Source organism: Heliconius melpomene, chromosome 2 (genome assembly GCF_056956725.1).
Source record: "Heliconius melpomene rosina isolate 202511_hmr_F chromosome 2, ASM5695672v1, whole genome shotgun sequence".
NCBI lineage: Eukaryota > Metazoa > Arthropoda > Insecta > Lepidoptera > Nymphalidae > Heliconius > Heliconius melpomene.
In genome coordinates, this window is record NC_140390.1 from 7218170 (window position 1) to 7277330 (window position 59161).

At 33.0% G+C, this 59161-nt stretch overlaps 8 protein-coding genes across 10 annotated transcripts; all 8 read right to left on the reverse strand.

Moving 5' to 3' along the window:
- Positions 1 to 11690: 11690 nt before the first annotated feature.
- LOC146540652 (carboxylic ester hydrolase-like) lies at positions 11691 to 12887 on the reverse strand. The gene has a single exon (XM_085205601.1). It carries the CDS (start codon positions 12870 to 12872, stop codon positions 11691 to 11693), a length of 1182 nt encoding a protein of 393 aa, XP_085061727.1. The 5' UTR covers positions 12873 to 12887.
- An 11553-nt stretch (positions 12888 to 24440) lies between these two features.
- Positions 24441 to 25073, reverse strand: LOC146540653 (uncharacterized). The gene has a single exon (XM_085205611.1). It carries the CDS (start codon positions 25071 to 25073, stop codon positions 24441 to 24443), a length of 633 nt encoding a protein of 210 aa, XP_085061737.1.
- Positions 25074 to 25289: 216 nt separating this feature from the next.
- LOC146540654 (venom carboxylesterase-6-like) lies at positions 25290 to 28276 on the reverse strand. Its single transcript, XM_085201778.1, has 3 exons — positions 28100 to 28276; positions 26419 to 27698; positions 25290 to 25728 (listed from the first exon to the last, which is right to left on the reverse strand). Exons 1-3 carry the CDS (start codon positions 28274 to 28276, stop codon positions 25548 to 25550), a joined length of 1638 nt encoding a protein of 545 aa, XP_085057904.1. The 3' UTR covers positions 25290 to 25547.
- A 3530-nt stretch (positions 28277 to 31806) lies between these two features.
- LOC146540655 (aquaporin-like) lies at positions 31807 to 32804 on the reverse strand. Its single transcript, XM_085201787.1, has one exon. It carries the CDS (start codon positions 32611 to 32613, stop codon positions 31807 to 31809), a length of 807 nt encoding a protein of 268 aa, XP_085057913.1. The 5' UTR covers positions 32614 to 32804.
- A 1585-nt stretch (positions 32805 to 34389) lies between these two features.
- LOC146540656 (carboxylic ester hydrolase-like) lies at positions 34390 to 36557 on the reverse strand. Its single transcript, XM_085205624.1, has 3 exons — positions 36381 to 36557; positions 34909 to 36188; positions 34390 to 34606 (listed from the first exon to the last, which is right to left on the reverse strand). Exons 1-3 carry the CDS (start codon positions 36555 to 36557, stop codon positions 34390 to 34392), a joined length of 1674 nt encoding a protein of 557 aa, XP_085061750.1.
- Positions 36558 to 40769: 4212 nt separating this feature from the next.
- On the reverse strand, positions 40770 to 45610 carry LOC146540657 (esterase FE4-like). 3 transcript variants are annotated; one of them, XM_085200426.1, is made up of 4 exons: positions 45488 to 45610; positions 43491 to 43675; positions 41685 to 42964; positions 40770 to 41123 (listed from the first exon to the last, which is right to left on the reverse strand). In XM_085200426.1, exons 2-4 carry the CDS (start codon positions 43665 to 43667, stop codon positions 40907 to 40909), a joined length of 1674 nt encoding a protein of 557 aa, XP_085056552.1. In that variant the 5' UTR covers positions 43668 to 43675; positions 45488 to 45610; the 3' UTR covers positions 40770 to 40906. The 3 variants fall into 3 exon arrangements, with proteins under 3 accessions (XP_085056552.1, XP_085056544.1, XP_085056536.1); XM_085200418.1 differs by lacking the exon at positions 45488 to 45610 and adding an exon at positions 43921 to 44051; XM_085200410.1 differs by lacking the exon at positions 45488 to 45610 and adding an exon at positions 43786 to 44034.
- A 1420-nt stretch (positions 45611 to 47030) lies between these two features.
- Positions 47031 to 49122, reverse strand: LOC146540658 (esterase FE4-like). The gene is made up of 3 exons (XM_085201971.1): positions 48946 to 49122; positions 47451 to 48730; positions 47031 to 47257 (listed from the first exon to the last, which is right to left on the reverse strand). Exons 1-3 carry the CDS (start codon positions 49120 to 49122, stop codon positions 47071 to 47073), a joined length of 1644 nt encoding a protein of 547 aa, XP_085058097.1. The 3' UTR covers positions 47031 to 47070.
- Positions 49123 to 50815: 1693 nt separating this feature from the next.
- LOC146540659 (esterase FE4-like) lies at positions 50816 to 57671 on the reverse strand. Its single transcript, XM_085201873.1, has 3 exons — positions 57431 to 57671; positions 52061 to 53316; positions 50816 to 51833 (listed from the first exon to the last, which is right to left on the reverse strand). The coding sequence occupies exons 1-3, from the start codon at positions 57620 to 57622 to the stop codon at positions 51650 to 51652; spliced, it is 1632 nt and encodes a 543-aa protein (XP_085057999.1). The 5' UTR covers positions 57623 to 57671; the 3' UTR covers positions 50816 to 51649.
- Positions 57672 to 59161: the final 1490 nt, after the last annotated feature.

The window sequence follows — 59161 nt, forward strand, 5'->3', positions numbered from 1 at the left end:
AATATATTGTTTAAATATTATCTGTACCAATATTGATAAAAAACTGAACTAATTCCATTTTAACCCGGCGTCGTGGGGCTGGGTCATAATTACCCATTATAATTATTATAATATTATTATTATCTATACTTAATATAATAAAAAGGAAGATTTTTTTTGATTCTTAGGCCTTCGTACATTCTGAAGAAGATATGAATCCTTATAAGATCACAGTGTTGTCCGTCTGTCTGGCTGTCTGTTTGTTTATCAAGACCCTTTATCTGAAGAACGCCTGGAGATCTTCTTCTTTCTCCTTCTTGGCATTAATCCCGGCGTATGTTAACAAGGTCTGCCTGCCACTTTGCACGATCTTTAGCGTCCTCAGTGGTCAGAACATCGGCTCTCATGCGTCCGGAAGGTCTAGCTCCAATACAGATACAGACATAGCAAGGTACTTCAATCCGACTCCTAGAGCTTACCCGCTACGTCATGGACCCCAAGACTGCCTCGAATGAATGCGTTACGTATGCGGTCAGATTGCGTTACGCCGCATATCCATATCACCATCTTCATTCCGTGATGTCTTCCCGTCCTCCGTTTCCTGAGTGTGCCGAGATAGTGCTGGCCTACATTCGGTGCCGTATAAAAGAACAGATCGGATGATGCTCTTGTATATATGTGATATACTTTGCCATAACAAGTTAGAGAAAAATATTAAAAAAAATAAAGTATAATATGTGGAGAAATCAATATATATTTTAATTACAACTCAAGTGATGAACTGGTGGTAAATTGGTTGACGTTAAAAAATGAAGCATGTTACTTCTTATTTTGAATAAAATTATTTGACTTTGACTTTATATTAACCACCCCATAAGTATAGTATAATAACTACCCCAGATCAAAGTAATATTTATTATAGAAATAAAACAACAAATGTAAAAATTAATTGCTAAGAATGTCATCTTATACATACATATCTATTTTTATCGAGTAGCTATGATGTCATAAGAATTATATATATTCGTCCTTGATTTATTATACTTTAATATAATTTTCTTTGAAGAACACTTGAACAAACAATTTATATTAATATACAAATGGAATGGAAGATGAATTGTCTTCCTACAGACTTTCAATTGTGTAGATCGTCTATTCTTTTTTTGGATGCTATATTTACATAAAGTTTAACCCTATAGAGCTCGATTTTTGTTCTCACTCACATGATGACCGCACGAGTACGTCGTACTAGGATACTTACGTTAGGATACTTCCTACGTACGTAGAAACTATTCTAACACACAAATTAGTTTTTCATTTTAAATTCGACGCAAAAATACGCAAACGTCAATGATAATGACAAGATTGACAGAAAAAAGTTACTATTTAAGTTATTTTTTATTAGATTTTCTATTAAATATGCCAATCAAAGAACAGATCTTTTTTATTCGGCCAGTGCACAAGTTTTAAAATGAAGCACTAACGAACAACAGGTAACTAAAATATTTTTTTAATTGTATTAATTGTTTCATTCTTCCTACAGACTTTCAATTGTGTAGATCGTCTATTCTTTTTTTGGATGCTATATTTACATAAAGTTTAAACCTATAGAGCTCGATTTTTGTTCTCACTCACATGATGACCGCACGAGTACGTCGTACTAGGATACTTACGTTAGGATACTTCCTACGTACTTAGAAAGTTTCCTAACACACAAATTAGTTTTTCATTTTAAATTCGACGCAAAAATACGCAAATGTCAATGATAATGACAAGATTGACAGAAAAAAGTTACTATTTAAGTTATTTTTTATTAGATTTTCTATTAAATATGCCAATCAAAGAACAGATCCTTTTTATTCGGCCAGTGCACAAGTTTTAAAATGAAGCACTAACGAACAACAGGTAACTAAAATATTTTTTTAATTGTATTAATTGTTTCATTTGTTTATATTTTTTTATTTGTTGATGAGAAATATTACTGGACTTAGCATAAAAGATAGAAAAAAAGTGAAAGAACACGTCTAATAGTAGTTGAGGCCGTGGTCGTGGCGGAGGGGCACAGAGTGTCACTGTAAAACCAACTAGACGTCGGTTCGATTCCCACTCGAGAAGATGAAATATTTATTTAAGTTTATATTTCCATTTCTTCGGTCTGGTGTCGAGGCAAAGTGCGGCGTTGAGTTCTGCCACTCAACACGCAATGCCTCCAGAATTTGGCAAAAACTGGGGAACGGAGTGTCTTCTGTCCCTCTGTCTACCCTGCTTTGTGCGGGATACAGAAGGGATCGGATACTTTCTCAACATTAGGTACAAAAATAAAAATAATGAAACAAAAGAGGAAGTAAAAGATACGCATTATTATATCAAAGAAGACTATCTAAAACAAATGGTCTCGAGACCGGAGAAAGGAAGAAAACTACAACAACAACTACAAATGACAAGAGATAAAGGAATGTTTCCTTTATGTAGGTATGTACCCGTTATCAAGTATGAGACTTTTTATTATTTTTAAAGTGTATTTCCACACTCAGGGAAAAAATATACTTATTTAGAAAAGCATACAAATTTGAACGTAGCGGGACTCGAACCCGCGACCATGGCCATCATATTGAACAATCCAGTGGCACCCGAAATCAATGGAATAGCACACAGGTGTCGTTGGTGCACGATTGTAAATATTTTCGCATTTGATATTTTTGGTCTATCTCACAAATTTTAACGATTAGCCTCGAGTATGTTAGTGTTTTTTTTTACATATATTATCTACTATTTCGGAACATTATTTGTAAATTATTTATGTTTCCTAATCTTATTTATATTTAATTTTTTTTCAACACGTGTTTTTGGGGATAGATGTTCCCTTTTTTGGGGCATGTTGTGACCTCAGAAAATCTTTCGCCAATTAATTTGTACCAATAATGGGATGTAAATATTGTAATTTTTCATACTAAAAGTTTTATTTTATGTAAAATTATCATATACCTTTTAGTTCGTTGTTTTTCGGTTCGGTTTTTTTTTGTTCAAGATTAACTCTAATTACGATTTTAAGTGACAAGTAACCTTAAAAGGATACTTCTTAAACGAGTGTTGGTTGTGGTGGTAGTGGTTGTTAACGAGTGGGATCTGTTGTGATATGTAAAACTTGACTCAATTAGGTATTATTTTTGTGGAAGCTAACATTTTGGTATATTGACATGAAAATACATAAAAATTATTCGGCCGAATTGGGATCCTCTCCCTTTTTTGAAGTCGGTTGAAAATAAAAACATCTTTTTTGAGGTTGGTTGAAAAGAAATGCAACGATGTGGAATCTTACTTCTGACAATAATTTTAACAAATTTTTCCATTGAAACAACATCCCTTTTAACAAACTATTCCAGTATAATTAAAATTTACCAAAATAAAAACAAATTTTCTCAATTTTGACCGGATTTTATAATCGGAACCTAACCAAACTATCATCAAACTATCCTTGAGGTGTATCCTTTCAAACAAGAAAAGAATCATTGGAATCGGTTAGCGTGATGTTGAGTTATTCGTCATTTTGTCGCACAAGTACCAATACAAATTTAATACTTATGTGATTTTCTCATAGATACCATTGTCAAAAATAGACCAAAAATAAAATTGGGTCCCACATGGGAAGCACTACCTTTCAAATAAAAAAATCATCAAAATCGGCTCACCTAATCAAAAGTTATGAAGTAACATACATTAAAAAAAAACAGTCGAATTGATAATCTCCTTTTCTTACAGAAGTCGGTTAAAAGAGATTTGCTTTTGCGCCTGGTTATTATTATAATTGTGTTGATTATTCCTTAAATAAACAGGCTTTGTTCGATTATTTATTGTTTTTTATTTTGCAAATAATAGCTTTAAAAAATAGGGTAACAATTTACCCCGGCATGTTAACAACTTGCCCCAAGTCGGGGTAAGTTATTACTTTCCGACTTCGGTCATAAAAAAAATCATAATAAAAAAGTCTTACAAAGAATACCCCAAATTACTGTTTTAATTGCAAGTCTAGATATGTAAGTTGAATCCCATCAAAAACATAAATGTAAAAAGAAAGCCAAGTTCTGTAATAAAACGTATGCTTTCAGCGATAAAAGAAGTGAGATGTAAATGTATGCCAAGTTCAATGGTTGTTTTCATATGAATTTACAATAGAATCTGAATAGAATAGAATAGAATTTGAATACATTCATTAATATCGATGTAAATTAATTTGAAAACTAGCCAAGTCAGATATTACACATAAATGAAGTCTCCAAGTTGTAAGAAGAATGGGCATTTTCAGTTGTTATAAAATATTTTATATTGTTAAAAATAAATTTCAGGACTGACCATTGAACTTGGCATACATTTACATCTCACTTCTTTTATCGCTGAAAGCATACTTTTTATTACAGAACTTGGCTTTCTTTTTACATTTATGTTTTTGATGGGATATCATTACTTTTTGTACAGAAATTATAAGTAGGAAGGTTCATAATGTTATCAAAATCAAAATATTCTTTATTCAATTTGGCCATTACAAGTACTTTTCCTATACGAAGCTACTATAACAAGAAACTCAAGAGTTGCTCTTTTTAAAACATAGTTTAGAGTAAGCGCTTCATAGGACATTTCTCTTCGCCGAATAAACCAAGTAGGACACCATTGTGATAATACACTTCTATCTTAATATTGTACAAATCTACTGCAGCCTTTATTTCGGAAGTAGCTCCGTACGTAGTTAAGCAAAGCATGTCTTCTTTAGAAGAGTAAGGATTCCCGTTTCGAGCGCTAGTGTAGATACTTAAATCATTCCAGTTACGACATACGTACTCTACTATAGTCTCGCGCAATTTATTAGTTTGTTGTATATCAATACGCTCAAACAAAGAATATGCAAAAGCATGGAAGAGACAGCTCCCATCGTTAGGCATTGGAACAATTCGGTGTAAGGTTCTTGTTTCAACCACAAGCAATTCTATTGAACGACTCATTGTTCAACATGTCTTGGAAAAAATATAAACAATAAGTTTATTAAGTGCTGACGGTACCAATCTGAATTGATATGATCCCAAGGTCGACTTCGTTCTCTGCCGTTTTCACAAGTGTTCCTAAAACCAGTAAAATCATGAAACCCTGGCCAAAAAAACCATTAAAATATGAGCGCCTTTGTACAATAAAATGTATCTAATATAATTAGGTATTTACTTTTTTTATTATAGTCAATAATATTATGTTTTATTACTCTTAAGATGATATTTAATTATATATGAATTTAGATTATATTTATCTATGAATCTCGACTATAGTTTTTATTTTGTTGATTAAATGACAGTTGTCAGATTATAAAGTAATTAATGTATGCTGCGTTTAGAAATCTGATAAATTTATTATTTTTTTTTTCTAATTTTATTATTTTGTTGGAATAACTCAACACGCAATGCCTCCAGAATACGATGGAAAGAGGGGAACTGAGTGTCTTAACACTAGGTTCCCTCTGTCTACCCTGCTATGTGTGAGATACACCGTAAAGCGGATTTATTTATTGGAACGAAGTTCCTTACGGCAGGCTTGGAAGGGATAGGGATTTCGCTGCGTGAACGAACTGAAAAAAATGTGATAGTAAAACCGTAAGAAAAATGCGTGGAATAAAACCGTTAAATGAGACGTGCGCAGGCGCGACAGTCGCATACACAGACGAGTAATGTATAATACCTTTCTCTTTCTCCCTCTTTCTTTTTTAGTTGATAATTTGAATTACGATGTTTTTTTATTTTAAGTAATTTATTATTTCCTAAAATACTGAATTTTCTAAATACTTTCTTGTACTTAAATAAAAACAAATCTGCAAAATTTAAGAGAAAAATCAAGAAAACCTACATAAAATTGAGCACGACTTTTTTTGCAATTTGTGTCGATTCTACATTAGCCGAAGGAACTTCGTTCCTACCTGGTGTCCCACGACACCACATTTTGGTTTTTTTTTATTATTTTGTTTAAGTAATTTTTAATTTTCTCTTTTTTTCTCTTATTTTTTTATGAACAATTACTTAAATTTTTACTGTTAATAATTACTTTATAATTACTTCTGTTAAGATAGCTGGTAGGCTGACAATGTTTCAAAATAAAAATCAAATCAGCTTCACTCTGTATCCCGCACACAGAAGAGTAGACAGAGAGAACCTAGTGTTAAAACACTCAGTAACTAGTAACCAGTAACCAGTCAGGTTTTACAGTCACACTTTATGCCCCTGTGCCACGACTGACCTTACAGATAGTATATTATTATTAAATTTTATATATATTCCTATCAATATAATTACTTTTTAAAAGCTTTTATTTATATTTATTTTTTAGTGTATTTTTTTCTGTTTTAGGATTCTGTACCTCGAAAGCAATAAAACAGAACCCTTATAGGACTTAGTACTTAAATATTGTAATAATAATTTGTTATAATAATTTGTTATTTGTTATCATTGTGCCGATAGTGGTTTCGGTTAACGGTTTAATAGCGAAAAGCCTCGACCAACACCTTAAGAGGCTATCGCTTAGCTGTTGGATCAAGAACCGGATACAGAAGGCAGTATTACTTGAGACGGCACGTATTGTGCGGCGGTTCCTCTCTCTGGAGCCCTAGCCACCGATGGCTTGGACCCTTGTCCCGCCCTCGGAAGAGTGGTTTTTTTATATTTTTAAATGTATCTTTTTTATAATAATTTATATTTAAAAATGTAAAAGTGATTCACTAATTTAATAAAAGTTCTTCAGGTATTTAATATCAAATACGTTAATCGACTATGCAAATGCTCTTAGTATAATAAGTACTAAAATGTTTAAATTATCTATATATAAAAGGACTTGTCCTCACTGACTGAGATAAGACGCACGCACAGCCGTAACCGCTGATGGTAGAAACGTTAAATTTGGACAAAAGTTTACTTTCGTAATCTGGACATCCACTAAGGGATTTCGAAAAATTTTAACCTTAAAGAGATGAAATAGCGGTTCAAAGTTTTTATGGAAAAAAATTTAAATCGGCACCGATTTTTATAAAATTTGAAATTTAGATTTTTAAAGGTATTTAATTGAACACGTGTTTCATCGTTTTCTAGAATTCTCCCCTCTTATTATTCCCCCCCTAGAGAGAACCTTTAGGGGTGCAAATATTCATAAATATTCATAAAATTTGAAATTCAGACTCTTAAACGTATATAATTAAACATATGTTGTATGGTTTTCTAGAATTCACCCCCTAAGGGTGCAAATAAGGGGTTGAAAGTTTATATAGAAAAATTTTTAAAACGCCACCGATTATTATAAAATTTGAAATTTAGACTTAAAAATATTTCATTGAACACATGTTTTATGGGTTATTAGAATTCACCCTTAAATAGGCAAGCGAAGCTGCGCGCGTCCGCTAGTAATAAATAATAATGAAGGATGTTAATCCATTTATTATATTTTTATATTTTTACGTGAAGCCCTTGAAGTCCACATGATGACAGGCTTTCTCAGGACATAAATTAGAGTCATTTTCAGCTACAAATGGAGACATATCTTATCTTAAAATATACTTGAAAGCATCGTGTTGTTTTCGATGGCTTACGTAAGTAATAGTGAAGTTAGTCTACAAAACAAATAAAATATTTACTAACGTGTGACATAAATAAAAGCAAATATATATAAATAATGCATTGCTCTTATTTTGTTGGCAGGCGCTATGCCTAAAAATCAGTTATCATTAACTTTGATTGCTATGCTTTCATTACAGGTGCTATAAGTAAATGTTCCTAATTGAATCTATTTATTGAAAAATTATAAGAAAATATTTAAAAAAATACTAGTTTCGGATTTTTCTCTTGACATACACCCAATTACTTAACCGGATGCTAAATTTCACCATTCTAGATCATCTGGAACTTGGTTAACATTAAGGTCTATAGGCTAGTCACCCCCCTAAAAATTTACGATTTTTGGACGTCATTATCTAAATAACTGTTTGAGCTGTGTTTATGAAATTTTATGCACGTATTCAGGTAGGGGGTCTAAATATTTGAGCCAAATATGACAGCTTTAGGTGGAATAGTTTTTGAGTTACGAATAGGTAAAAAGTGGCTTCAAATGGTTCGTGTAAAATAACACACGGTGCTGCTCGCCAGTTCTGAAACCCAGAAACTTGGCACAGAAAGTCGGGGTAAGTTATTACTTTCCGACTTCGGTCATAAAAAAAATCATAATAAAAAAGTCTTACAAAGAATACCCCAAATTACTATTTTAATTGCAAGTCTAGATATGTAAGTTGAATTTGATTATGATAGTATAAACACAGAAATCAAGTATTCGTAGCAATATTTGAGGTTAAAAAAAAATCGGAGACAGAAATTAATAATAACATAGTTCACGCGGGCGAAACCGCGAGCGGGCCGCTAGTTTATTATATATATTTTTAACAGTTTTAAGGTGTCATTCCACATTTAGAATATAGAAAACGTATAAAATTTGAACGTAGCAGTACTCGAACCCATGCCTCTTGGAAACCATAGAAATTAGGCATTAATTTTACTGATGAACTGGTGGTAGATTGTTTGACGTTCAAACAATGAAGCATGTAACTTCTTATCTATATATGTAATGATTTTTATTATAAAAAGGTTTTAGGTTTGAGGTGGCGCAGCGGCTCAAGAACGTGACTGTAACGCGACAGTTGTAGGTTCGATCTCCAATCGAATCGAATCGAGAGTGGAGTGTATTTAACACTCTGCCTATCCTGTGTATGTGCGGGATACAGCGTGAAGCTGATTCTATTCTTTAGTTTTCGTAAAGGTAACACATATTCAAGTATTAAATAGAACTACTTTAATTTGATTATCAATAAAATGTTGATAGTCCCATCCTAATTAACTAATTTAGATGAGCTATATTTTTTTCTAGAAAACATATTGTTTAGCGTCTTATCTTCTGAAACGCAATAAATTGATTTTCTTTTATGAATTTTGTGGACCGTTATTTTCATTATTAAATTTACATTAGAAAAAGTTAGTTTCTTATTTTTTTCTTGTTAATTCAAAAAATAGACGGCAACGAATTTAAATTTATTTGAAAATATACAATACTAGCGACCCGCCCGCGGTTTCTCCGAAAAAACAGGGAAACTAAGCATTTTCGGTTGAACCCTAAAAAATAATACCCTTAAAAGGGGGGGCAAAACTTGGTATTAGAGGCGCTAGTTCAAGTGAGGTGTCAGATGAAAGGGCTGAGGCTAAGTCTAACCTGAATTTCAGAAAAAGCTCTAAACCTGCCATTTTTGTACGAAATCCTAGGTGGGCGAGCTCGACTCGCGCTTGTCCGTTTTTTATTATAAAATGAATTATTAGACTTAGACTAGACTACACTTATTTATTAGAGATAGATCAAAGATAATACGGACTATTTTTTAGAACTAATTATATTAAATATTTTTTATCTATTTTCATTCTATCTAACTATTTCTACAGCGCACGCACTAAAGGTAATTCTATGGCACCCATAATTATTGTTTTCGTTTTCATAATCCACGGGAATGTAGCTTTCACACAATATAAAAGTACTAGTAGTAGTTCCAGAGATGTTAAACCTTAAAAAAACAAACAAACAAACAAATTCTTCCGCTTTTTCATATTCATTACCTATAGACCAGCAAATTAAAACACTAAAACGCGTGGATAACTTTGAACTAGCCCCCACGACGCCAGGTTAAAATGGAATTATTTAAGTTTTTCTATCGATATAATTTTTTAACAATATGAGTATATATTTTATAAAATCTAGAACAATATAGCTCTATAACAATGTATTTATAAAATATATTCCACAAATGTTTTCACAAGTGACTTTGCCGAATTTCATTATGACACGTATCTTTATATTAGCTAGGTGAGGCAATAGTTTATTATTGTATTTCTGTACTTCTTTCAGTGTAAGTGTCTTAAAAAATATATTTCTCTATTAGATATTTCTTATATGTCTAATTCCATTAATAGATATATGTTATTTCGAATCTATACTAATATAATAAAGCGGAAGAGTTTGTTTGTTTGTTTGTTTGTTTGTTTGAACGCTAAGATCTCTGGATCTACTGGTCCGATTTACTATGTTTTTGTTTTGTATGAACGCTGCACTCTTCAGAAGTGGTATAGGCTATATATCATTACATTATACATATAAACTAATATATTTTAAAGTACTTTCTAATTTGACATGCAATTTATTCTGCCATGTTAATAACAACCGTCGCGTCGCTACGCAACCGTTACCGCGTCATTTTGATATTCATCCTTATGAAAATAAATATAATAGTCACTTTTAGTATTTTATCGAGATTGAAATTATAGTTTACTGTATAACATTCTAATTAATAATTAAGGGGATGTCACTGCTTTGAAATGACCTAGCCTACGGGCGGAATAGTATGAATATGACCGACGCGAAAATATTCTTATACTTCAAGCAGGCGTAGCCGCGTCCGGGTCCACTAGTATAGATATAAATTAGTAGAATGACATTATGAACCATGCTGTCAGTAAGTTACTTCTTTGTCTATATATAGTTTGGCTAATTGGAAGTTGTTCTTACAGCAATCAAGATGATTAGACTGGGGTTATTATTATGTATTTTTGCAAAGCTAGCGACGTCATTAGAAGATCGTGTAGTAAGCACTGATCAAGGACCAGTACGCGGCTACCGACACGAGGGAGCAGATTATTTTGTATTTTATAGTATACCATATGCTACAGCACCTACTGGAGAAAATAAATTTGCTGTAAGTAATAATAATAATTTTTAACTCTCTCACAAAAATAATGTAATCTAATCGACGTTTATAGATACAAATAAAAATCAACTGTGAAATTCAAAACGAGATCTATCCATGATTATCGATACAAACAAAAGTTAACTATAAAATCAAAACCCATTTACCTAGCAATAGTTACTCGTAGAGTACCGTCGTGAACCTCCTGTGTTTAAGTTATACCGTCGGTTTTGTGTAATAAGGTTACGCCCTCGATACTAAGCTTTACAAGTTTCTAAAAGTAGTAAGTGAACATTTTGACGGGTAATTATTTTGTAAACCTGTTTTTTGGGGTATTGAAAATCGATCAAACGAATAAAAAATAAATGATAAAGAAAACACAGTGAACTTTTTAAAATAAAATTTATTTCAATTCAAATTATATACTCGTACAATATGTAAGCACATAATATTCTGAAACTATCTTAGTTTGAAACGACTATTATTTAAGGAATACATTCCTTAAGTTTTAATAGTTACCATATAAAAGTTTTAGTTTTGAGGAGCAATGGGATGTTTATAATGATTCTTGTAAATTTTGTGCCAAAACTTTAAACTATCTTTTTGGAAATTTTTCTTTACAGATAATGTACTATTTAATACCATATAATTAAGATTATCTTGGCTTATTGTAGGCCACCTTGGATATGGAGAACAAGGTAATTCTGGGTTTCTGAAAAAAAAGTAGATATTTAATCTTAACCTAATATGATAATTTAAAAATGAAATGTAGTCTTTGTATTTTCAATTTTGCCTTTTGCTACAGACTGTTATCAGTTGAAAGTCTGTCAGAAAAATATATTAATATTCGAATATTTTCCTATTATTTCTTTATAACATGTGTAATATAAATTATTATTTATTAAAAAAGAGAATAAATTTCTTACCCAGTAGTAACAAAGTTAAGCCACAAGTCTCTCATAATTTTTTTCATACTTCTGAACTCTTTTGATAGAGTACTTTCATCTCCTGAATCCATGATCGCTTTATTTCCGGCACTATGTCCAGCACCACGGGTTTGTGTAAAATTAATATATGGTTCATTTATATCGACAAATACGTATTCATACAAATATACTTGTTTGTTGCCAGCTGCTGCTTGGAGTTCCGCCGACCTTGCTGTTCCAGCAGCAAACATAACGTCTGAACCATATTTTATATAACCCAATATATTTTCTTCATCTACAGGCTTATTATTAAAATAGAATGTTTGAATTTGATGTTCTACTTCTTTTCGGTCTTCTTCATCTTTAAATTTCAAATCCACAGGAAGAAATTCAGTAAAATTTTGATTCATCTTATCTTTAAATGAGTTAAAATCATCTAAACGATAAAGGCCTTCCATATTAGTAATACCATAAAGCATAGGCACTTTCGTGAAATTGCCACTTTTTAAAATATTTATGGGATAATCATCGAGGAAAAGTTCTTGTCCAACATCACGTTCAACACAAGGCGCGAACACTGTTGAAGCGTCAGGTCTGTGAGAGACATCAATCGAGAAAAGCACATCATATGTGACATTTTTGTAAAAAGAATCTAATGTTTCTAAATTATTGACATCAACGAGACCTAATTGGCTTGCATACATCTTTGCATTTGCCAGGGGATCGTTTTGAACTGCAACTGATGCAACATTATTTCCACTTTCTGGGATGACTTTATGAAACAATCCTTCTGCTACTTTCGAAACTATCATGAGATCAACAGATGAGGCTCCAGCACTCCATCCATCTATTGTAACATCATTGGGATTCCCACCGAAGTTTGCAATATTTCTTTGAACCCATCGTAATAAAGCCAATTGATCCTTCATAGCAGCATTACCGGGTATATCTTTAGTACCCAGGCACAGAAAACCATGTGGTCCAAGACGATAGTTAAAATTTACAATAACGGCTTTTTTACTCTTTAGCAAATTAATTGGAGTTCTTACAGTGCCATAGTTATACTGATACGCTCCTCCATGAAAAAATACAAGCACAGGTAAACTTGTCACATTTGTATCAGGCACATATATGTTAGCAAATAAGCAGTCTTCTTGAATCTTGTATTTAGGATCCATCTTGACTATTTGACCATTACGAAAACGCATTCCTTGTGGACATATGACGTAATTTTGAACTGCTTCATAGGTCTCATTCCATTTTGGTGCTGGAAGTGGTGGCTGAAAATATGAATATAAGTGTCATAAGCGAGGAAATTTTATAGTATTTATATCAGAATCTTGTATACTACAAAAACAAAGTGCTTAACGCAACGAACAAAAAAAGTACGTAATTAATATGTACGAATGAGACCAAGACAACCAAAACATGAAGATTTTTGTGACCCAATAATAAATGGTTATTATTACTTACACCAAATTTATTTTCTCCAGAAGGTGCTGTAGCGTATGGTATACTATAAAATTCAAAATATTCTTGGCCCTGGGGTCTGTAGCCGCGTACTGGTCCTTGATCAGTGCTTACTACACGATCTTCTAATGAAGTCGTTAGCTTTGCAAAAATACATAAGAATAACCCCAGTCTAATCATCTTCAATGCTGTAAGAATAACTTCAATAATCAATAATAATAATTAGCCAAACTATATATAGACAATGAGCTAATTTATTAACAATATTGTTCATAATCAAAGTTTACTAATAAACTCAATAATTCTAATTAACATAGATATTTATTGTCTATAATTGTAATAGCTATATAAGCAATATATGTAATAAGCAATAGACTTTTAAGACACTTACACTGGAAGAAGTACAGAAATACAATAATTAAAAAATTGTGTAACCTACTTAATATATACGTGAATAATTACATTATAATTGTAATGAAATTCGGTAAAAGCACTTGTAAAAACATTTTATTTATGTAAATATTATTTGTAACGATATTGATAAAATGACTTAACAATTTTATTTTAACCTGACATGGAGGGTGGGGAGGATGGATTTATTGAATAATATTAATGATAAATTTTATTATGATCTAGTGGGAACATACAAAAAGTAAACAAAGAAAAAATTAAACTATAAATAAATATTGCAGGAAAACCTGTGTAAAACCGTCACCGGTGTTTTATTTCATGATATTATAAAAAATGTTTCACTAAAGTCACCGTGGCCGTCAGAATTCGGCAGAAAGTGAGGAACGGAGTGTCTTGACCCTAGGTTCTCTCTACCGTTGAAGAACAGTAAATGCAAAAATCATGGGCTATTTTTCCATTTTCGGGACTGGTTATAATATATTGTATATATATAATTTCCATTTTCCCGCTTTTGTAGTGGACTCGATAGGCGGAACTCAACTTGTAATGTATGGAAGTCGGGAAAATCGGGAAAAGTGGAGTGCCTTAAGAAAGGCCTACCCTAGTGTTGAAAACAGGTAATATCTTTTCAGGAGATATTCTATAAAATACATTCCTGATATACAATATTCAAGGCCATGTAAACGTATTATTTTGCAATTATAATCATTAAATATTTACACAAGTAAAAGTCTGTAGGAAGACAATTCACATACCAACATCCTCTAATTAATATTAATTGTTTGTTCAAGTGACATTACAAAAAATATATATTAAAATGAAAAGAAATCATATAAATATCATTTTTATTATGTCTATAAAATGTTATTCTTATATATATTGAACTAGCAGATTCAGGCGGCTTTGCCCGCTTGAATCATGCGAATATTTATTTAATATATTTATAAAATTATTTTTAGCTTAGGGGGTAAATTTTAGTAAATTCTAGTGAAACACGTATTAAATTAAATATTTTTCAGAGTCTTAATTTATAAAAATCGGTGCCAACTTAAAAATTTTTCCATACAAACTTTCAACCCGTTTTTCACCCTTTCAGGGTTAAAATTTTTCAAATGATGTGATGAATGTGATTTTAATGCGACAATTGTGGGTTTGATCTCCAATCGAGGAAATTAATAATTATTTATTAATATTTACATTTCATTGCTCTGGAAACAAGACAAAAGCCCGGCGTTGTGTTACTCAAAACTCAACTCAACTCGCAATGCCTCGAAAAATTCAGTGGAAAGTGGGGAACGGAATGTCTTAACACCATTCCCATCCAGAGGATGTCCTGACTAATATCTGTCCGATATTTGTTTGTGGGCATACGGGTACGCGACCCCGGATCCTCGAGCCGCCACTCTTACATCCTCATCCAGTCCGTAAGAATGGTGTCCTAACTCCCCCTCCTTCCCCTCCTCTTTTCCTTAGCTCCCTCCTTTTACCTATCCTACCCCTTCTATTTTCCTCTCCCTTCGGTTTTTCCCCACGGGGTTTTGGAGGTCAGACGGCAGTCGCTCCATTTAAAAACCGCCAACCGCCACTTAAATGGACCGACAACAAAACACAAGACTGGGTACGGCTAGGGCGTCGCCGCAAAACGACGCGCAGGCACATCGCCCTACACCTGCGACTAGTGGGCAAGGGCTACCGTGTCATGTACGGGCACGGCTAAAGACGCTAGTACCCAGAAGGAAACTCCGCTTTGCAACGTGGAATATTGGCTCTCTGACCGGACGATGCAGGGAACTCGCAGATGTACTCATGAGACGTCGGGTCCAGTGTGCTTTCCTCCAGGAAACACGCTGGAAGGGCAATAAGTCCCGTAACATCGGACAGGGTTACCGGCTTATATACACTGGGTCACCTTCGGGTAGAAACGGTGTAGCGGTAGTGCTTTCTGAAGAGCTTCAGAATGGGCTCCTTGAAGTTGACCGTCGCTCCGACCGCTTGATGCGAGTGAGGGTACTGATTGAGGGCGTTATCACAAACTTAATCAGTGCCTATGCTCCCCAGGCGGGATGTAGCGCGGCCGAAAAGGAGACATTCTGGGAGCAGTATGAAGGGGTGCTACTTGCTGTGCCGTCTACCGAAGTGGTCTTAGTTGGGGGGGACTTGAACGGGCACGTCGGTAGGGCTGCTGAGCCGTATGAACGTGTTCACGGGGGTTTTGGGCACGGTCTTCGCAATGCAGAGGGAGAAAACATTCTGAGAACCTGTATTGCGTCTGATCTGGCCGTCGTGAATACGTTATTCCAAAAGAATTCTCAGCACCTTATCACCATATCTTGAACACTGGTAAGATGCCGCATCAGTGGCGGCTTAGCTTTATTACCCCTATTTACAAGGGAAGGGGCAGTGTTCAAGATTGTGGTAGTTATAGGGGCATTAAGCTTATGAGTCATACCGTGAAGCTCTTCGAGCGCATGATCGACCTCAGGCTCCGCCGAGAGTGTACTGTCTCTGAGTCTCAATATGGATTTCAGTCAGGATCGGGCACCATGGACGCCATTTTCGCCCTCAGAACTTTGATGGAGGCATACAGGGAAAAAAGGAGAGCTCTGCACGTGGCCTTTTTAGATCTGCAGAAGGCCTTTGACTGTGTGCCTCGTCAGTGTATCTGGTGGGCATTGCGATCCAAAGGGATCCCTGAGGCCTATATTGAGATTATCAGAGACATGTACCACGATTCCGCTTCTATGGTTAGGACTGCTGTGACGCTGGAGCGTAAAGTGAACCTCTGGAAGGGTACGCTTGAGAACGGCGGTCTTAAACTAAATGTGTCGAAGACAGAGTACATGGCCTGCGGGAGCCGGGACTCGAGCACCATCCTTATAGGTCCTGAGCCAGCCGTTAAGTCGGAGAAGTTCAGGTACCTTGGATCTGTTATGCACGAGTCTGGAGGCATCGACCACGATGTCCATGGCCGGATAAGCGCTGCCTGGGCCAAATGGCGGGAGGTCACTGGTGTGGTCTGCGACCGCAGAATACCGCCCAAGCTCAAGGGGCTGATATACAAAAGCATCGTCCGACCGGTTCTTTTATACGGCAGCGAATGTTGGCCAGCACTATCTCGGCACACTCAGGAGCTTCACGTCACGGAAATGAAGATGCTGAGGTGGATGTGCGGCGTAACGCGGTCTGACCGCATGCGCAACACATTCATTCGAGGTAGTCTTGGGGTCCGTGACGTAGCGGATAAGCTCCAAGAGCGTCGCTTGAGATGGTTTGGCCACGTTACGCGCCGGCCTAAGAACTATGTCGGACGCAAGTGCCTTGCTATACCAGTTCCTGGGGCGCGACCTCCCGGACGCCCAAGGAAGCACTGGTTGGATGTCGTGATGCAGGACATGAGAGCCAATGGTCTAACCACCGAGGACGCAAAAGATCGTGCAAAGTGGAGTAGGTTAAGTAGGAAGGCAGACCCTAGTAATAGCCGGGATTAATGCCAGGAAGAAGAAGGAATGTCTTAACACAAGGTTCCCGCTACCTACCCTGCTGTGTAATATAGCGTGAAGCTGACTTTTTTATCTAGATTGCAACGTTACTTTGTTCGAGAAGAAATTTTGTATATATGTATAGGACGTTGCTAGGTAAATTGTTTCCATACAGACTTTCACTTGTGTAAATATCATATTTAATTATTATAATAACAAAAAAATTATATGACTGTAAAATAAATATTAATTTTTAAAATTTATATAACCTTGAATACGAATATATTGCGAATCTACTAATTATAATAAATAATTTAATACAAGATTCCTTATACCACAGGTAGACTTGTGTTAAGTTAACACACTCCGTTTTTTCCATTTGCATTCCATTCCATATATTGCATGTCATTAAAATATATATTTCCTTTTTATTATTAAAAAAAATGTAACGAAAATAGCTTTAGTTTAGTAGTTTTTAGGATTCCATTCCTAAAACGGTAAAAACCTTTTATCTGTTTGTCAAGACCGTTGTTCGTTTTGAGGCCGTCGCACAGTGGGACGGAACGACGCGCCTCGTGTCAAAAATCCGTAACTCATTCACTTTTCATCGCAAAGTGTTGAAATTTTGCATATATATACTTGAATATATTTGCTATCAATGACAAAAAATAGATATTAATAAAAGTCATGAGTTGTTTAATAAAAAAAATCAAAGTTAGAAATTGTCATAAATAAGAGCTTATTAAGATGTTTAAAAGATATTATTATTTTTAAATCATTAAAATAACTTAAGTATACTAAATCTAGGCTGTTAAACAAAAAAAGTGATGTATCATATGTAATATAAAAATAATTTTAATACGTAGTGAAGTAAACAAGGAATTTATTCTGTGACTTGCAGAAGTTCTTTAGCTTCGTCAAACAGTTCGTTAGATACTATTGTAATCCTTATTTCTTGCTTCCTGAGCGTCTTCAGAAAGTTGCCCAATAGGAAGAATTGCATAGTACTGTATAATTTGAGCTCCATGTATAAGTTTTTTATGCGAAAGAAACCGACCGAAGAAGGCGTGTAATACTTGTTACATAGAATTGCGCTGTATTAAGTGTATATTGATCGAATTTTTCGACATTTACGGCAAGTCCTGATTACATAGTTTGAAGAATTATATAAATTTTTTTTTTAATGTTGTTTATTATAGTTTTTACGTCTGATCACGACCAATTGAAGTTCTCCTTTTAAAAGTTTTCTATTTCAGAAATATTTCTCCCTTCAATTATAAAAGTGCATAAGTTACGTCTACTGCAAACGAATTCACTCATGTTGCACAAAATATATGTATATCTTTTAATAAAATATACATAAGGTAATAGAAACAATGCGGAAAAGTCCGGTTACTCTAATGAAAGCAACTAGCTATAATTGGTCTTTTTATACTTGTCCAGAAAATTGTTTTGTGCAAAACCACATCAAATTAATTAAATATTTTATTTTGTATCCACATAATATTTTATTTATATAAAAAAATGATAATTTTATCATGATCATGGTTGGAATGACCACAAAAAATGTCAATTTCAAAACATAGTCATATTATTATTTTTCATGTTAAAATAAACATTCTGATAGTTTTTTTCTACTTATAGAACAAAAAAGAACTAAATAGGACGCCAATTATTGAAAATAAACGCAGTATTCATGAAATATCAAAAATTGACATTTTACTACAATTTGGTTTTTTTGCTCTAAATCAAAATGGCGCAAATATGCGCAAAATTTTATTCTTTCCCATAATTGTTGAATAGTTGTAGTATACATAAATATAGTTTTCTCGGCAGCGGCAGCCAGCGGCAACAGTGAAAACTCCAATTGAAAATATGAAAATGTTAAAATATAACACTTCTAAAAATTTTAAGATGATTAATTACATTTTCTTAAAGAAGAGACAATGAGCTTTATAAAAATGTATAATATAAATATAGTTACTATAGAAATTTATTAAGAAACTAACGCTTAAATATCGCTATATGCAATATAAAAATCTTGTTGTATTGATAAGATAGTCTATTCTAGTATATAGAACAATCAACAGAACTTTGAAATTACGACTTTTGGTTCGACCATTTTTGGCACGCTTTTATAGGAAGTCATAGTGCGTCGTGGCGCAGCGGCACTGGGGTGTGACTGTAACTCGACGGTTGTGGGTTCGATTTCCATTCGAGGAAGTGAAATATTTATTTACGTTTATATTTCCATTTCTTCGCTCTGGAGTCGACGCAAAGCGCGGCGTTGAGTTCTGCCATTTAACACGCAATACCTCCAGAATTCGGCAAAAAGTAGGAAACGGAGTGACTTGACACTAGGTCCCCTCTGCCTGCCCTGCTGTGTGCACATACAGCGTGAAGCTGATTTTTGTTTTTCTCGAGATAATCTATATATCAAGGGTAGCTATAGCCCGTAAATATATCAAACTAGCGGACTCGTGCAGCTTTGTCTGCTTAATTGCACCCCTAGGGGATGAATTAAAATAAACCACGAAAGATGTGTTCAATATTTTTAAGAATCTAAGTTTCAAATTTTATAAAAATCGGTGGCGACTTAAAGATTTTCCATACAAACTTTTAACCCCTTATTAATCCCTTAGGGGGTAAATTCTAAAAAACCGTGAAACACATGTTCAATTAATTCACATCTTTAAGAGTCGTAGAGAGAATTAACAATTTCATAAAAATCGGTGCCTATTTAATTTTTTTTCCATACAAACTTTCAACCCCTATACTCCTTTAGAGTTCAAATTTTTCAAAATCCCTTCCCTGAATATCAAATTTTATAAAAATTGGTACCAGTTTAAAAAAAATTCTATACAAACTTTCAACCCCTTATTTGCACCCTTAGGGGGAGAATTCTGGAAAACGATGAAACACGTATTCAATAAAATACTTTTAAAAATCTAAATTTCATATTTTATAAGAATCGGTGCCGATTTCAATTTTTTTCCATACAAACTTTGAACCCCTATTTCACCCCTTTAGGGTTAAAATTTTTCAAAATCCCTTCTCAGTGGACGTACAGATTACAAAAGTAAACATCTGTCCAAATTTCACGTTTCTACGCACAGCGGTTACGGCTGTGAGTGCGTCTTACCTCAGTCAGTGAGGACACGTCCTTTTATATATATAGATTACATTAGTTGTTTCGATGCACCTGTGTGATATCTGTGCGAATCATTATTATATAACAATAGCTTAAAACACGCGGAATCAAATATAGCGAACTCCAAGAGCTTTGTCTGAAGATTAAGTAATACCAAAAGTAATTAATAAGACTTCCATCCATCCATCAGCCTTTCAACGTCCACTGCTGGACATAGGCCTCCCCTAATTCTCGCCACTCCATCCGGTCCTGCGCCCTTTGAATTCAGCGGATTCCCGCTGTCTTCTTAAGGCCGGTTAATAAGACTTATTAATTATTATTTAACGATTGGAAGTTCGATTCCCACTCGGCGGGTATGAAATATTTTCACTTTTTATTTCCTCGCTCTGGCAACAAAGCGAAGCGCAGCAGTGTCTTATGAATGCGGCGGAAAGTGGGGAATGGAAGTGTCCAGGGGGGTAGGTAGATTGCCAAGTTCCCTCTGCCTAACTTACTACGAAAGGGATACGGCTCTTAATTTTGACATAAGATACTGTTACATCTAAAATGTACTATATTTTACTATTTGCCGTCAGTCGCTTCTCTTCTCTCTTCGAAATGGTACTGCTACTGTATCCCTCATATATCAATTAAACAGAGAGACTCTGATTCACACTTCACACTTCACTTCTCAAGTGGCGAAATTCAACGCCGAATTAATTTGTTTCCCCAAAAGTCCTGCTGGCCTTTTGCTTGCTGGCCGCAAATAGCTCAAGACAGAGGGAAATGGACTTCTTTAGAGGAGGCCTTCACCTTCATCTGAGGAGGGGTTCTTGCATTTAACATATGTATTTTCTTAATATTAATTTATCAAGTTGTATTAATATGCAAGAAATAAAAGGCTTTTTATTTTTTATTATTTTATTTTTATTTTTTTTATTATTTATTTTCCCCAAAAGTCCTAAAGACGAGGGATATTCAATCAATTCAATGGCATCAATATTATTCTCCAAATTAAATATAAACAGAACTCAGATGTTTATTTTTATTTTATTTTTATTTATTTATTGATCCACCAACATTTGTTTACATCAATACATACAAAAAAGATACATAGTACATGGAACTAAGACTAAATGTAACAAACACTTACAGGTAGATACATCTTGCTATGTTAGACCGAAAATAAACTCCTAAGCGTAGAAAACAACACAGAACATAAAAAAATTAAAGAAATGTTAAATTTAATATATTTTTAGCATGTTTGACTTTTGGTGTTCAATATTAATCGAATCTTGCTAGTTGAATCAGCATTAATGTCAAATAGGTCACTGTACTCATTAACCAACTTGCAAAGTCTAGAAACAGGAGAGTTTGATCCAAACACTGTTTTCCAGGGTGGGGGATAAAGAAGGGTTATTATATTACGGGGAAACCTCGTTGGTACACGTATATTAAACTTAGTGAGTAGCTGAGGGCAGTCAATTCCGTTGGTAAAAATTTTAAAGATAAAAAATATGTCTAACCGCCTTCTACGTTCTTCTAAAGAAATAATTCGGAAATGATTTAATTGTTGACAATAAGAAGGTAGTTTCTTTTTTGAAATTCCGTTCGAGAATAATAGGTACCGTAAGAATCTTTTTTGTATTCGTTCTATTACTAGAGAATGGCTTGCAAAGTGAGGTCTCCATACTACTGAATAATATTCTAAGATGCTGCGAACAAGATATGTGTACAGCAGTATCCGGACTCTGTTATCACGTAAACCTTTAATGTTCCTTAATACGAACCCTAGTAGTTTTGAGCCCCGGTTTACTATTTGTTCAATGTGAGGTACAAATGTTAATTTTTTATCAAATAATACACCCAGATCGCGGATTTGCTCAAGTTCTTTAATCTTATTTTGTGCAATACTATATTGAAATGAGATGATATTTCTTTTCCGATAGTACCTTACAAAAAAACACTTATTTGGATTGAGATCCATTTTATTGTGCCGACACCAATTGAGAAGTTCATCAAGATCTTTTTGAAGCATTATTGAATCATGTACAGTGTCAATAACTTTACTCAATTTTAGGTCATCTGCATACATAAAAGTTTTGGAAAACTTTATTACATTAAGTATGTCGTTGACAAACATGGTGAACAAGATTGGACCCAGATGAGACCCCTGCGGAACACCTGACGTTGCTTTCCGAGAATTAGAGTAAAAGCCATTAACTACTACAGAGAATGTTCTGTTTTCTAAGTAAGACTTGATCCATTGTAAAAAAATACCAGAAATGCCATAAGCAGATAACTTTTGCATCAATAAATCATGAGGCAATCGATCAAAAGCCTTACTAAAGTCCGTGTACACAACATCTACTTGCTTGTGAGAGTCAAGAGCCTCTGCTATATTTTCTGTGAGATCAACTAAATTGATATATGTTGATCGAGAAGGAACAAACCCGTGCTGTTGAATACTCAAACTCTGTTTAAAATGAAAACGTACAGAGGGACAAACAAGCGATTCTAGTACCTTAGCTTGATAAAATGGAAATAGGTCTGTAATTTGATATTAAATCTACGTTGTTTGCTTTGTGAATTGGGACTACTTTCGCTTTTTTCCATTCAGCCGGAAAAATGCCAGCTTGCAAGGACATATTAAATATAATTAATAAAGGTTCTACCAGGTATATAGCACATCTTTTAATAAACACGGGCGGAATCCCATCAGGGCCGGCACCCTTGTTTTCACCTAAACTTTTGAGTTTCCCCAGTAGAGTTTCAGAAGCTATAATAGGTAGTGTTATTAACCGACTGCATTTTTCCATGTACTCCAAGGAATCTCTGTAATCAGAGTTTTAAGTAGTATTATTTATGAATACGGATGCAAAATATGACGTAAACATTTCACAGATTTGCTTACCATCTGAGGCGGTCATCGATCCATCAGTCATATAAAGTGGGTAAGAGCTCGTGCCACCTCGTTTAGCTTTAACGTAGGTCCAGAAATATTTAGAATTTTTTAAGATATTTTTTTCCGAGTCACTAATGTATTAATTATAGCAATCAATGGCCAAACGTGTACAACGCGAATCTAGCAACTGCAACTCTAGTTCGTCCATTGGGTTTTTATATTTTTTAAAACGACGTCTAAGGTTGTATTTTTCTTTTAAACGGTGCTTTAAGTTACTACTAAACCAAGGTGGGTATCGAGATTTCTTCATATTTTGTTTAGGAACAAATTTTTCAATTATAGCGCCAATAGTATTATAAAATTTAGAAAGAATAACATTAACATCATTAACATCCCCAAATATCTGCACCCATTCACATTTTTTAAGTTCTTTTAAAATATTAATGAAATCGGCTTTATGAAAATTTAACTTGAAAGATTCGCGATTAAACGGAAGCTTTGTTTGCCCTACAAATGAAATATCTACATCCAGAGGAGGATATGACTGGTCAATGTTACTGAGGGTTGAGTGACTAGGACGGACTATGCAAGTTGGAATATTAGATAATACCAGATCGAGTATTCTGTCGGACTTATTGACTACACTGTTATGCTGTTTGAGTCCATATATGTTAATTAAATCTATTAGAGGTTGACATAAACCTGGCACCTTATATTCACAAGAAGTATCATTCAATAAATTCCAATTAATACTAGGTAAATTAAAGTCACCTAAGATATAGTTGCAATCACAATTTTCGAGAACAAGACGACAATTATCTATAAAGTAATTTAACATTGAACTATGCACCGGGGGAGGCAAATATACTACACAGAGAGCAACCCGACGCAAAGAATGTGATATCGGAATTTCAATAATGACCCAGAGGTCTTCAAGTTTAGATTCCCAATTAAATATACGTTTGGAGTGTATTAGTCTGGAAATCGCTACAAGGACTCCGCCACCTTCACTTTTGTGAATTAGTTCGGCGTTAATTCTATCTCTTCTATAAACCACATATCTCTCGTCAAAAAGCTCACTGGAAGAAACCGAATCGTTTAGCCACGTTTCTGTAAGAACGATTATGTCGTAATTATTACAAAGTACCGCTTGAAGAAAGCTGTGTGTTTTGGTTCTTAAACCACGTGAGTTTTGATAGTACAATTTTATATTTGAATCGAATTTTAAAAACAGAACTGGACAATAACATACAATCACCGCTAAAAACTAGTTAAATAAAATTAAAAATAAACAAATTATCAAATGTTTTTTAATATATCTAAATTTTTCACTACGATAAATTCGGTTTCATCACTTTTCCTCAAAAACACTGCCATTCCGAATCCAGACATACTTGTATCCAGCTTCCTTCGCTCTCTTTCGGGCTGCCGCGTGAAGAGCCTTGTTCATGGGGGACAGATGTTCACAGACAAAGATCGGTCTGCTAATTCCAGGCAATCCCAGTAGTGCAGAATTTAATTTATTTTCCAGAGATTTTCCCTTGTTATATTTAATAGACGCAGCGAGAAGTTCGTCGCGCAATCTTGGTGTTGACAATTGTACAATTATTGATCGTGGGCGTGGAGAGCTTTGATTTTGCTTTGCAGTGCGGGTGCAGCGCAGTATATCATTCTCTTTTAGTTGACAACCGACAATCTTTCCTAAATCACAAATTATCTTTATTAGGTTTTCATTTTTATTATCAGGCACGCATTGTAACTCTATATTACTCTGTCTCGACTGCTGTTCTATTTGATTGATTCTTTGATTAAGAGAATTAACAGTAGAACCAAGCTCATCTCTTTCAGATTCCAACTCAGATATTCTGACCTTAAAAGCATCAATGTTATTTTTCATGTCTTCATAATTCTCGTTAGTGAAATTCAAAAACTTTCTAATTTCAATTATATCATCTTCTAACGGTTTTATCTTTCTATCAATCATTTTGCTAATACTATCTATCTATCATATATATCTATCATTTTAGAAAATAATTCTTGCATTTTTTGATTCATAACTTCTTCTATTGCGTCACGTAAATCATCCCGAGTTATGCTGCGATTTTCCGGTGTAGGCGGAGACTGAAGTGCTGATCTTTTACTTCCTCTCACTGTAGATACATTGCGAATAGGAGTGTGATCCTTTTTTACATTCTTAGAGGAATTACGACAACATTCAGGGCAGCTCCAACCCGTATCTGTATTCGCTAACGTGATAACGTTTATAGGATAATAAAAAAATATTATCTTTAATAACAATAATACAGCTTGTAGCTTTTATAAATAATAACTTTGAGTATGTACGTATAATGTATATCCTGTTTTATGTGACGGTTGATATTTCATACGTACTATATTATTATAATTAAGTTAAACAAATTACAAACAATTATAAAAACTTATAAATTTTTAAAAAACTTTAATTTTTAGGAGCAATGGGATGTTTATAGTATTTCTTGTAAATCTTATCCCAAAATTGTCTACGGCCTTTTAGGAAATTTGTTTTTAATGTTAAGGTATTATTTATAAACATATATTGATAACTCTCACAGTCCACTGCGGGCCACTTTGGATATAGACAACTATCTGATACTGGTTTCCTGAAAAGAAAATTAGATATTTAATCTTATAACAATATATCAATAAAAAAATAGTTAAGTGCGAATCGGAATCGCCCATTGAGGGTTCCGTATCACCGAGTATAATTTATAAAAGTTCAGAAATTTAGCTTGCAGGCATATATAGTATTTTTTTATGAAATTAACTACACATATAAGTTTGTAATATATTTTTTTATAAAATATTTTTGAATTTTCACTTTCCAAGTTTCATAACTGTATGTTCACGGAAACGAGCTAGGTACGGGAACATAAACTTGATTATTTGATATTAATTTCAACCGGACAGACGGATAACTAGTAATAGTGTTACTATAAGGCTTCCCTTTTTCCCTTTAGAGGTATCTATTACATCCTTTAATTTTCAAATTTTCAATATTTTCCTTATCTAGGAACGCACAAGCGTGCGTTAATAATATTATATACTGTTAATAATATTTTCCCGTTAGGTTTTGTTTAATAGACAAAATAAATAAAAAGATAAATTAATTAGCTTTACGCTGTATCCCGCACACAGCATGGTAGGCAGAGGGAACCTAGTGTTAAGAAGTCTCTGTTCCCCACTTTCCGCTGAATTTTTCGAGGCATCCCTTGTTAAGTAACGGAACTCTACGTACGTTTCTTTATATTATATAACTAAGACACATTAATTATTAAATTTTATTTTCTTACCCAGTAGTAATAAAATTAAGCCATAAATCTCTCATAACTTTTTTTACATTTTTATATTCTTCAGAGAGAGTACTTTCATCTCCTAAATCCATGACCGCGCTAGTTTCAGCACAATGTGTGGCGCCGCGAGTGTTTGTATATTTAATAAGCGGTTCACTTTTATCGGCATATGCGTATTCATATAGATATATGTGTTGGTTGCCAGCTGCTACTTGCAATTCCACCGACTTTGCTGCTCCTTCAGCAAACATAACATCTGTAAAATACTGTATAAAACTCAAAATATTTTCTTTGCTCACAGGCAAATCACTAAAATAGAATTTTTTAATTTTATTTTCAACTTCTTTTTGTTCTTCCTCATTTTTGAAAACCAGGTCTTCAGGAAGTACTTTGGTGAAATTTTGATTCATTAGATCTTTCCATTCATCAAAATGTTCCAAACGGTAAAGGCCTTCCATATTAGCAATGCCATATAGCATGGGTAGTTTTGAGTAATTGCCACTTCGTAAAATATTTATGGGATAATCATCAAGAAACAGTTCTTGTCCAACATCGCGTTCCATACAAGGTGCAAACACTGTTGAAGAGTCAGGGTTATTGCTGACATCGATTGAATCAAGCGTATCCAATGTGGCATTTTTGTAAAAAGCTTCTAATTTGTCTAAATTATCAACATCAACAAAACCTAATTGCCTTGCAATCATCTTTGCATTTGCCAAGGGATCAATTTGGATACTAAATGAAGCAGCATTAGTCCCACTTTCTACAATTACTTTATGAAATAATCCTTTTGTTATTTTCGAAATCGCTAAAAGATCAACAGCTGCAGCTCCAGCACTCCATCCATCGATTGTTACATCATTGGGATTTCCTCCAAAGTTTGCAATATTCCTTTGAACCCATCGTAATAAAGCCACTTGATCCTTCATAGCGGCATTACCAGGTACGTCTTTAGTACCAAGGCACAGAAAACCGTGTGGTCCTAGGCGATAGTTAAAATTTACAATTATGACTTTTTTAGTCTTTAGCAAATTAATTGCTGTTCTTATATTGCCATAGCTGAACTGATACGCTCCTCCGTGGACGTATACAACTACAGGTAAGTTAGTGCTATTTGTATCAGGTACATATATATTGGTAATTAAGCAGTTTTCTTGAGGTTTTAGTTTAGGATCTCTCTTCACTACTGTACCATTTTTAATTCGTAGTCCTTGTGGACATATCACGTAATTTTGAAGTGCTTCATAGGTCTCATTCCATGAAGGTGGTGGAAGAGGCGGCTGAAAAAATGATTAGTAATAAATTAAAGTAAGTAAAAAAATATAATGCTTAAAATTTAATCTTATATATTGTACAAATAAAATATTTAAGAGAACAAATTAAACCTGATGAAAAGACTTACACAATCAATAGGTAACTTAAAACGGTGTCTATTTCTTTTGTTTTGTATCTATTAAATTCAATGACACATCACTTCAGTGATATAACTTTAAATAGGAAACTGACATTTAGTTGTACCGATTACTAGAAAATCAGCTTCACGCTGTATCCCGCACATAGTAGGATAAGCAGAGGGAACCTAGTGTTAAGACACTCCGTAAACAATTTTGCACCGAATTCAAGAGGCATTACGCCTTGAGTCAATTACTATGCCATAGATTATTAAATAATAACTATTTACACCAAATTTATTGTCTCCAGTAGGTGCTGTAGCGTAAGGTATACTATAAAATACAAAGTAATCTTGGTCCTGGGGTCGATATCCTCGTACTGGTCCTTGGTCAATGTTTACAACACGATCCTCTAATGACGTCGTTAGCTTTGCAAAAATACACAATAATAACGCAATCCTCATCATCTTAAAGGCTGTAACAAAATATTAACCAAAATAGATATCGACAATGAAATAATTTACTAATTTTAATCGTAATCTAAATCTACAAATTATCTTTTTTCTGTATTAGATATATATGTATATAATTATAATACCTATATAATATATCTAATAAGTAATAGATTATTTAAGACTCCCGCACTGAAGGAAGTACAGGAATAAAATAATAAACAAATTGTGTCACCTAGAATATATACGCAATTAATTATAATATTATTACAATAAAACTAGGTAAACGCACTTGTAAAAACATCTTTTTTTATTATTTACAGTTTTACAGTACATTTTATATACAGTTGCGTGCAAAAGTTTTCATACACATCGCACAAATATATGATGTTAAAAGAAATAATTATAAACTAAATGATTATAGCACGTATTAACCTATATTTAAAATTGATTAATTGTATTCATTGTTATTGTTTGAAAATATATTTAACTGGGAAAGTGTGAATTGGACTCTCCCTCCTAGGGTTCCGCACTAATTTTAGGATTACTTATAGGTCAAAAAGAAAGACTACATATAAAAGTTGAAAAATTTAAGTTTGCGGGCGTATGCACAAATTTTTATAAAATGAACTACAAATATTTTCTGTTTTTTTATGTTACTTTCTTTATTTAGGTCAACGGGTCGGGTCAATATACTTTTTAGGTTTTCATTACGCGGCAAATAACTTTAACAACCATAGGTTAGCTGGCATATATACGCACTCATTTCGTTGGGAGTGAACACAAAATAAAATTATGCAGTGATGATTTAATAAAATATCTTAAATTTTCTTTGTTCAGAACAAAGAAAATTTAAGTTTAATTTAATTTAATTTTTTTTCCTATATTTATATACTAAATTCTAGCGTTGTGCCTAATTTTATACAAACTAGATGCATTTATAATTTTGATTGCGTTGACTTAGAAGCTTCCTTTCTATGTTTCAAGGCTTTATAGACCTCAATATTTAATAATTAGTTTGACACTTTCACTTGAGATAAAAGATCTTGACAGTTTTCCCAAACGAACAACAAAGAGATCTTTTCGGGTACAGATCCCTAAAAAATCAACAAAAATTATATAATAATTCGTCAAAAGCGGGCTACAATTAGGTCCGAAAAATCCGGAATAGCTAGTGAGGAATAAAGTTTCAAAGACTGTAAATGTTTAATAAAATATTTACACACTGGCGAAAGCCATTTTACGAAAATAAACGATGGAAAAATGTAATAATCCCTGTTCTCTCTGTATCTGAACAAGTTGAGGAATTAAATATTTTATAAATCAATTAAAAAAATAAAAGTGTCCCGACACTTTTGCACGCCACAGTATATTTCACATATGTATAGATTTCACCTGTAACAATACTGATAAAAACGTAATTAAAATTCAAAAAATAATTCAAAATATTTTTTATTTAAATACAGTTGTTTTTATAGAAAAGAGCAACGCTAATGAGCATATGAGTAACCTGCTGATAACCGTTGCTGACGGCCTCGTGTGACAACACCGGATGTACAGGACCTCACTCAGGACAGCGAGGGTTCCCTACTCAATACAGGCTACTTCAAATTAATTTTTACGAGATCAGATTTGTATGAAAGTCAAGCATTTTGCTCAGTGACAGTGATGTAATGCTATTTTCATGTAGGTGTTTCATTTTTATGTAAACATAAGTCTAAAGATATTTCAAATTTAGCGAACCGTTGATTCGTGAAATAGACTTCTCATACTGTTTATTTACGTTACCTGACCAAGTGAAATATGTGTTTTTGAGGAAACACGTTATGAAAAAAGATTTGCTATGGTATTTTTTTATTGTATAAAACTTAAGAGTAAGCTTTGAAAGCAGTAGTCTTAGATAAAGTTTAGTTTTAGATTTATTTCATACTAGAAGTTTATATATAAAAATCATATTTTCTTTACCTCTAACTGCAGCCCTCGTAACTCATTCATTATATTAGGAAATGAACTACTATAAGAAATTTGTAAGTTTTTCTCTATACATGTATAAAATTGAAATGTGTTTGAAATAACGGACTGCTTTCTAAATAACTATGTCTTTTCAAGTATCTATATTTATTTACATTATACTTAAATAATAAATACAAGCAAATATTTTCTTTTGTCTGTCTTTCTGTTTATCCGGGCTAATCTCAGGACTAGCTGAAAAAAGTTTATAAGTTTGTTAAAATTATTTATTTATGTTTTGATATTATGTAAATAGCTATATGCACTTAAACTCACAGAAATCATAAAAAGATGTATAGATAGATATAAGTAAGCGGTAATTTATGTTTTTTTCAGCTTTACATGAAGTATGCAGAAGAAATCTAGTATTAATTAGGACAGGGCTTTGGCCACTTTCCGAGCAATTTTCGAGGCATCGCGTGTTGAGTGGCGGAACTCCACCCCACTCTTTGCCTTATTACCAAAGCAAAGTAATGAACATAATAATAAATTATAATTCATTTAAACGAGTGAGACCGTCGCGTTTACAGTCATACGTTTGTACCATCGCACCAATCAAACCAACGGGCTCAATTTTCTTCTCTGTCGTAACACTCTTGTCAGAGCGGTCGTGGTCATCACAAAGTGACATTAGCGGCAGATGTTACACGGCTCACAAGCATTCGCCACTTATCTCTACTGGCTGAGAGCCTGGTACACTCATGTAAGGGTCCCCCTACTGCGGCTTTAATCTGGTCGTTCCAACGCATAAGTTCGGCAGGGACACGAAGTTTCTTAACACTAAGTTCTCTTTGCTACACACATGCTGCTGTGTGCAATATATATTGTGACACTAAAAATAATAATTTATTATAATTTCTTATCTGAAAACGTTCAGGGCTTACAAATAAATAATACTTAAATCTTATCTATATTTTTATTAAGATAAGATATTATAAATATATGTATTATTTTTTTATTATATTTTAAATATATTATAGTAAAAATGTTTGTTTTCTTCCGTGGTTGAACTTACAACGTGTTCTTTAAAAAAATATAGGAGTTGAAGAATTTCAAATTTGGCTTGCTAAGGTAACAAACTTTAATCATTAGTTTCATGCTCTATCCTGCACAGAGCAAGGTAGGTAGAGGTAACCTAGTGCTAAGACACTCCATTCCCCACTACCTTTTGAAGCATTTAGTGTTGAGGGGCGGAACTCAACGCCGCGATTTGTCTTGATACTAGAGCGAAGATACAAATGTAAATAAATATTTCCTTTCCTCGAGTGGGGATCGAATACACAACCAATCGATTATGCAGCAAACTACAGTAGAAAGATTGTAAAATCACTGGCAAACTTTAATTTATAGTTGAAAACCACTTTTGCAAATTATTATTTCTTAACATTAATTTGAAATGCAGTCTAAAAGAAGTTATTAGTTTTACTTCTGGCTGGCTTTAACTTAAATATCCTAGTATCAAATTAATCGAATTGATAATATAATAATATAAATAATTTCTTCACTAATAATTATATCGCAATACCTAGTTAAGCTTAAGTCATTTGACATCTACTCCCCATCCATGTAAGTATCTCTGGATCATCCTTTTTAGGCTTTAGCAACCATATGTATTTGTAAATTATCGTTGCTGACAATGAACCTAGTAAAGGTCCTGCCCAATATACCCAATGAGCGTTCCAGGTGTTTGTCCAAATTGCTGGAGCCAATGATCTTGCTGGGTTCATACTAGCTCCAGTCAAGGGACCTCCGGACAAGGAAAGACCGAGAATTATTATACCAAACTTTATAGGATTACTTTCATTATTTAATGCGTTCACAGGATCCCATACAGCACAATTTATAAATACTAATCCTGCTGTTAAAATTATTTCAATTCCCAAAGCTTGATACTCGGTGTAATATGCATTTGGTTGAGTGACACACACTGCTGTTGATACGTTTGAGGGTGATAACAGAACTAGCATACCATAGCCTATAATTGCTCCAAATATTTGTGCGATAACATATGAGATTCCAAGAATTATAGACATTTTTCCCCAGATTATTGCCGCGAAGGTAACAGCAGGATTCATGTGAGCACCAGATATATGTCCAAAAGTTTTAATATTAAGAGTTACAACGCAACCAAATCCCAAGGGTCCATACATGGGCGGATTTAGGGCAAAACCATCAATTGGCAAACAGGTCAAACAGCCAAAAAATAACATAGTAGAAGTGGCAACGACTTCTGCCATAATTGCTCTCCAGTTACGTAACCACCATGTTGATACACGATTTTTTGATTCATTGTTAATGTCTTTAACAACCAATTCTTCGATTACCATTTCGTTGTTATCCATAGTATTTACACGTAGCTACACAAATAGTAATTAACTTTTTTGTCACTCATAACATTTTAATTAAGTTTTTTATTCTTCAATTACACTAATCCACTTTTAAATTTGTTAAAATTAAAGATTTATGATAGTAATAAAATCAAAGTATAAATGACATTTGTATATCATTACACGATATCATTATCAATACGTCAGTTACAAAATAATCTATTGAAAATGTGTACTTGTATTGGACATCACTTAATCAGTAGTGCAAAGACGCAATTACATATGTTTGTATGTTATATATCGTATAATTATATTGTTTTCATACGTTTTTGTTTAGAAACTAAATTTTAGACTTTGAATAATCTTATTTATAAAAATGATGATGATGATGATGCCTTTTATTCACTTTTCGACGAATTACTCATAAAATTGCGTTACTTTTAAAAAATGTTGTAATGATTTGTTCTTTTTTCGTTTTGTAATAAATTTCTATTTATTTTATTTATTTCTTTAAAATGCTTATTATATTTGAAAATCTAAATAAAAGAAAAGAATAATACTGAACGTATCATAAAAGTACTTTTTCTCGCATAGGAGGCGACATAACATAGACAGTGTTTTCTTAGTGTTAAGATATTCTAGTCTCAACTCAACTCTCCGTCTAACTTTTTGGATGTTACGTACACAGCGATGCTTTACAATAATACGCTATCTCACTGCGCCAAGTTATATACAATCAAACTTGCGTATGACATAAAAATGGGCGCTTCTAGTGATGAAAAAAATCTTTTAAAAAATTAATATAAATGGGATGCGGGTTACTCACGTGCGGTCGCTGGACCCCGATGCGAGGAGTCATGGCGAACAAGCGTGCGACTGTAAATGCGACGGTTGTGGATTCGTTTTCCACTTTGGGAAATACCTAACACTTTGGGAAATACCTACAAAGAGGCGTTGAATTCTGCCACTCAATAATCCTTAAAATTATAGTGTGATAATACACTTACTACCTTTGACCACTTATTTGCTAATGATGGACATTTCCAAAGTTAGATACAACATCCCTATGTGAAGATTTCGTTTGCTTTTTCTGACATATTAATAATAATTAAACAATTTATTTAGTTTTTTAAAATAGTGTTTATTTTTATATCTTTGTGAGGGATCGAACTAGTTCGAACTTTGTTTGTTCGTCCATCAAATCGGAGTCCAGGCCTCTGCGCTAGCAGATAAGTTTAACGATTTTATTCAAAATACTGTATATTTCGTAGTATCCCGCATACAGCAGGGTAGGCAGGGGGAACCTAGTGTTAACACACTCCGTTCCCCACTTTCTGCTGAATTCTGGAGGTATTACGTGTTGAGTGGCAGAATTCAACGTCGCTTTGTAGTGTGATATATAAACAAACTGTTAGGTATTCCCTTTATTTTGTTATAAAATTCCTTTTAAGAAATCTTGTAAGGTTTTGTTTTGAGCACTCACAAACTTGAAACTATTAAACATCATTATAAATTGTTATGATTATGCACTTGTAGTCGAAATAAATCAATCAATTTTTGATAATTTTTGTATTTACTGTTACATTTTTTTAACAGAGAAACGAACTCGAATTCGAGAATAAATCATCATTACTTAGTTTGGTAAAAAAAAACACAGTTTTAAAGTAATTTGCGAATTTAGTTTAAGGAAGTGATAATAGAATGGAATTAAAAAAACGTGGTGAACGCTTTGAAAAACAATTAATTTATTTAAAATCAAATAGCACACATATTAACCTATCGAATACCCTATTAAAATGACAATGGTGGAAAATTTTTACAAAGATGGACGACATAGGAAGGATATGGAGGCTCATTTGCTGTCTTATAGAGGTAACACCAAAGTTTTACTGCGTGCTTTAAGAAAAATGATTTTAAAGATAAGGAACTATTTAATGACATATAATTAAAACTCTCTTTGTTCGCTGGGGGCCACGTTGAATATGAAGAACTATCTGAAACTGGTTTCCTGAAAGGTAAATTTAAATATTTAATCTTAAGCAAATACATAATGAAAAATAAAAAATCTATTAAATCCTTTAATTTTCAGTTTTGCCTTTTGCTCGAAAGTATTATAAGTTAAAGGCCTGCGCAAATGATTTAGAAATAATACTTAAATATCTAACCGGTAGATTTTTTAAATAATAATTAATATACAATTTATATAATTATTTTATAATATTGGCAATAAATTAACAAGAGAGATTTATTAAAAATTTCTTTTTCATAATATAATTAAAACAAATTAATTATAAAATATTTAGTTCTTACCCTGTAGTAATAAAATTAAGCCATAAGTCTCTCATAACTTTTTTCATACTCCTATACTCTTCTGACAGAGTACTTTCATCTCCTAAATCCATGACCGCCTTGTTTCCGGCACTTTGTCCGGCGCCGCGGGTTTGTGTATATTTAATATATGGTTCATTTTTATCGACAAATTCGTATTGATATAAATATATTTGTTCATTGCCAGCTTCTACTTGCAATGCCACTGACGTCGCTGCTCCTAGAGCAAACATAACGTCTGTAAAATATTGTATATAACCTAAAATATTTTTTTCACTTACTGGCATATCATCAAAATAGATTTTTTTAATTTCATGTTCAACCTCTTTTCGTGCTTCTTCATTTATAAAAGTCATGTCTCCAGGAAGAAATTTAGTAAAATTTTTATTCATCAGATCTTTCCACTCATCAAAATCTTCCAAACGATAAAGACCTTCCATGCTAGCAATACCATATAACATAGGTAGTTTTGAGAAATTGCCACTTTGTAAAATATTTATGGGATAATCATCAAGGAACATTTCTTGTCCAAAATCACGTTCCACACAAGGCGCAAACACTGATAAAGAATCAAGTCTATGGGTGACATCGATGGAAAATAGAGTGTCATATGTAGCATTTTTGTAAAAGGCTTCTAGCTTTTCTAAATCATCGACATCAACAAGACCTAGTTGACTAGCAATCATCTTTGCATTTGCCAGAGGATCTATTTGGACACTACTAGACGCAGCATTAGTCCCACTTTCTGGAATTACTTTATGAAACAATCCTTTTGTTATTTTAGAAATCGTCATAAGATCCACAGAACAAGCTCCAGCACCCCATCCATCTATTGTAACATCATTAGGATTCCCACCAAAGTTTGCAATATTTCTTTGAACCCATCGTAATAAAGCCACTTGATCCTTCATAGCGGCATTACCGGGTATGTCTTTAGTACCCAGGGACAGAAATCCGTGTGGTCCAAGACGATAATTAAAATTTACAATAATGAGCTTTTTACTCTTTAGCAAATGAATTGATGTTCTTACATCGCCGTAGTTGTACTGATACGCTCCTCCGTGAAAGTATATAAGTACAGGTAAACTTGTTACATTTGTATCAGGCACATATATGTTTGTTATCAGGCAGTCTTCTTGAGTCTTGAATTTAGGATCTTGCTTCACTTTTATACCATTTAGAGTACGCACTCCTTGTGGACATATCACGTAATTTTGAACTGCCTCATATGTCCCATTCCATGTTGGTGCTGGAAGTGGTGCCTGTAAATATCAATACTAATAAATTTGTAAAACTTATTTTTATATATTGCAAAAATAGAAGAATTAGAATGTTTGACAAAACAAAGCAATAAATATGAAATAATTTATGTCATCACGTAATTATGAAATTTGATATTATTGTTAGATTAAGTTATTCTTGTAATAGATTTATAAATTGTAGTTATTACTTACACCAAATTTATTGTCTCCAGAAGGTGCTGTAGCATATGGTATACTATAAAATACAAAGTAATCTTGGTCCTGGGGTCGGTAGCCACGAACTGTTCCTTGATCAGTGCTTACAACACGATCTTCTAATGACGTCGTTAACTTTGCAAGAATACTCAATAATAAGCCGAGTCTAATCATCTTAAATGCTGTATAATTTTAAGTTAACGAAACTAGATATCGACAACGAAGTAATTTAATGATAATATTAGTAGCAATCTAAGTTAACGAAGGAATACCTATACAAAATAATAAATCATTTAATATTTCTACACTGAGGAAGTATAGAAACTAAATGATTAAAAATTGTGCCACCAAAAAGATATATATATACGTTATTAATTACAATATTATTGCAATAAATCAAGATAAATACACTTGTAAAAACATCTTATTTTTGTATGGTATACAGTGGCGTACAAAAGTTTTGGACCACTCTGTTTATCATACACATCGTATTTGAAATAATGGTCTAAGCCTGAATGCGAGTAAGACAAAGGTTCTGGTATTTGAAAGAAATGAAGAGAGGACGAAATGCAATGTCAGTATGAATGGGAACATATTAGAACAAGTGAATGAGGTGGTATACTTAGGAAGTATGTTCAGTGAGATGAAAGATACGAGATGGATGTGGAAAGGCGTGTTGCTGCCTGTAACAGGGTTAACGGAGCCTTGACTGCATTGATGAGACGGCGAAACGTCAGCACAGCTGCGCGTTTGGTCGTACACAATGCAGTGTTGGTTCCGACGTTGTCATATGTCAGCTAAACATGGTATTACAGAAGAAGAATGAAAGAAATATAAATGCCGTGGTGATGCAATCTCTTCGCAGAATATGCGGAGTCAGCTTAGCTGATCGAGTCCGCAATGAAGAGATACACAAAATGGCTTTTATCTACTTCTTTTTCTGAATTTTGACACTTCATATTTATTAGCGCTCGTTTGGTTATTTTGTGGCTTATACTCTTTTTTTATCTCTCTCATACTTTTGTCCTTACCCGAGGCTGGTAAAATAATAATCTCGCTATGCTTTCTTCTTTTTTTCTACGGTACCTTTCATTTCGTCGTCCTACCATTGTTCACGCTGTTTTGCTTAAGCCTATATTTCCTTTACCACATACCTCTGTTGCTTCTTCGCTACACAAATCCAATGGTTTTGCCAACTTATTTCAATGTTTACACATTATAGTGAAGCAATAGCTTTCGGTTTACGGAAAAGAATTTTTCTATTATTATTTGGAGCAATAAATCTAATCGATACACCCACTTACAGCCTCCTTTGGCCTTATACAACATTCCTTTTGGAGTAACGTATACTTCCCAAGCTAAACAAAGTGATAGCCATGTAGTTTGCATAGTTTAGTAGTAGTGGTGAGTCTTTGTCGTTATTCAAAGGCACGATGACTGACTCTCGCCAATATTGTGGGACCTCCACGGTGTTGCAGTAAGAACTACCAAAAAAACATAAAACTCTTAGACACCCGAATTTATTTATTCTGACAATCCTATCAGAATAAATAATTTGTATCTATAAATGGTCCATTTTGTACACAGCGACCGAGAGCGGAGGAGAGTCGTAACGTGACCGTACGGGGAAAATACATAATCCTTTGGCAAGAGACCCATCTGTATCCTGACCTCAATAGGTTCACTATTCAAATATTTTGACAAAGTAAATAGTAAAAGTTGCTAATAATAGTTTTGCATTCAAATTTATTCCTTGTATACATTTTTGGTTGATAATCTAAAATTGACCTGCCTGATTGGTTTGGCCTGCCACTCTTAAGCTGTAAAGTTTTCAACATAGTAATTATTCATTTCCTCTAAAAATATTTAGGAGCTAGATGTAGCTCTGTTTTCTACTAACCGCCGTTCCTTATATGGCGTGTAGAAGCTATCTCCTAATGTATTTTTTTTAAACACCCACTTTAATAATAATAATAGATTTTAAATAATAAATAGTATATAGGTATCAATATTTCAATTTATTATTTGTCAATTTGAATCGATGAATAATATATTTTTTTAATTCAAGCGCGGATGTCACGGTGAGAATGAAGAAGAACGAGCTAAGTTGGTTTGGGCATCTCGAACGATTGAATGATGAAAGAATAAAAACTTAGTGCGAGTGGACAATAGAATGACAGTAGTGAATTAGTTTCTATTATTTAATAAGTACCTACTAAACCATGCAATGGGGCAGTAATTTTTTGTAAACGCAGTGGTTGTGGGTTTAATATCCAAATAAGGGAAAAAATATTTTGATTTCTTCGTTTTTGTAAAACTACATGCGGCACTTAGCTCCACCATTCAGTATCCGTTTTAGGCCCAGAAAAATTAAGAAAAAAATAGAAAAAGTCTATTAAACCAAAGGTAATGTTAACACAGAAATGCTTTTTAAATTTTCGATAATACTGAAAATGTATACCCAACTGTATACACATAGTTTACATAAATTAAGCAAATAAAAGTGACAATAATATTTTTTATTGCTTTCATGTGACCATGAACAAAAAAAACCGGATAAGCGCGAGTCAGGCTCGCCCGTCGAGGGTTCCGAACAAAAATTGAAAGTCTTGAGCTTTTTCTGAACTTCAGGCTTGGCTAAGGCAGTGCCCTTTCATCTGATACCTCACTTGAACCAGCGGCTTTAATACCAAATTCTGCCCCACTTTAAGTTTTCAGATTTTTTCCTGAACTAGTACTACCTGTAGATGCTGTTTTATGGTGAATGTTACCTTGTTAACAGTTAAGTTTAAGTATTAATTAATTCCATACAGAGATAAAGAACGACACAGAATTTTCGGCTCGTTCGTTTGTAGGAAATAAATCTAAATAAAAATGCCTAAAACATTATTTGAACTTCATACCACCTAACAATCAATGAATGTCGTGTTACCTTTTAAAAACTACGATTTACTAATTGTATATTTAGCTAACAAGTAACTAATTTAAAAACTGTACATGAATTAATATGCAATCATTGCAGTGATTTTACGAAGAATATTATGAATCCTTACCCAATCAATAATTTAACATTTAAGGCTGTTTTTAGATGAATAAATTAAATAAGTCACTGACATCAGCACATTTAACAGAGATTTAAAATGGTGATAACACGTACATAACGTAGGTTAAAAGTAAAATTTTATTATATGTAAAAAAAAATATTTTATTAAAAAATTTAGGTCATCTACATCTTTATTTTTAGCCGCTAAAATTGCTCGCTTACTTAACTATTTTGTATTTTTAGCTATGATATCCGGGAATACTTTGTTAATAAGTTCGTCTTTTGATGAGACGAAATTGCAAAAACTTTGAGGAAGGAGGAGGAAATGAAATTAATCCGTTCGATTAATGAACAATGGAACACGGCCATCACCGACAGTCAGCAATTGCTCGGAGAAATCATCAGGAGTTCAACAATGGTATGGAATGGTTCTTTAAATCTGGCGTTCCGAGCGTGCCAGTTGAGCACATATCACTTCGCCAATGTCACGTTGTATGGGGAAGACACGAAGGAGGTTGTACGGTAAAAAATAGACAATGTTACACGATAGAAAAATGCATGTAAAAAAAAAGATCCAGTTAAAAATTGCCTTCACCTACAAAAAAGTTAAAATTAGTGTAATACATTATATACATAATACAGAGATTAGTAATAAGAAATATAATACAAAGGTTAGCTTATAATTTAATTTTGTTATATCCAATATATTTACATAAAAAATTACAAAGAGGACTAAACACACAAACATGGAACATTAAGAGGACGGGGAACTTTATGAGGAAGGCCGTCGTATAAGGGACGGATTAGCTTGGGGCAAGTGAAAAGGATGTGAGGAGGGGAACCGTCGTCTAGGCCACATTCACACAGTGAGTGGTCCCTGACCCTGATCTTAGCTAGTCGTTCAACAATGCATCTCTCATATTTACTGACAGTTGAAGTTTTTTCACATATCAAAGATTTGATTCGTCGGCAGCAGTAGATCTTGGAATGACTGGAAGTGTTTGTGTTGTGACAACTATCAACAATGACTATTTTAACGCTGATTGAGCCGTAAGGGATCCGTCTAACACACGTGAAACTTTTAAAGATCATTATAAATTGTTATGATTATGCACTTATTGTCGAAATAAATCAATCACTTATTGTTTAACGAGACGGAAGATTCATACGAACGTTTTATGGTATTTTTTGTATTTTTTCTTATCTTTTTTAACAGATAAACGAACTTGAATTCGAGAATTAATCATTTTAGTTGCCACTATTAGAAAATAACACTATTTTAAAGTAATTTGCGAATTTAGTTGAAGGATGCGATGATAGAATGGAAATAAAAAAACGTGGTGAACACTTTGAAAAATAAATTATTTATTTATAATAAAATATCACAAAATAAGCACCTATCGGATGTTCTATTAAAATGACGTTTACTTAAGAAATATATGTATTCTAGGTAACCGTAGTTACAATTTAAAAAAAATAGTTAGAAATTAAATGGCGGAAACCTGGCGCAAACACGGACGTCATACGTAAGATATGGAGGTTTATTTAATGTTTTGCAAAGAGCACACCAAAATTCTGCAGGGTGCTTTAAGAAATAAGATTTTAAAGATAAAGAACTGTTTAATGACATATATTCAAAACTCTCTTTGTTTGCTGGGGGCCACGTTGGATATGAAGAACTATCTGAAACTGGTTTCCTGAAAAGTAAATTTAAATGTTTAATCTTAACCAAATAAAAAATAAAAGAATAAATTAAAAATAAGAAATGAATTAATTTTCTCTTTTGATTTTTGCTAGAAACAATTTTAAGTTAAAGGCCTGCGCAAATAAAACTTTAATATCTTTCCCGATGATTACTTATATGGTATATAATAAACATAATTATTTTATTTATTTATTTATTATTATTTAATAATTTAATATAAAAACATTAATATAACATATAAAAAACCAAAAAGGTTTGTAACGATGTTAAAAATGTTCATACTTTACACTATTTTAAATTAACGTTAACGTAAGATATAATAATAAAAATAACAATAATTTATTTAGCAAAAAAACTTTAGTACAGTTAACAAAATTGTGACTTATAATCTAACACGGCGGCAATTAACTTAAATGGAATAGAATCTGACGCCTGAACCAGGATTCCCTGTGTTTCAGGCAATATTAGCAATGAACTAACAAGGTAGATTCGTCAAAATTTTCTTTTCATAATATTCTTCAAACACATTAATTATAAAAAGTTTAGTTCTTACCCAGTAGTAATAAAATTAAGCCATAAGTCTCTCATAACTTTTTTCATACTCCTATACTCTTCTGACAGAGTACTTTCATCTCCTAAATCCATGACCGCCTTGTTTCCAGCATTTGGTCCGACGCCGCGGGCTTGTGTATATTTAATATATGGTTCATTTTTATCGACAAATTCGTATTCATATAAATATATTTGTTGATTGCCAGCTGCTACTTGCAATGCCACCGACGTTGCTGCTCCTAGAGCAGACATAACGTCTGTGAAATATTGTATATAACCTAAAATATTTTTTTCACCTACTGGCTTATCATCAAAATAGAATTTTTTTATTTTATGTTCAACATCTTTTCGTTCTTCTTCATTTATAAAAGTCATGTCTCCAGGAAGAAAATTAGTAAAGTTTTTATTCATCAGATCTTTCCACTCATCAAATTCTTCTAAACGATAAAGGCCTTCCATGTTAGTAATACCATACAACATAGGTAGTTTTGAGAAATTGCCACTTTGTAAAATATTTATAGGGTAGTCATCAAGGAACAGTTCTTGTCCAAAATCACGTTCCACACAAGGCGCAAACACAGATGAAGAATCAAGTCTATGGGCGACATCGATGGAAAATAGAGTGTCATATGTAGCATTTTTGTAAAAAGCTTCTAGCTTTTCTAAATCATCAACATCAACAAAACCTAGTTGGCTTGCAATATTCTTTGCATTTGCCAGGGGATCAATTTGGATACTACTAGACGCAGTATTCGTCCCACTTTCTGGAATTACTTTATGAAACAATCCTTTTGTTATTTTTGAAATTATCATAAGGTCCACAGAACAAGCTCCAGCACCCCATCCATCTATTGTAACATCATTGGGATTTCCACCAAAGTTTGCAATATTTCTTTGAACCCATCGTAATAAAGCCACTTGATCCTTCATAGCGGCATTACCGGGTATGTCTTTAGTACCAAGGCACAGAAATCCATGTGGTCCAAGACGATAATTAAAATTTACAATAATGAGCTTTTTACTCTTTAGCAAATGAATTGGTGTTCTTACATCGCCGTAGTTGTACTGATACGCTCCTCCGTGAAAATATATAAGTACAGGTAAACTTGTTACATTTGTATCAGGCACATATATGTTGGTAATTAGGCAATCTTCTTGAGTCTTGAATTTAGGATCTTGATTCACTTTTATACCATTTAGAGTACGTATTCCTTGTGGACATATCACATAATTTTGAACTGCCTCGTATGTCCCATTCCATGTTGGTGCTGGAAGTGGTGCCTGTAAATATGTATACTAATAAGGGCCAGTTTCAGCGGTTATAAAGTTTTAGATAGTAATCTAATAATAAATGCTATCTTACAGACGGGGTAAAAATAAAAAATAGTCGTTTTTCAAGATTATTTTTCTCATTAATGAACGATAATAGTAAATAACAATGCATACGAGTTGTTACATTTTTAAATTACAAATAAGTATGTAAAAATGAAATGGATGTGTCAAGTGTGTATCTCTAGATGTTACTATTCTAGTTGTGAAACCAAAAAGTATAACTTGTCTGACAGATAAGGCTGTCCGGGCTGTTCTGAACTTTATCCGCCATTGGTCGTTAGTCTCACAATGCAAGAGAATTGATAGTATTTAAAACTTATTATTTTATATTGCAAAAATAGAAGAATTAAAATGTTTGACAAAACAAAGCAAGAAAAAAATTATAATTTATGTCATCACGTAATGATGATATTTGATATTATTGTTAGATTAAATTATTTTTGTAATAGATTTATAAATTATAGTTATTACTTACAGCAAATTTATTGTCTCCAGTAGGTGCTGTAGCGTATGGTATACTATAAAATACAAAATAGTCTTCTCCCTGGGGTCGATAGCCTCGTACAGGTCCTTGATCAGTGCTTATAACACGATCTTCTAATGATGTCGTTAACTTCGCAAAAATACATAATAATAAGCCGATTCGCATCATCCTAAATGCTGTAACAACAATTTTTAGTTAACAAACTAGATATCGATAACGAAGTAATTTAATGATAATATTTGCAGTAACCTAAGTTTACGAAGGATCTATTTTCGATATAACATACCTTTCATTATTCGCCCATAATCATAACTGCCAGCATGTATTTACCAATAGGTGAGGCAATTGTCCATATGTTGAAATATTTAACTATCATACTTATGTTGGACTTATTATTGACAATAAATTCAATTGGACTCACCAAATTGATCATATATATATTAAACTCAGGCAGTTCTTAGCTGTGATTAAAATTAAAACAATCGTATCCCCTTCAAGGTCAAACTGTTATTGTACTACTCGCTAGCCCACTCATATACTACTATATTATTCATATAATGTATGTTTGCAAAGCACTTAAGATAATGTGAAAATGAATTAAACCCTAATGCAACCCGCATTTTCGTAGTTTCAATAAGGATTTTCCAATTGTTTTACACAACAAGGATTTTTTAGTAGGTACCGTAATTTTAAATCTGTGCTACTAATCTTTTCAAGTACTTATTAAAATATATTTAAATAAGTATTTTTAAACGGAAGAAATTATAAACAAAAACCTACCTACTAATAACTACTACAAAAAATATGAAACCAAATATATCGCGCTGAAATAATACATTCAATTCCTATTATCCAATACGTGCAAAGGCATCTAAATCTTCGTTGCTATAGAGGCAGGCGGGTTTTTTTCGAAGTTGTGGTTAATGCTGAAGAGAGTATTCTGTCCCTGATGATAAACAAGCACTACGTGGCTGCCTGTGAGGAAAATTACGGGCCGCCCGCGTGGCAGGCGAGCATTCTACCACTGAACCACCGATGCGTGTAAGGCAGGCGGGCGCGGCGGACGCGCTTGTATAAGCAAAACGTCGCGGGGCGCGCAGGGACGCATGGCGAGTGGAGAGCCGTTTCGCAGCAAGGATTTTTTGATATTGTCACAACTTCTAAACTACTTATTAAAATGAAAAACAGTAAAAGACAGTTTTGATCTACATTAAATGGCCAACGGAACTAATATACTTATTTATATGCTGAGAGTAAGAGATGAGTGAAACTTGACTCGTTACAGCTGATGTGTGAACGGCGTGATGTGTTAACAATTAAATGCGTTTTTCTCTAAAACTATTCGCAATTTCGAAATAGTGTAAACAGTAAATTTTATCTTCGTTTAACGTAGAAAATTAATAAAATATTTTAAAGGATAAGGATTAATACCATTATGGAAAAATATCCCTCACAATCAAAAATATATTGAAATTACAATTTTTAGACAGAAATATGATCACTACACGTTATCCTTAAAAGATACGAATATGCTGTCGCTGACTTTTTTGTAGATCTTATTAAGAGGAACAATACTCCAGTAATTTTTTTTCATGTAGTACTTACCATTAAAGCAGCGCATGCGCGAAAGTGTCTCAACGGGTAGGACTTTATACACAATTATCGTATTTGTGTTAACTTACATAAGAATGTACAAATAATAAACTATATATAAACCTTCCCTGAGAAATACTCGCCCTAATGGTGAAAACCGCATCAAAATCCGTTGGGTGGTTTAGAAGAAGAAGAGTTAGAAAGTTCAGACAGACACGAAAAGCGACTTTGTTTTATAAGATATAGGATAGGATAGGATACGGACTTCTTATGGCGGAACTTATAAAACTTACCTTAGCAAAATATATAATCTTCAAGTTAAAATAATAAATAATATAGTTTCTAACAATATACTACGCAAATATCATAACAATGAATCAATTTAAAAATCCTACCTGTTGATAGCCTCTTAAAATTAAATTCATTAAAAAAATACTCTTTTTATAATGAAATTAAAATTGTCGTTAAACAGCCTGTACATACACGAACTGTCTCTCTAAAGCAGTTATGGATAATGCGAGCCAGCAACGTGTACGGCGAACGCACGTCGGCCGGCCTCGAGAAATATAATTGATATAAATATTACCTACCGAAAATTATAAAAGATCTCCAGTTGAATTTATGTACAAGCGTGAGTTAGGCTCGCCCACGGAGGGTTCCGTACAAAATTGGAGGTCTCGAGCTTTTTCTGAACTTTAGGCTTAGCTTAGCCAGAGCCCTTTTATATAATACCTCACTTGAACAAGCGGCTTTAATACCAAATTCCGAACCACTTTAAGGCTATTATTTTTTGGGATTTAAAAGTTTTCATATAGTTTAGGTAGAAAATATTTTTCATTTTTTCTTGAACTAATACTACCTGTAGATGCTCTTGTTTTGATGAAAGTTACCTTCTCAATAGTTAAGTTTAAGTCTTAATTAATTTAACACAGGGTTAAAGACTGACATAGATTCTTCGGCTCCTTCTTTAGTTTGAAATTAGTTTTATGTATCAATGCTAAAAGTATATTATTGTAACTATCAAATATCAACATTGGTGATATTTTTAAATTTAAAACAATCCCTCAGACCTTCGGGAACAAAAGAACTATATTTATGTGTTAGATCAGACTTGGCTAGTTTTCATATGAATTTACAAAAGGCTTGTATGCCTACCAAGAATTAATATAAAATTTCCTCTTTTATTTTAGACGCTCTTGTTCTTGTTGTTGTTGTTGTTCTTTAAATATGGCGCTCTAAGCGTGCCAGTTCAGCACTAATCACTTTGCCAATGCCACGTTGAATGGAAAACACATAGACGCTCTTTAGAATACATTCATTTATATCAATAAATTTGTAAATTCATCTGAAAGCTAGTCAAGTCAAATCTTACACATAAATATATTGTCCTAAGTTGTAAGAAGACAGGACATTTTAAGTTGTTATAAAATATTTTATGTTAACAATAAATTTCAGGACTGACCATTGAACTTGGAACACATTTATATCTCACTTCTTTTGTCGCTGGAGTCAACTAACCAAGGCATATATCATAATATTAAACTTGGCTCTCATTTCACATTAATTTTTTATAGGGATTGATAATTCTAGACTGTTTGTGAAAATATCTGGGCAATTTCTAAATAATAGTGTTGGTTGTAGAAATAGAGGGCAATAAAAAGTTATCGTATACCACAGGGATAGGTTCGTCGCCAGGGTATTCCAGGGTATTTCCTATCCTCTTTGTTGTTGGCAAAAGTAACTTGCGTTTGAATGAAATGACCATTTTCCAGCGTCTGGCAACGAAGCGAACAATCACTTTGATGATAGCTTAATGATGGTAATAATGACAATAGTGTGAAAACTATAAAAGCATAATGAACATTTTGTAAAATATTTTATTTAGGATCAAATTGAACATAATAAGTAATTACATAACAATATGAGACGTCCGGCTATTAAAATGACTTTTATTATAAATATTTTTTTTTATATGAAATTAAGGGGGACAAAGAGGAAGAAATGGATGTTTATGTATTTTCTTGTACATTTTACACCAGAATTTTAATGCAGGTCTTAAGAAACCTGATCTAAAAGATAAAGAACTATTTAATGACATATAACCAAAATTGTCTTCATTTACTGCTGACCACCGAGGATATGGAGAACTATCTAATACTGGTTTTCTGAAAAAAAAAATTAGATATTAAATCTTAAACTCTCCCCGGTAGATTTAAATATATATATATATATATATATATATATAATATATATAATTATTTTATAATATTAGCAATAAATTAACAAGAAAGATTTATGAAAAATTTCTTTTTCATAATATAATTAAAACACATTAATTATAAAATGTTTAGTTCTTACCCTGTAGTAATAAAATTAAGCCATAAGTCTCTCATAGTTTTTTTCATACTTTTATACTCTTCTGACAGAGTACTTTCATCTCCTAAATCCATGACCGCCTTGTTCCCGGCACTTTGTCCGGCGCCGCGGGTTTGCGTATATTTAATATATGGTTCATTTTTATCGACAAATTCGTATTCATATAAATATATTTGTTGATTGCCAGCTGCTACTTGCAATGCCACTGACGTTGCTGCTCCTAGAGCAAACATAACGTCTGTAAAATATTGTATATAACCTAAAATACCTTGCTCACCTACTGGCTTATCATCAAAATAGTACAATTTAATTTCACTTTCAATTTCTTTTCGTTCTTCTTCATTTTTAAAAGTTAGGTCCTGAGGGAGAAAATCAGTAAAATTTTTATTCATCAGGTCTTTCCATTCCTCAAAATGTTCCAAACGGTAAAGTCCTTCCATATTAGTAATACCATATAACATAGGTAGTTTTGAGAAATTGCCACTTTGTAAAATATTTATGGGGTAGTCGTCAAGGAATAGTTCCTGTCCAAAATCACGTTCCACACAAGGCGCAAACACTGATGAAGAATCAAGTCTATGGGCGACATCGATCGAAAAAAGAGTGTCATATGTAGCATTTTTATAAAAGGCTTCTAGCTTTTCTAAATCATCAACATCAACAAGACCTAGTTGGCTTGCAATCATCTTTGCATTTGCCAGAGGATCAATTTGGACACTACTAGACGCAGCATTAGTCCCACTTTCTGGAATTACTTTATGAAACAATCCTTTTGTTATTTTAGAAATCGTCATAAGATCCACAGAACAAGCTCCAGCACCCCATCCATCTATTGTAACATCATTAGGATTCCCACCAAAGTTTGCAATATTTCTTTGAACCCATCGTAATAAAGCCACTTGATCCTTCATAGCGGCATTACCGGGTATGTCTTTAGTACCCAGGGACAGAAAACCGTGTGGTCCAAGACGATAATTAAAATTTACAATAATGAGTTTTTTACTCTTTAGCAAATGAATTGGTGTTCTTACATCGCCGTAGTTGTACTGATATGCTCCTCCGTGAAAATATACAAGAACAGGTAAACTTGTTACATTTGTATCAGGCACATATATGTTGGTAATCAGACAGTCTTCTTGAGTCTTGAATTTAGGATCTTGCTTCACTTTTATACCATTTAGAGTACGCACTCCTTGTGGGCATATCACGTAATTTTGAACTGCTTCATATATCCCATTCCATGATGGTGCTGGAAGTGGTGCCTGTAAATATCAGTACTTATAAGTCTCATAAAGCAAGGGAATTGATAGTATTTAAAACTTATTCTTATATATTGCAAAAATAGAAGAATAAGAATGTTTAACAAAACAAAGCAAAAAATATGAAATAATTTATGTCATCACGTAATGATGTTAGAATATTATTGTTAGATTAAATTATTTTTGTAATAGATTTATAAATTATAGTTATTACTTACAGCAAATTTATTGTCTCCAGAAGGTGCTGTAGCGTATGGTATACTATAAAATACAAAATAATCTTCGCCCTCGGGTCGATAGCCTCGTACAGCTCCTTGATCAGTGCTTATAACACGATCTTCTAATGATGTCGTTAGTTTTGCAAAAATACATAATAATAAACCAATTCTAATCATCTTAAATGCTGTAACAACAATTTTAAATTATTCAATCTAGATATCGACAACGAATAATAATATTAATAGTAATCTCAGTTTATTATATTAATAAAATATTTTATATATAATCTTTATGTAATAATTTTAACAACAATTATAATACCTATTTAAAATATTTTATAAGCAAATGAGTTTTTTTAAAACTCCTACACTGAAGGAAGTACAGGAAGAAATATAAAAAAATGTATCACCAAATGAATATATATATACCTACGTGTTTAATTATAATAATTTTGGAATAACACTAGTTAAATTCACTTGTAAAAACATTGTATTTTTATATATATAGTCTACAGTGGCGTGCAAAAGTTTAGGACCACTTTTTTTTTCATACACATCGATTAATATATGCTATAAGAAATATAAACTGATTGATCATAGGACATATTCATTTAAATCGATGAGTTGTGTTCATTGCTATTCTTGTAAATTAATTATATATATATATAAGTGTGACTGTAAAAGTGACTGGTTGTGGATTCGACCCTCACTCTTGAAAGTAAACTATTTATTTAAATTTATATATCCAGTTTCGCGTCTAGAATTCGGCGAAAAGTGGGCAACGTACTCTTCTGTGTGCGGGAAACAGCGTGAAGCTGACAGACTTTTTTCGAAAAAAATTCAAAATTCATAAAATTAAAATAACTTTACCAGTACTGACCACGATGCACCAACGAGTCATTGACTCATTAAATCGATATTCTGGGAAATATTTCCAATCATGCTTTTAAAGATGTCACTGTTCCATAATATTAGCGTCATTTTTGGTCTCAAAATAAAGCTCAGGTATGCTCGAAACGCCATAAATTAAGTACTGAACTGAACTGAACTGAAAATAAAGCTTTTGGTTCTGCCATAGGTGTCTCGAATCCAGTGACTACTATGAGCTAACAATGACATGAACTTTTGTTTTTTAGTCTCTTACAAGCTGCGTGGTATGTAAGCGATCGTTATTGTATTGAAAACCCCAATACGAGCTAATTTACCGCGGCCTACTGCTGAATTTTCTACAGATAGATAGACAGATTTTTTCTTTTGATAGTACTTAATAGTAATGCCTTCGTATCATCACGAGAACTTCGTTCTTCCATAGTTCTTATGTTAGACACTAAATATGCATGCATAAAGATGAAAGTCGATTGATTATCATTGCCCTTCGCTTGGTCTAAGTCACAAAGTCACACACACAAATCCAGATCTCTGTTGTGGTATCTCTATCTCATTCATTTATCTTCTGTTCCATTCTTCCTTCTTTCTTTGCACGTAGCTATTTGTAGCTCCACTACACGCTGGTCTTGGCGCGTAGTATTTATCTCTTAATGTTATTCTAGGCTGGCACCGATTTAAAAATTAATCGTTTTCAATAGTGAATGGGCATATAAGAAACAAATACAACTAGGAACAAATTATTTTGATTTCTCAGTTCTTACGATACGAATGCGGCGCTGAACTCTACCGTTCAGTCTCTGTCTTGGACATTAGTTTTTTTGGTCCCAGAAAATTAAGGATAATAAAACTAGAATATTATATAAAACAAAGTCAATGCAATATATTAAATGTTTAATAATAATAAATATAAAAGTAGCCATACACATCTGTATACATAATTTACATTAATTAAATAAAAAAATAAGTGATAATAATAGTTTTTATTACCTATTAAATTCTCGTTGATTTTAAAAATTCTTTGTTTCTTAAAATAATAAATTTTAACAAACAAAACCGACCTCAAGCAACGAACTAAAAAGTAAAAAATATCGTCGTTAAAATATGCATGTACATTTTAGCATCTTATATTGGATGTCCAGAAGGTGGGGTTGAATATAAACTATACAAAAACTTTAAAACTTAAAAAAAAACTTTAAATTTATTGGCATTATTACTTTTTCTACAAACATAAAATAACATCCTCAAGTTTATATACGAAAAATTAAATCTCCACCACCAATTATTATCAATGCTTCATAGTACTTTTCGATAGCATGTTTACAATTTCTTGCTTGTATGATTTGTTGTAGAAAAATGTGAAATAAAAAGTGTGCGTGAACGAAGCAGAAGAGCAACACGAGCCTGCACCCGTGCACGCTCGGCCTTCAAAAAATACAATTAACCTCCAAAAAATGCAATAAATCATATTATATTTGTGTTAAAATAACGCTTAAATAAGCAATTCATATCAATATAACTGAATTGTCTTCCTACAGACTTTCAGTTGCGTAAATATGAGGTTTAATAATTTTAATCGCAAAATAATTAAAGCGTAAAAAAATAAAATTGTTATTTATAGTGTTTAGATAACCTTGGGCCCGCACCAGTATGACTCAAAAGTTGGGCTAAGAGTGGGGAATAGAATATCTTAATACTAGGTTCCCTAAGCGTACCCTTCTTTACCTATGGATATTGGATGAGCTATAGACAAATATTTTATTATTTTTTATTTATAATATTCTTATATTTATAGCAAGATAATTAACAATAACGTAAATTAATATGGAGCAGGTGGTACAGGAGCTCTATAATATTGGTTATAAACAAGGTCCCAAAACAAGCTGCGGTGACTCAACAATGAATCCTTTAATTCCAGAATAGTATCCAACTTCATGTATGGTCCTCTGTAATCTGATACTGGAGGCCACGTCGGATATGAAGAGTTCTTTGGGAAAGGTTTCCTGTAATTTGAAATAAATATAATTAGTTAAAATTTTAATTTTTTCTTGGTTATGTTACATTTTAACGAAATTCTCAGAGTATTGTCACTTATTTATATATATTTCATTAGCCATAAGAATTTATAAGCATTTACTAAGTTGCAACATATATAAACTACGTTATCCAATTGCTTAGTACAAATTATATATAACATATAACAATTATTATTACTAAAGTTTATAATTACCCATTATGTATAAAATGAAGCCATATGTATCTTATAAGATTTTTAATTCTTTTATAATTTTCTGAAAAATAATTTTCATTCGGTTCGTCTAACAGAGCATACGTTTGGGCACAATGAGTGGCCCCTCGGACGGTTGTATATGGAATGTAGTCTTGATAATGATCCGCATAGGCGTATTCATATAAGTAAACTTGATTATTTCCAGCTTTTGCGTGTAATTCAGCTGTTTTAACCACACCATATCCAAACATGGCATCTGTAAAATAATCTACGTATCCTAAAATGCTATCTTTTGTAACAGGCTCATTTCCAAAATAAAACTTTTTTATCATCATAGCGACCACATCCTTTTCTTTATCATTTCTAAATCCTAAATCTTCAGGAAGGAACTTGCTGAAATTTTTATTCATAATTTTCTTCCATTTTTCAAAATTATAAACACGAAAGATACCTTCCATGTTACCAATACCAATTAATAACGGTAACTTAGCAACATCTCCCTTTTTTAGTATATTTATGGGATAGTCATCTAGAAACATTTCTTCACCGACATCTCTTTCAATGCACGGGGCAAATACTAAAGACGAATTTGTGTGATTAGTAACGTCTATACTAGTAAGAAGTTCAAAAGATGCGTTTTTATAAAACATTTCTAAAGAATGAAAATTGTTATCATCCTTAAAACCGAGTTCTTTTGCTATGTTCCTAGCATTTAGGATGGGGTCAATTTGAACACTAAAAGATCCAGTACTCGAACCACTTTCTATTATACCCTTGTGAAACAATCCTCTGGACATTTTTGAGATATATAGGAAATCTACAGATGCTCCCCCTGCACTCCAACCATCGAGTGTAACATCATTAGGATTTCCACCGAAGTAAGCAATATTTTTTTGGATCCATCGGAGAAAAGCAACTTGGTCTTTCATACCAGCGTTACCTGGCACGTCTTTTGATCCAAGACAAAGGAATCCATGCGCGTTTACACGGTAGTTAAAATTAACTATCACTATTTTTTCTTTTATTAGTAAGTGCTTTAACGTCTCCACATCTCCATACCCAAATTGGAATGCCCCACCATGAACATGGACTAATACCGGTAGATTTTTATCTTGCGTATCCGGTATATAAATATTTGCAATTAGGCAATCCTCTTGCTGGTTCAATATAAAATAGGGTGAAGGATATTGAGGGCATACAACATTTTTGTTCACAGCTTCTAAAGTTTTATCCCATGATGGTGGTGGAAGAGGTGCCTTGAATAAAGAGTATTATTAAAATTTCTATAATACGATCTAAAAATATAGGCTATCTGATTTCAAACAAATATATTAGGGTCATAATCAGAAAAAGTGTCCTTTTTGTGTCTTTTCTTGTCCCGCTACTTTGAATGCGTTTTAAAAATACAATTTTAAAGATAATTTAAATATTTTGCCATTTACGATAAATTTATTTATTAACTTAAAGATTTTTGTAATATTTTAAATGTATTATGGCAAATAATAGTATTTGTTGTTAGTTGCAAAAAACCTTTCAAAATGCTTCCATACAATTTTTCGTGTCCCATTCACCACTTTACTTTTTAAGAATTGATTTGTTACGAATATTTATGGTTTTATTTGATTTCAGATATGTTTATATTACATTACTTTATGCATAATATTAAATAGAACTACTTTTATTGATACATTATTTAATAAATAATATATATTAGTTAAGTAAATTTGTCCCAAAATATTGTCTTTTTGTTACTCAGGGCTAGTAACGTACAATTAAATTATGAATGCAATTATTTTCGATGGTGTTTAATATTATTTTTTGTTGTGGCACCATATTTCTAAGAGGCAATGCTGTCGTAACTACAACCAGTAGTGTACTCGCAGCAGTTGAGGGGTTCAAATGTTTTAGAGTGAATGCGTGAAATTACATCTCAGGGTTATAAACGGCTTTTATTTTGGTAAGTATTCTATAATTTCGTTTTCTTGTTTATGTTATTTGCTTCTTTTTACAAAATCTCAAAAAAGAACTTCAGTACTTGCAGATGCAACACGAGGCTTATGAGCAAATATTTAAAAGGGTTAGAATTTCTCAGATTTCATTCTCAATTTCGTTATATTTCGTTACGTAACGAAGTTGAGAAAATATGAAGCCTAGTTCACAATTACGGTACCAATGTTTTCTTATATATGTTTATAATAAAATTGTATCGAACCGGTGCTTGTATATGGAAGATATGTATATAAGAAAAAAAATTGCTGGCATATGAAAAAAACTATTAGTGACTTTTCATAAAGTAAAGTAACCAAAAATAATGATTTTTAAGTTTTTTGCTTGTTTGCTTGTTTGTCTGTGTTTGTGCACGCTAATCTCAGAAACAGCTCAACCGATTTAGTTAAAAATATTTTTTTATTCTTCCTGAAATTAGTTGTGATTTTGTGATTATTTTTTTTGATAAATATTTTTGTATTTTCAGTAATAGTAGGGGCGGCGAAGAGGGGACTTTGTGGAGTCATTCGAGCGCATCAGATTAAGATACTGGGGATTCCTTGTACTCGGTTACGTACTTCCACCAAATATGAGCTTCCTATGTATGGCCGCGCGTCTAGGATAAAGGATCAGATTAATAAAAAAAAATTGATCATCGGACATTCTCGAGCGCGTCAGATTAAGATAGGGTAAGTTAGTTACATGCTAAATCGTGTATATTCCACTAATCTGACAATTTGAGAGTGACGCAAAGGAGGGAGAGGGCTCCAAAGTTGTAAAAAAAAAACGTTATCTGGACATTCTCGAGCGCGGCTAATTTTTTTTTTATTTTGAAGGGAATCATTCAAGGATTACGAAAAACATATAATCTGACAAATTCCACAAACCGAAGTAATAGAAATTGATTGATAAAGTTTAATATACCTAAGAATTGCATATATTCCTCTCACCGTATTTCTATTCCTATCGCACTCTTTTTTTATTTATTGGTCCCTAACTCATCAATGAAGATGATAAATTAAAAAAAATACTTGAAAAAAAAAATTTTTTTAGTACTTTTTTTTTTATAAATACAAGTATTCTATTTCAAATATACATTCTTTTAGTTACATTCTATTTCTTGAGCTTTTCTATTGATTGCTGTGTGACAGTAAAACAGACTGGTTGTGGGTTCAATCTCCATTCCAGGAGATGAAATATTTATTGAAATTTATATTTCCATTTCTTCGCTCTGGTGTCGAGGCAAAACAGTGACGTTAAGTGCTGCTACTTAACACTCAATGCCTTCAAAATTTGGCAGAAAGTGGGTTAACCTTAGGTTCCCTCTGCCTACCCTGCTGTGTGCGGGATATAACGTAAAGCTGACTTGTTTCTTGTATTAGTTTAAAAAAATATTAATAATTGTCAGATTAAGCAAGTCCCTTCAGATAATCGTCTGATTTTGAGATATCACGTCTAGGGCATGAAGATGAACCATATATATCTTAATCTGACGCGCTCGAGTATTTCAAGATGACGATTTTTTTTTGCATTTTCAAACAACGATTACGAGCTTGCGTCACATCCAAATCGTCAGATTATTACATAAGAGCTTTTTTTTAGGTTCACTTAACACCCCCTTAGAAAATCTGACGCGCTCGATAATATTTTTTTTTTGCCATTTTTAACTCTTACCTACGACCACCTCCACCACGGAAACTGTCAGATTAACATATTTTCATGCTTAAGAAGACGTAGGCAATTGATGATATCAATATCTGACGCGCTCGAGTATGTCCATGGAACAGTTTTTTTTTTACATTTTTGAAAATCTATAACCCCTCAACCCACCGGTGAAACGAAATTTTTTATATGACATTTTTTTCTTGTTATCATCTAAGCTTCGCAACCCAATAGGTCTCCATGACGCTCGAGTGACTCCAAAGTTTGCTGCTTCGCCTCCCTAACTACAGGGTGAGTCATATTGAACTTTCCGGTTTTGGAAGGACGTTGCACGAAGAAGGGAAGGAGTAGAAGGGTGGGGATGGTGTCATTAGACGCGCCATGACATGCAGTTTTAGTGTGAGCAATGGCTTGGTCGGGACAACATCGTGCGTTCGTAGTTGAAGAGTTTATTAAAAATGGCGGCTCCGTGATCACAACACAGCGTGCGTTCCGTTTACATTTTGCTATTGGTCGACGTGATCCCATTCCCACTGGACCAACAATCAGAAATTGGGTATCAAATTTTAGAGCAACATCATCAGCATTAAAAACAAGACCACAAGGCCGAATTAGGACGTCAACGTCAGCGGAAAACGTGGATAGAGTGCGGGCTTCAATTCAACAATCCCCTCGGCGTTCTGTTCGGAAACATGCCGCTTCACTAGGATTATCTTTCAGTAGTGTCCGTAGAATTAACGCAGAATCATGACAACGATAACATCTGGTTCCAACAAGATGGTGCTACAGCCCATACATCCAGGCGTTCAATGGAAATCCTGCGACAAATGTTTCCCGGTCATCTCATTTCTTTGCGAGGTGACGTTGGGTGGCCGCCGAGATCACCTGATTTAACCCCCTGCGATTTCTTTCTCTGGGGTTACCTGAAGGAAAAGGTGTACACGCATCGTCCCCGAACCATCGATGAACTGAAGGCTGCAATCACGGAAGAAATCAATGCTATTCCGCTGAATATGACTCGACGAGTAATGGACAACTTCCGGGAAAGGCTTCAGCAGTGTGTGGTCAATGGAGGTAGACATTTACAGGATATCATTTTTAAAACCAACTAAATTAAAACTGCATGTTATGTGCTTTCAAACAATAAAATAATTTTTACTGCATGTCGCTTTGTTTTTAATACACACCTTATTGAAATCGGAAAGTTCAATATGACTCACCCTGTATAAGCGTCATGGCTCCTATGTCAAATGCTGAAACATAAAAGATATAGAGGACGTCTTAAAAATACCAATCCTATTAAATATGAAGATATGCGGAATAAACACTTACAAAGAATTAAACTTAATTCCAGTGGTAACGACTCAAATTTTGATATATTTTAAAGTGGATTTAATTTTATCATTAACTTTGTGATCTCTAACTAGAAATATAAGTTTATTACGTTACGAACTAGCATTATTATATTGTTAATATTGTCACTTTGTTATGTTTTCTTGTTACATTTATAATCTGTTAATTCAACGATAGAATCTTTAAAATTTTAATTTGTGTCTCAGTAAATAAAAAAAAACAATAGTTTTATTCATATAATATCCTTATTTTGTTGTGTATAATGCTTTATGTCATCAGTTTCGTAACAAACATTATCAGTGTTGTTACTTATCAGTTACGTTACGAATTCGAAAATGTCCACTTTTCTGATTATGACCCATTACTTACTTTAAATCTGTCATGTCCTTTTGGGGCTGTTGCGTAAGGTATACCATAAAAAACAAAATAATGCCCTTCAGGTCCTCTATAGCCTCTTACGGGTCCTTGAGGTATGTTGATTACAAGTGACTGGTTGTATCCGCTTGTTGCTGTTGATATTGTGCTTAAATATACCAGTATGCTATAGTATATAATTTTCATTATAGTGCAGATACTTGTAAAAGAAAAAGAAATAGTGTGAAAAAAATTATAATATCTGAAAATCACTATACTACATATCTGAAACAATATTATACTATAATATTTTATTATACTGGACTATGTATTAGTCAAACGATTAAAAATAATAATCTGTAAATTTCTTATAATAATTGAATATAATGGTTCTTATATTCAGAAAAATCTAATTATTTATAACATCGGTATGCAACGAGTGTCTGTCTCTAATTATACAATAAAGAATAAAATCTGAACAGTAGGGTAACAATATATCTTGATATATGAAAAAATAAAAGTAAAATTAAATATTAATAAAATAGTTTTAATATGCTATACTTTTCTTATAACTAACGATGAGGGCAGTTATACAGGAAGCTCTCGCTCTTCGCTTACCTTTGGAAGAGCTTTGAGTTAAATCAACGCAACGATATCGAGATTTCAGTTACTATATTACCTTGTGATCGCAAGATATCTTAGGCATTGGAAATATTGATTTCTGATGGCTTATATTTAGCATATATATTACAAATTAAACTTTTCTGATATCGTCAACACTAAATCTATGATATATAGTTACAACAATAAATAGTTCTTACAACCAGCCCCATCACGAATTTTATTCAGTGGTATATAGAAAAAGTGGTGTTAGTTACACCAGGCTTAGGAGATAAGTGATACTTGAAACTAAAGTTAGAAAACTTTTAACAGAGGAGATTTAGTTTTTATCAGTTATATATAAAGCTGCTACAAAAGAAGTTACAAAAAAAGATTTAAAAAAATTTACATCTTATAGCTTCAAGCTATTCAGTTCTATGAAAAGCGTCAAAATACACAATATTTTTACCAAAACTCTGACATCTGGCAACTCTTGAAATGTAATTTCCCTGGAGAAATAAGCAATAACACTAGAAACAAGTACATACGTGATAAGACTAGGCTAGTGCCGTTCTGATTTTAGATACTCACATTTTATTAGGATGACGAAAACCTTTCTGCACAAAATTTTTAAACAAATACTTTTATTCACTTAAAATATGTATTTATTTAATTATACTTCTCTTAATTTTTTTTGGAAACTATTAAGAAGCGTTATATTCGAAAAAAAATGTCCTTATATATGTATGTAACTGGACATACACTTTTTATTGAATAATTATATTATATAATAATTCGATCAAACTAGAATTATGGATTATCTAAAACATAATTAACACTACAGTCGACACTGACAGTAATACTATTTATAAAGCATTATACATTTGTAACGATATCTAAATAACTACTAATTTATCGTCAAATGCAAATAAAATGCTAATTACTACCATCTAAAGTAAAGCTCTTATTTGAACTAATTTCTTAATTATTTGTTTTCTTTTCTTTTATATGCATATACAAAATAAGGACTTTTAAAATTTATGAAATATCAAAACGTTGATTTTTACATCTATTTACCTTTTATGATGCCTAAATATTTCAGTCCAATTACAATCTATGAAAAAAAACTAATAATAATAAGAAACA

Coding starts and splice junctions, on each gene's coding strand:
- LOC146540652 (XM_085205601.1), bottom strand. CDS start 12,872: ATGGATCCTAAATACAAGATTCAAGAAGACTGCTTATTTGCTAACATA.
- LOC146540653 (XM_085205611.1), bottom strand. CDS start 25,073: ATGATTGATAGAAAGATAAAACCGTTAGAAGATGATATAATTGAAATT.
- LOC146540654 (XM_085201778.1), bottom strand. CDS start 28,276: ATGATGAGGATTGCGTTATTATTGTGTATTTTTGCAAAGCTAACGACG. Junction 27,699..28,099: donor CTGGAGACAATAAATTTGGT/GTAAATAGTTAT, acceptor TCATTTTTTCAG/CCGCCTCTTCCACCACCTTC. Junction 25,729..26,418: donor CTTAATTTTATTACTACTGG/GTAAGAAAATAA, acceptor TTTTCTTTTCAG/GAAACCAGTATCAGATAGTT.
- LOC146540655 (XM_085201787.1), bottom strand. CDS start 32,613: ATGGATAACAACGAAATGGTAATCGAAGAATTGGTTGTTAAAGACATT.
- LOC146540656 (XM_085205624.1), bottom strand. CDS start 36,557: ATGATTAGACTCGGCTTATTATTGAGTATTCTTGCAAAGTTAACGACG. Junction 36,189..36,380: donor CTGGAGACAATAAATTTGGT/GTAAGTAATAAC, acceptor TGATATTTACAG/GCACCACTTCCAGCACCAAC. Junction 34,607..34,908: donor CTTAATTTTATTACTACAGG/GTAAGAACTAAA, acceptor TTTACCTTTCAG/GAAACCAGTTTCAGATAGTT.
- LOC146540657 (XM_085200410.1), bottom strand. Junction 42,965..43,490: donor CTGGAGACAATAAATTTGCT/GTAAGTAATAAC, acceptor ACATATTTACAG/GCACCACTTCCAGCACCAAC. Junction 41,124..41,684: donor CTTAATTTTATTACTACTGG/GTAAGAACTAAA, acceptor TTTACTTTTCAG/GAAACCAGTTTCAGATAGTT.
- LOC146540658 (XM_085201971.1), bottom strand. CDS start 49,122: ATGATTAGAATTGGTTTATTATTATGTATTTTTGCAAAACTAACGACA. Junction 48,731..48,945: donor CTGGAGACAATAAATTTGCT/GTAAGTAATAAC, acceptor TGATATTTACAG/GCACCACTTCCAGCACCATC. Junction 47,258..47,450: donor CTTAATTTTATTACTACAGG/GTAAGAACTAAA, acceptor TTTTTTTTTCAG/AAAACCAGTATTAGATAGTT.
- LOC146540659 (XM_085201873.1), bottom strand. CDS start 57,622: ATGAAAATTATATACTATAGCATACTGGTATATTTAAGCACAATATCA. Junction 53,317..57,430: donor AAGGACATGACAGATTTAAA/GTAAGTAATGGG, acceptor TCTTTATTCAAG/GCACCTCTTCCACCACCATC. Junction 51,834..52,060: donor CTTCATTTTATACATAATGG/GTAATTATAAAC, acceptor TTCAAATTACAG/GAAACCTTTCCCAAAGAACT.